This window comes from Eucalyptus grandis, chromosome 3 (genome assembly GCF_016545825.1).
Source record: "Eucalyptus grandis isolate ANBG69807.140 chromosome 3, ASM1654582v1, whole genome shotgun sequence".
NCBI lineage: Eukaryota > Viridiplantae > Streptophyta > Magnoliopsida > Myrtales > Myrtaceae > Eucalyptus > Eucalyptus grandis.
The window spans coordinates 22,937,218-23,009,306 of NC_052614.1; the positions used below are offsets into that span (position 1 = coordinate 22,937,218).

The 72,089-nt window shown below is 38.3% G+C and overlaps 2 protein-coding genes across 2 annotated transcripts; both read right to left on the reverse strand.

Moving 5' to 3' along the window:
- Nucleotides 1-2,166: 2,166 nt before the first annotated feature.
- On the reverse strand, nucleotides 2,167-4,038 carry LOC120291742. Its single transcript, XM_039309454.1, has 3 exons — nucleotides 3,916-4,038; nucleotides 3,356-3,760; nucleotides 2,167-2,551 (listed from the first exon to the last, which is right to left on the reverse strand). Exons 1-3 carry the CDS (start codon nucleotides 4,036-4,038, stop codon nucleotides 2,516-2,518), a joined length of 564 nt encoding a protein of 187 aa, XP_039165388.1. The 3' UTR covers nucleotides 2,167-2,515.
- A 34,434-nt stretch (nucleotides 4,039-38,472) lies between these two features.
- On the reverse strand, nucleotides 38,473-59,710 carry LOC104435019 (wall-associated receptor kinase 2-like). Its single transcript, XM_010047853.3, has 4 exons — nucleotides 59,203-59,710; nucleotides 41,091-41,741; nucleotides 40,793-40,963; nucleotides 38,473-39,862 (listed from the first exon to the last, which is right to left on the reverse strand). Exons 1-4 carry the CDS (start codon nucleotides 59,708-59,710, stop codon nucleotides 38,655-38,657), a joined length of 2,538 nt encoding a protein of 845 aa, XP_010046155.2. The 3' UTR covers nucleotides 38,473-38,654.
- Nucleotides 59,711-72,089: the final 12,379 nt, after the last annotated feature.

A 72,089-nucleotide genomic window follows, 5' to 3' on the forward strand; every position in this document is an offset into this window, starting at 1 on the left:
AGTCTTGATCTTTAACGCTGAAGGAGAATCATTCGCATCCAAAAGCTAAGATTTGAATAGAAATATGCGATAAATTCAGCATAAGCCTCGGTTGAGTCGGAAGCAAGACTTTTCAAGTTGAAGATAACTGAACTTTTCCCTCAAGTTCATTTTCACAAAGCATCCAGAAAATCAAAGTCCACCCTACGCTTCAAAGAATTTCGAGTACGGATCCTTTTGTTCCTTTGATCTGAACAAATCTCCCATTTTTCCTTGAATTTCTGCCAAATACCCATTTTCGGTTGAAATAGATGAACAGATTGTCATCGTCATTCCCATCTACAGATTCGGCCCCCATCAATTTATATACAGTAAGACTTTCCATCTCGGTTGATGACCATATTTATGATGTAAGGCCATCATTCCACAACCCTTTCTCGTCTATAGCCTACTAACCATTGAATTCGACCAACAAAATTTAGATGTCTCTTATCTTCGAAAATAACCTTTTTGAGCTCCTAATAAAAAAGTGGCAATTATTGACACCTAAATTTGACCATTTTATTAAGGGATTTATCATATAGAAAATTAGAGATGATTTTTAACCCCTAAGTAAAAATTAATTTTTACTAAATTACATCACATACATATGTTAGGAGCATTAGCATCATTAGTATTAATTAAAAAAATATAAATTTTTTAAAATTAAATTGACAAATTAGGTAATTAAAAGAAAAGTGAAATAAATAATTTTCATCATGTAAGTTTTCATTAAAATGCATTACACGTAGACATTAGGAGCATTTCCATTACTATCACTAATTGTTAAAATTTTAAAAAATCAATAAAAATAAAAAATTAAAAGAAAAAGAAGCAAAGGGAGAGTCAAAGGCAGCCAGCCCTGCCATCTTTCTTTTCCCTTCTTCCTCTTTCTCATTTGGGCCTAGCCCATTCTCCCCTTTTGTCCATGGCCCAACCCGCAGACCTCTTCCCTCCTCCTTCTCCCTCACGCATCGCATACAGTCTGCAAAAATGGAGAGAGGAGGTATAGAGGCAGAATGGAAGCGACAACCAAGGCTGGCAGTCGGGGGAGTAGGCCGACAGGATAGTTGGCGGTGGCAGAGGCCATGCGCACCTGCCGATCGGGGTTAAAAGGGGGAGAGGAATTTTTGGGGTGTAGTTCTTTTCTTGGTTTGGTGCCAAGGAGAGCAACGTTCTGTAGAGGAAGAGAACCAGAGAGTGAGGGTGGTTGACCGTCGCCAGAGTCCATTCATCAGCCGCTATCAACTGCAGTGCTCTCCCCCGAGCTAGGTAGGTCTTGTGTGTAACCTTTTGATTTGTGTCGAGTTGCGTTGCTTTCCCGAGGATCTCACTTCGGGAACACTGCGGGACAGCCAGCCATTGCTTGATCCATTTTGAGTTCACCCTCCCATCACCGTTGTCGAAGCCAAGTAGGGATCTCCTCATTTTAAACACCCGTCCCCATGAACCCTCACTGCTCTGCCCTATTTTGGTAGGATAGGACACTAGGTTTTGTTCCTCCTGTTAGTCACACGCATACTGGGCTTCTGTGGGCCAATGTGGTTGATTCTGAATTCCTCTTGGATGATTTTTTTTAAGTTCAGCGTTGAGTCCGAGTGTAAAAAGTGCTGATATCTAGGGGTGATTGGGTCCAGGGTGGGTAGGGTCTAGACCTGAACCCTGTTCCCGACCCTGTTATAACCGATTCTCTTTTTTTGGACCCTGTTCCCTGCCCACCCTGTTTTTCTGGTCTAGGAACAGGGTTAACCCTGTTTATATTGGAACTGTTTTGCAAAAAATTTTGAAAGTGCACATTTCACATCTTGCTAGTAAACCATGTAGGTGTTTCTTCAGCATTCTAATTTGATTGCAAGAATCAAATGTAAGCTCAGAACAATCTATGATCTAGAGATAGACAATGAATACTTCAAAATGATATGGATCCTCGCTAGTGAAGGATAGATCTATCGAAATCACGACATATCAAGTAAAACAAATGGTGCCTAATGTATCCTGACCTCTGAGGGCAAACTTTGCGAACCAGTATACTTTGAGTCATAGAGCTTAATAACCCGTGTTCTCTGACTACCGGTCAATCTTTGCTAATCTATTTCTCCAAAGAACATCTGATTGAAAGAGTTCTTTTCAAGGTCCTATTTCAGTGGCAAGATTGAATCAGATGCTTAGAACAACTCCAATCCAAAGGACAATGAACACTCCGATATGCGAATAAAATGAAGTATCCAAACAAAGAACAATCTTTGAAGTCAAATTTTCTAGGATATAAAACACCAATGTTTGGCAACAAAACATTGATTTCTCTTCTGATAACCTCAATTTCAGCAAAACAATTAACGATAGATCAGGCTGACAAAGCCAACCCCAGCCCACTTGCCCTCCTTGACTTGATGTCAACAGCAACAGAAACAGCAGCAAGAACAAGAACAGGGTTAACCCTGTTTATATTGGAACCTGTTTTGCAAAATTTTTCTGAACGTGCACATTTCACATCTTGCTAATAAACCATGAATCTCTGTCTTAACATCTCATCCTGTAGCCAAACCGTGACAAGATTTCAAAGGTATAAATTTTGCATGGCCAGAAAAATAATGGTTAAAAATTCATCCAACGTACTTTCTATGCCAACCACAGAGGACTTTGAATTAAGAATGCTAAAGAACTAGATTTCTCAGAAATACACCATTTCAAATTCTACCAAAAGAAGAAACCATGATATTAAAAAAAGAAAGATTAAGACACGGCTAAACAGAAACAAGATCCTGACATATTGTGCGAATTCAACTCCTTAACATGTTCCGTTTCTCTAGCCTCTATATATATTCTAACTCGGTCGAATGTTGGGACAAATACAGGAGATTGCAATTTTTTTTCTAAATAAGAAAAGAATCTTTTTATATTGCCATTTCTGCTTGTGTTTGCCCTATTTATCTTCTGTTACAAGTACAGAGCTTTTCTTCTTTTTACTTGACTCCTGTGATGTGCTTATCATGCTCTTGTTGGTTTATTTAGAGTGACATAGTGGCAAAGATTAAAGAAGCGGCTTCTTTACTTAGACATACAAATGAAGACCTGTGTAAACAAGTGGAAGGTTTACAAATGAGTCGGTTAAATGAAGTCGAGGAATTAGCCTATTTGAGATGGGTAAATTCCTGTCTACCAAACGAGCTACGCAACACTGGGGAGAGATTAATTCTGATAGAGCATCAAGCCTGGACTCTGGTGAAACAGATAACGATTCTATTAACTCATTATCATGTCAAAGCAGCGAGTCTATAGAATACAGTAATGCTAGAATGGCAAGTCTAATAAAAAAGTTGAAGAAATGGCCTCTTACCAGTGAGGAGTCGACCCCAGTATCGAGCGCGATGGAGTCGCTAGTGGTCTTCACGGTGAAATCGTACTTCCCGGCGCTGTTTGTGGTGAGAGTGCTGATCGGGGCGTTGCTCGTCTTCAGGGACCCGATCAGGGTGTAGTCCACCACCGCGTGGTACAACAGGAGCGACATGAGCTCACGTTGGGCGCGAACACTGTCAAGCCCTTGTCCAACACCAACTAGTGCGTTTTGATGACGCCACTTGAGACGAGGAGCGCCGTCACGTTTGTGTCCGAGGCCGATGGCGCCAGGGTGGCGAGGATGGCCGGGACCAGGTGGGCGAGTGGAGGCAGCGTCGGCAATGCGGCGCTCGATGGATCGGCGGAGGTGAGAGGCTGAGAGCGACGAGCGGCGTGAGAGTGAAGACTAAAGATAGAAAGAAACGACTAGGGTTTTGTCTATTGGAATTTTTGGGCCCAAAAACCGGTTCCCGAACTGCTCCGATTGATCTGGTTCCCGAGTGGGTATTCCCTCAGAACCAGTTCCCGGACCGGTTCAAACAAGGTCTAAACTTTGGGAACCAGTTCCCGGACCGATTTCAACTGGAACCGGTTCCTGACCCTGTTTTCCAGGTGGGCCGAACCGGGAACCGGGTTGACCCAGTCTGGTTGCACACCCTTACTGATATCATTCCTCCGGTCCATGCCCACCACATGTTCGATGATATGTCTAAGCCAATCTAGGCGTGTGCTGATCCCCATATGTTCTTGAACGCATATAAGTAGGCTTTGCATGTTACGAAGCTTGCTACTTGTCATTTGCATCATCGGGCCAAGTGTGGGCATTATTACATCCGTTGCCTTTTATTTGTCTCCCGTTGGTTTCTCAGATGTTGTGGCTGTAAGTGGTGCACGGCTTGAGGTTGTAGGCAATGATGTCACGAGGTGATGGTGGCGGCAAGCAACGATCTCAGCCACTGCATTGTTTATGGTGCTTGGCATGAGAAAATAGGTTGGGCATTCGCGATGGAGTCATTGGGAGAAGGGGCTAGTTTCGGGCGTGGGAGGAAACCATCGAAGAAGGAGAAGAAGATGGGCAGAAGTGGACAAAATAGGGAAAAGACAAAAAATTAATTTAAATATTAATATTAATATAAAAACGAAAAAGGAAACAAAAAAAGTTTTAAGAAATATGTTGTCTATTTTAGGATTAATTCGGGTCGTTAGATCGGGTCAACGGGCGGGGTTGGGTTTATAGTTCGAACCCATCTTTCGAATATAATAACATTCAATATTAAAAATATATTAAAATTTTTCAAAATTCAATTTAAAAAAAAAAAAGCGAAAGAATAAAAATTCAAAAACTTTCCCAAAATTAAAAAAAAAGTTCGAATTTTTTAAAAAATCCAAAAAAATTTTAAAAAGAAAAATTAAATTTTTTTCAGAAAATTCCAAAATTCGAAAATGTTTAAAAATTTCAGTAGCAATTATAAAAATTATATATATATATATATATATATATGTATATTTAAAATTGCAGATTTTTTTTGGAAAATTCAAAAAATCTTAAAAAATTAATTAAAATATTAAAAATTAAAAATCCTCAAAAAGGTTAAAATTAATCTTTTGAGTTATTTTCTCCGATAAGTGATAGACTTTCGATTTAGAATCACGCTTAAGATGGACTAAGCTCTCAAGACTCTACCTTAAAGTTTTAATTGTCCTTAGAGACAAATATTCTTGATTGCATAATATTAATATGTTTATTTTAGTTGATTTTGGCTTTCCTTTAGTCTAGTTAGGATTAGCATTTATCTTTTCCTTAGTGTTAAGTCTTTGCAATCCCATGAAATGTATTTAATGCTTTCATTGTTTGCTGATTGTTATGTTAATGATTGTGCACCCGTATGATCACCTCACATGTCAGTAGATAGCTATAAAATCAATACAAACTGCCTGACAAAAATATTTTTCTTTTTTTAATAAATAAAATTAGGTACCGAAATTGCACTAATTTGTTAATTAATCAACTTCTTGGACCTAGGTTCTTTAGTTGCATAGAAAATGAGCTATACTATCGTGCCTAACTTGATTTCTAACTAACCTCAATAGGCTAGTGGCGACTCCTTTCTTAGAAAATTTTTATACCATCAATTTGAACATCCAATGTCGCACAAGATATGGGTTTGAGAGAGCCAATGCCTAATCATGAGTCGTAGGTTTGTCCTTTTCCTAAACCTATATTCCCTCCCTCAAGGGGTAGGTCACGACAAAAGACAAATGGTGTTAACATGGAGTCCAGGCAGCTTAGGTGAAATAAAAATGATGTTATTTTAATTGGAAAATCATCTAATGGAATCTTGACATATGGTAAATTTCTCAAACAAGTACAAGTTTGAGGTATGTTTATGTTACAAGAGAAGTTTAAGGTAAATATGTCACAATAGACATAATTTGGAGTTTTTTTATATCATAAATAAAACTAAAGTAAACGTATTACGATAGGCATAAACTAGGGTTCTTCGAGACTTTTTTGCTAAAATCATTCAAAACATCGTGCAGAATTTTACTTACATCTCTCACGAGACTTTGATTTAGATTTCTCATTTTCTACTAGAATTAAAGGCGCCAAATTCCATAAAATAGCTGACTTTACTTGCTGGAAATAGCTTCATACTCAATGAATTGGCCCGCTCCCAACTATTGGCTGAACTAGTAAGATGTTGGTGCGCATTGGTCTAAGACTATATTTATTACATTACTCTAAATATTGATGTTGACTTGAATTTTCACAAAATATTTCAACATAATATTATAATCAGGTTCTCCTTAATAAATGGGGACTATTTCTAAGCCTCTCCTTTAGTGGAAAGAAAAGGTATGCTCCTCGTTAATTTCCCGTCAACTCTTCTTTGTAGATTTTAGCAATTTTACTTATTGGGACAGGTAATTAGGCGCGATGCATGGCTTTCCAAGTTCGTTGATTTAGAACTTACTTTAGTTGCATATACGCCGCATTGCTATGTATGCAAAGAAATTACCCACGTCGCATGCAAGACTTCTATTTAAGCAATAACGCACATTCTTCATTCAAATTATCCGGGCGGAAAATTGAATGACAGTATTGTATTGCCGATTGGAGAGCTTCCCTTGTGCTCTAACAATCATAGCACACATAAATAAATATAATGTTCCTTTCTGATAAATAAATTCTAGAATAGATAGAATTAATAAATGTAATATATTTTAATACTTTATCATAAGAGTGGTGGGGCAGAATTTCAATTAGATATAACAAACGTGATTGTCCAATGACAATTAACTTGACCCGAACTAGTCGACTCTCCAGCAAGACATTAGGTTGGTTTGGATTTCTATTTGAAATCAATAAAGAACAAAATCTAACCAATTTATATATAGAAGAAGAACGAAACCCGTAGTGTCTAAATCTGCACAATAAAAAAAATGTAATCCTCAAACCAAATTACTTCTTTCAGCTCATAGTAAAACTACAGATATGGTCCAAGATCTAATCATTACTAATTCAAAAGGACTTTGGGAGTCCGAAATTGATTTTCAAAAATTTCTTGAGGGTCACCTGTAAAGTTTCAGGTAAATGTCAAGTCAATGGGGTCGGTTTCCTCGACAATTTCTCATGCACGACAATACGTCTATTCGAGATTTGTAATTGCCCGCCAACTTCGACTACATCGTTGATGGAAAGTATCAATGGTGCTGGCTGCTGTCGTTACATTGCCAAGACTTGAGAAGACAAGCAAAACATGTAAAAGCGTATGCAGAGCAGGAGAGATCACAACTCAAAACAGGAGAATGAGAAAGAAGAAAAACCAACAAGAGCATACTGGTTTGAGCTGGTGATTGTGTTCGTGAAATTGTGTTTCAAGGTGCATGGATTTAGACTCGAAAAATTATATTTTCTGTTGTTACACTATATAAATGCATTCCAGAAAAGAATAACGAGTAAATTCAGAATAATTAATCAATTAGCTTCAAAGAGGTAAAATATAAAAATTTTCAATTGTTGCAATTGCAAAATTAAGATTTCAAAATAAGATTGCATTATATACTTTTAAATTAAGAAAAGAAACTTTGCATGTGGATTTTTTTTAATTCTTTTTGGGCTAGAATTTCTAATTAATATGGACTGCAGTTGAAACATATTTGCGGAGAATTATCATCGCAAAGAATTTTGTTTTTCCTTTAATCCATAGTGCCTGTGTTGTAAATATTTGGTTACATCTTCATTTTATGAGGAACTTCGTATCGCACCTGTATCATACACCCCAATTAACTCTAATTTATCATGTGAATTTAAATCTGACCAATGAATATTTTCCCTTTGTTGGGCTATATACTTTCATAACGATGCATGGCAAGGAAGATTACGTCTTATGCAAATAATTAAGTACGAAGAAGCTGGCTAGTAGGACTTCACTCCACCAAGATTCAATTTCGATGAAAATGCCAAGAACACCAAGAAAGCCTATCCTTCATTTTAGGTTGGGGGGGGGGCGGCGGCGCATTTAACTTCTTTGGCAGAACTCACGCTAAGTTCTGTAACTTAAAAGAAAAATCTCACACTAATACTTCATTCATTTCACAAAAAATGAAAACGATCTCTTATATCTCTTACAAAAATGAAAGAACAAAAAATATGTTAATCATGATGAAACGATTAAATGGTCATAACTTATAACCACTAGCATGAGACGATTCAACGATAAGTCCTGGTGTGATGAAGTCTTGCACTGCAGAGGTATAGCAGTTCCGACTTGTCTGCACGGCTACTCGCATCTCACAATCCTCGGCAGAAATGTTGGGTATTTGTATGTTAGTACTTTTATTGACCATATAAGGTGTAGGGGCGTCACTAGTCATCGCAGTCGAAAATAAACGATGGGGCTATCAATGCGACATAGCTCGATCCAAAAGGGTATGGAATTGAGAGGTTTCCACATAAACCTTGGCATCTGGGCTTTGGCTTTAGATCATCAGCTTCCGCTCTGTGATTGTAGTATGGACCCAATAAAGCCGAAGCACCGCAATTTTCTTGAGCTTCACAATTTTCAAGAGAAGCCCATGGATGACCACGGTTCTTGTAAGATCTGGCATTTGTGGACCTAGGAGAGAGAGAGAGAGAGAGAGAGGAGATAAAAGGAAAAGAAGAAGCACTTCGGCCAAAAGAAATGAAGAAAGAGGAAAGAAAGAAAGGGAAAGAAGGAGGAGGAAGAAAAGAGAAGGAATTATTGCCATGGACACCTCGCCAAACCAATTCAACTCCGGTTTGTAATGGCCAGTAAATGTTTGTGCCTATCGTTCTTCTAGTCAAATTATTTCAAGGTTAGGACTAAAATTCGGAATTATTGGAGATCCGTGTGGCGAAGTCCAATTTTTAAGTCATTGAGTTGTGTATTTTTATAGAAATGATAGTTTAAGGTGTAGTGAAGCTGTGGGATTTTACAAATCTTGATTTAGGCTTACAATTTCCCCAAAACAAAATTTCACAGTTCGTCGAGCATGATGGTCGGGTTGCAAACAGTAACTTTCGGACCTGAATTTTAGCCGTTTTCCATGAGTTTTTGGGGTGGTTGAGTTAGGGTTGTTGTAATATATCGAAATGGCTTTCTATTGATTGTACATTTGTTGAAACAGACATATATGGAGGAAATTATGGTTTGAACAAGTTTAGAGCGCAATGGGACATGTCACGCCCCAAATCTCGAGCGCGCACACATCCCTCAGTGGTCAATAAAATTGCGATGTCTCAGGACGTGTCACCAACCCAATCGAATATGCACATGTGGAAACGTATAAACAAATCCCCAGACAACACAAATATGTGATAGACAAGCATGAACCATTTTTACAAAACACTTTTCATAAACAAGCTGAGTTTATATACAACACTAGACTATAAACAAAGGTCTACTCCAAAAAGAAGAGCCACCTGCTAACTAGGCACAAGACTCCTTAGCCGAGACCTCTGAGACCTCCGGGGGATCTGGGTCTTCCACGACACCATCAGGGATGTTAGTGTTGAGGGGGCCAACCATCTCCTCACCCTCAACAGCATGTGCGTCAAAACCATCTAGGGGACCTTCCCTAATCCCATTGATCCCATGGCGAAACCATGCCCTAAATCGATGAGGTACCAATTGTGGTTGGCCCTCATCGACCAAGATAGTGGTCACTATAAGCTCATGGAGCCAAGGAGTCCCAATGATAGGGAAAAAGGTACTCTGTTCACTGAACCCCCTCGGCTACCCAAAACGTACTGGAGGGACCGCCATCTACGGACCTAAAAAGAATTGAGCCCACGATGGGGTGAGACAGTGCCTCACCAAGTTCACCCCCTAAACTCCGATTAGAAAGGAAGTATGCCTAGAGGCATCCTAACCATACAGCCACACAACTACAGAGACTCACATCGTCTCAAATCCTCCTTGCATGTTGAGAGTGCTAGTATGAACAAAATAAAGGAGTTAGGGAAGAGAATAAGAACACAGAAATTTATAGTGGTTCGGCTTAATCCAAGCCTACGTCCACTCTCCCACGATAACAGCCTTCTTGGCTGGATTCCACTATGCAATCAACAAGAGATTACAACTCCGAGTGCAAACACTTAGTAGTAGATCACACTATCTCACTAAGTCACTCTCTTGGTATTTCTCTCATGATTACAAACGTTTAAGCTCTCAAGAGACAAGTATATGATCTAAAGTCGCTTAGACTTTGGAATTATAAATTCTACGCTCCGTCTCATACTTGCTCATCGGTCCATGATCTTCTTAAATACTCCTCCACTTCTAAACTACCGTTGGACAGCATCCCGGAGAATCGTCTTCCAATATACCCATTGGACAGCTCTGTATCTTAGAAGATTTGGTAGCCGTTGAGTGACAAAGGTAAAATCCCAAATTGATTCCGATCGCCCATACAAACGAAATCTTGGTTTCCATAAGTAAAGCTTCTTCGTATAGAAAGATCTTGTCTTCAATCAAATCAATCTTGATGTGGAATCCAAACCAGATCACTAGCCGTTGTATGATTGGGCTTGAGTTACGATTCATCGAATCTGGATGTAAAGTCCGAGTCTTGAGACTTTACGATATGAGTCTTGAGACTTTACAACCTGGGTCTTTAGACTTTACAATCTGAGTCGTAGACTTTACAATCTGAGTCGTACCCGGTTCAGCTTCGGCGCATAGAGTCTGTCTTCAGACTTTGAGTCTTGAGTCCGAGTCTTCAGACTTTGAGTCTCGAGTCGCGGTCTTGAGACTTTGATAATATCCTCTACATGTTCTATTATCTGCATGGTCTATTACTCAACCATCAAACATGTTAGTAGCCTTTGATTTATTTTGTCATCTTCAAAACATCATAAGGGATTTCCCTAACAATCTCCCCTTTTTGATGATGACAAAACAATCTCTGAATATGCAGATTTAAAAATTTAAATCAAAGGATATCAGAAGATAGAAAATAATTGCAGCTCAATATTATGCAATAAATAATATCAACCAATCAGCACATATGCATATTCATATCTTCTCCCCCTTTTTGTCATAATCAAAAAGCGATAATGGATTCACGTAGAGAATGATAACAATATCTTGCATGAATCACAATTTCGAAAAATCAGCTTTTATCGAATATTAAAGATATGCAATATAGCTCACTTCGATTATATCAGTAAATATCCAATAAAAATCACGGATGCATCATAAAATTCACGTACCATTTTGTCATAATAAAATGATAATATCAATATGAGATTTGTTAATGACAAAAGGTAATAAGAGATGCACTAACCGGATTTTGTAGAATAAATTCTGACACAATTACCTTTCCTTCCATCCATAATAAGATCACGATCAATCAAAAAGATTTTTCCATAATTGATCAAAGCTCCCCCTCAATTTGTTGCCTTTTTGAGGTGATCACGATTCTTTTCCTTTTCTTTTGGATTCGATTTCTCCCCTTGATTTCCTCATCGGATTTGAGTCTGGTTCGAATGAGACTCGATTCGAGTCTGTCGAGTTAGACTCAAATTCTGAATGTGCCATCAAGCATAGATTTCTTTGCTCATCATCTTCTTTCATGATTCTTTTCTGGCCATTCTGCTTGTATTGACTTCTTCCACTGAATTTCCTTTCTTTTCTACTCAGCTTTTTGAATTTCTCGACCATAAAGGCAAATTCTTCATCGTCCATGTCATTTTCTGAATCTGTTTCATCAAAAACAGCATTAGATATTAAAGCAATGGACTTCTTACCTTCAGGATCTTCGTCATTAAGTTGTTCCACTTCATAGGATTGAAGAGTGCCGATCAATTCATCAACGGAGAGTGGCATAATCCTTTGAGTCTCCCGGATTGAGGTCTTGACATGGTTCCAATCTTTTGAAAGACCTCGCAAGAGTTTGTTGACCTTCATTGGGGAAGAAATAGGATGACCTTGACATGCCAAACCGTTTACAATTTCTGTAAACGATTAAACATATCTCCAATTGACTCTCCTTGCTTCATCTTGAAGGATTCATAATTGCCGAGCAAGAAGTTTACTTTTGTCTCTTTTACACGATCGGTCCCTTCATATGTAACATGAAGTTTATCCCAAACTTCTTTTGCTGTTTCACATGAAGAGATTCTGTTATATTCAGCAAGAGACAAAGCGCAATATAAAGAATAAATAGCTTTTGCATCAAGCGCTTCTCTTTTGAACAACTCCGTCCGAGACATAGGAGCGGGGGCTTTGGTGTTTTTGTCTTTGCCATTCTTATTTGATGTAGACGCAGCAATGGGGTTGATTCCTCTTTCCACAACATCCCATTGTAAGAGATCTCTGGATCTTAGGAATGCTTTCATTTTGTTCTTCCATACGTCGTATTCCTTTCCATCAAAATATGGTGGCCTTGTGTTGCTTTGCCCTTCCATAAGTCCTAGTGCCAACATACTAGCCATAAAGAATCTTTAGCTCAAAAGTAAAAACACTTTTATAAACCGAGCACTTGGCTCTGATACCAATTGAGAGTGCTAGTATGAACAAAATAAAGGAGTTAGGGAAGAGAATAAGAACACAGAAATTTATAGTGGTTCGGCTTAATCCAAGCCTACGTCCACTCTCCCACGATAACAGCCTTCTTGGCTGGATTCCACTATGCAATCAACAAGAGATTACAACTCCGAGTGCAAACACTTAGTAGTAGATCACACTATCTCACTAAGTCACTCTCTTGGTATTTCTCTCATGATTACAAACGTTTAAGCTCTCAAGAGACAAGTATATGATCTAAAGTCGCTTAGACTTTGGAATTATAAATTCTACGCTCCGTCTCATACTTGCTCATCGGTCCATGATCTTCTTAAATACTCCTCCACTTCCAAACTACCGTTGGACAGCATCCCGGAGAATCGTCTTCCAATATACCCATTGGACAGCTCTGTATCTTAGAAGATTTGGTAGCCGTTGAGTGACAAAGGTAAAATCCCAAATTGATTCCGATCGCCCATACAAACGAAATCTTGGTTTCCATAAGTAAAGCTTCTTCGTATAGAAAGATCTTGTCTTCAATCAAATCAATCTTGATGTGGAATCCAAACCAGATCACTAGCCGTTGTATGATTGGGCTTGAGTTACGATTCATCGAATCTGGATGTAAAGTCTGAGTCTTGAGACTTTACGATATGAGTCTTGAGACTTTACAACCTGGGTCTTTAGACTTTACAATCTGAGTCTGTACCCAGTTCAGCTTCAGCATAGAGTCTGTCTTCAGACTTTGAGTCTTGAGTCTGACAGTCTTCAGACTTTGAGTCTCGAGTCCGGCGGTCTTGGACTTTGATAATATCCTCTACATGTTCTATTATCTGCATGGTCTATTACTCAACCATCAAACATGTTAGTAGCCTTTGATTTATTTTGTCATCTTCAAAACATCATAAGGGATTTCCCTAACACATGTCAACACAGTTCGCATACTTAACCATATGCAGTAATAACACTCAATCAATTGAAACGCCACATCTCATATTTCAAACAACCACAGGGTTCCCAATTATAAGGCCAAATCGTTATGACACGTCACATACCATGCCACACGATTTTGTCCTATAATCAGGCGCTTCAATTTCACTCATTCATGCGTTCCAATTTTATTACGGCCCAACGGGCACGGCCTACTCGATGTTCGGCGGTTTTCTCGCGTAACCAAGTATTGTCTCACCCCATTGAGCACGACAATCCTGAAGGAGCATTGGTCCAGAATCTACTATGATCGACATTTGTTGACAAGGACATCTTATATAGGGGTAACATCCATCCGACTCACATCGGGGACAGGTTCTCATAACCATTCATGCACCCATCCAATCCTGGCCAAGACATTGTGCTTTGCACTCAAATGTCCCAATTAAAATAACGTACTTGGCTCATTTTTTTTCGTATTAAAAACACATGGTAAAATAATCGTGTGTGGGTACACTGCCAATTTGAACTAGAAAAATTGATATCATTCATTATAAAATCCCACTATTTGATATAGTATTTAAAACCATTTTCGGCGTCAAAACTTGATACGTGGTAATTTCTAATTAATTACCAAAATTTCCTAATTTTGAAATAAATATTCAAAATCACAATCACCACTTAATTTGCACAAATTAACACTTAATTGCGTAAACTAAACACACCACTGCAATCAACATGAAATTCCGGTCCTTTGGCTATCCTAGTATAATTTCTGGAAAATATTAAATAATTAAATAAATTACAAAAATAATTAAATAATGCAAATTAAATCCAATAAATGCTAACCTAGGTCGGAAATACTAATCTAACCACCTAAACAGGCCTAGAAAGTTAATGCACCTATGTAGATAAATAGTACAATTTATCTAGCCCTTAATTAGTCTATTCTAACCACCTAACATGCATAATTAAGTAATTAAATCACTAATCTAAACTAACTAATCACCTAATCCATACTTAGTCTAAACTAATTATCTATTAAGCATCATTAACTCCATAAGTAGAGTTTAGCAAGTGAGGTTCGAACGAGCCTAGAAGTCCAAGAACCCTTGCTGGCCTTCGGCCTCTGTCCTTGGGTTGAAGGGGCTGGTTAAGGCAGCTGGCTAGGCTTGAACGGGCTAGGCAGGGCGACGGTGGTTGCAGTGAGTGACGGCGATGGTTCTGTCGACTAGACGGCGGCCAGGTGAGCTACGATGCCAAGCTTGACGACTCAAGATGGCGACTTGGGCTCGCAAATGAGCAAGCATGTGAGTGGCGACGGTGTGGCATGTGGCTGCGCGCGGCGGGTGGACGGGCGTCAGCGGATACTAGACAACGGCACAGGCAATCAACAGTGAAGAGGGAAGGCTGGCTGGTTTCTCTTTGGATTTCTAAGCTCCCAAAACCCATAACAATGGATAAAGGAGGGGCAAAGAGGAAGAAGCTGCTGAATATGAGGAGGGGCCATAAAATATCCAAAGCACTTGAGTTTTATGCCCCACCAACCTTGGCTGTCATCCTTAGCCAATTTGCAGCTCCAAGCTTCCTTGGCAAGCCATCCAAGTGGTCCAAATATTGCTCCCCACAAGACCTACGAATTTGAACACTTGCCATCCAATTTGATTCAATTTCTTCTCTAATTGAGCTCAATTTGGCTCCATAAAATCAGCCAAGGTGCCATTGTCCATCTCATGATTTTTCCTCATCAATTGAACCAACTTGAATCCCAAAAATGCGACCAAAAACTGCTCTCTAATTTTTCCGGTAAAAAATAACCCAACTTTAATTTTTCGTCAAAATCTTGGGTTTGTAGAAAAATCTTTGGAGGATGAGTTGAAATTCCTAAAATGAATCGTGACATGACAGAACTTTCAATTCTGAAATGATGTTTAATTCATGGTTAATTTCAACTGGACGCGATTTTAGTGTGACTTAACCTACTAGGTAGCTTTTAGGAATTTTTGGTACAATTGACCCATGATCGATTATTTTCGAGTCACCTTGTATATCTTGACTCATTAGTGATTCTCGATTATCGTGAAAATATCGAGATTTTAAATATGGACGCATAGTACAAAATTGATAGAAAAATCAGTTTAGTGCCGTTCAACAAGAATTTTGCAATTAGGTGGAATTACCCACACTTTAATCACATACCTCAATCGAACCGACCTATCTCTAATCTCTTATCGATTTTGACAGTACCGTATTGACCTTTGCAGATTAGCACGGTCGAACAGTTGATTTCTAGTTGAATTCTCAAGTTTATTGCGTTAAAATCCTTTAACGACTTTACCAAATAGACTAGTTATCTCATGAGCGATCAGCTTAGGGACAAGAACTATAGGCACATCAATGAAAAGCCCAACTCATTCAATTGAAAACGGAATTAGAAATTTGGGATGTCACAAGACAATAATAGATTTTCGCTTTGGGCAAGCATTTGTTGCCACATAGATGTCATTGGGATAAGTACACTATCAGTGCCATAAGTTGTGTATGACGCTTACTTTGGTGCCAAAAGTTTCTGTCGAATCACTTAAGTGCCAAAAAGTTTGAAAAACGCTCACTTTGGTGCCAACTCCGATCCGGTTGGCTGAAAATCCAACGTGGCATTTTTTTATTAATTTTTGAAACTGATGTGGCTTACCGAGAGTACAGTCGGTATCCTAACACCAAAATGACGCCGTTTGGTGTCTCCCCCAATTCAAAACCCTAACACCAAAACGACACCGTTTGCCGTCTTTGATGGCTCCCGCGCTCGGCTGCCACGGCTCCGACCCTAACCTCGACCCCAATGATGGCCACTCGGTGGCCACAACTCCGACCCTAACCTCAATCTCGACCCCGACCGCGACGATGGCCACTCAGCGACCGCGGCTCCGACCCCAACCCAGACCTTGACGATGGCCACTTGGTGACCGCAGCTCTGACCCCGACCTCGACCCTGACCCTAATGATGGCCACTAGGTGCCGCAGCTCTGACCCCGACCCCAACCCCGATGACGGCCACTCGGCGACCAAATCGAAGGCCGTGATCTAGCCGGTGCTTGAGGAGGCTGCCAACGAGTGTGCCACCATTGATGTCTCCCTATCTATCTCCGATCTCCTCAACGAGTGCCTAGCCTGCATCTTCTAGTACCTAGGCTCCAACGACTAAGGCTGGTGGTCTCTCGTGTGCCATCAAGGGCGTTTGAACAGTGCCGAGCAATGGCGGCTGAGCAAGCGACGAAACCCTAATTTCAATCCCTAAATAAAAGAAAAATCCCCAAATAAGTTAAACGGCGTCGTTTTTGTGAGGCCATTCATGTAAGACGGCAAAACGATGTTGTTTTCTTAAGGAGGACCAAAAATGATGTCGTTTAAGCCTTGTCAGTTTTTTTTTTTTTTAAAGTCACGTAATCATTTTGGCCAGAATCTTTCGCCGGTGGCACCAAAGTGATCGTTTTTCCTCCGATTTGGCACTTAAGTGATCCAACAGAAACGTTTGGCATCAAAGTGAATGCTGTACACAACTTATGGCATTGATAGTGTACTTCTTCCAATGTCATTTTATCGATGAATAGGCATAATGTAATTGAGTCATTCATTAGAATATCATTTTACTCGGTCTTTTGATATTGTTTTTCAGTTATTTGTTAGGAATTCTAATAGATAGACTCGAGTGACTCTAGTAGGTTGGTTTTGGCTTTCCTAGATGAATGATACTATTTCTTTTATGAGTTTGTAAACTCATGTTTTAAAAGTTATAGAGATTTGTGTATCACGAGTTATTAAGAGTATATTTTATTGCATAAAATCTATATTGAGATTTTACTACGATTTGGTATTTGTGAATGGTTTGTCAAATATTTTTGGAAAGTTGTTGCGAAAGATTATATGTATATATATGTTGATTTGCGAACTTGGTTTATGAAGTGTGTCGTGAAAAGTTATATGAAATTTATTCTGGTTTAAGAAATGAGTTTTGAAATGACATGAGTTTTGTGGTAAATGAGTCAGGTTGTAAAAAGATTATGTATTTTCTTTTATGAAATCGATTTTTGATATATATTTTGTTTTGACTTTGTGAATTGTGGAGGTTGTTATGGATCGGTGTTCATGCTCAATATCACTGTGAGCCCAACGAGAGGATTATGGGTATGCGCATATTAGTCTAAGAAATCCTTGTAGATCGAGCCATCAGCTAATGATAAGTGGAGACTTAACTAAGAGGGGAATCTTGATCACCTTATCACGAGTGTTATGCATGTCCATGGTTTGATATCGAGTAAAAGATTGGTCGATTGATGGACTATCAACATGTGGATTTATATGAAATGGAGCAATGGGATAGACCATTGATGCGTGGTATGAGATTAACTAGTGGAATGGACCATTGACGTGTGTTTTTATGAGATTGGTCAATAGAATGGACTATTGATGTGTATTTTTATGAGATGACCAATGGGTTGGACTATTGATGTTTGCTTTGTTATTATCTTAAATATTCCTGCTTTGAATATATTATGTTAAGGTAAGAAATATTGCATTTTGGTCATTAAAGTTTACTAAATTTCTGGATTTAGCAAAAATGAATTATCTTTGTGTATTAAATGTGTATAGTGATTGCTCGATCTACTTAGAAGAAATATATCACTCACTAAGCCGTGATAATTCATTCCCTTCTTCTCATCATGTTTTTCAGGTCCTTTAATAAGTTGCCATTAGAGAGAGAGCGTCATGATGGGGGCTTTTGAGAGTTGGACTTTACTCGATTTGAGACTACGTCTTTTAGATGGAAGAATGGCCGTGTCACCCCATTCCTTTAGGATTCAGGGTGTGACACTTCTTCCTTCAATTCTCTTCATTTTTATTTTTTTGATGGATTAATTCGTTGGGTTTGGGGGTACATAAGGAGAAGTAAGATAAATATATATTTATAATATATATTTTGATGTTTTTGGTCAAGGAAATGTAGTTATTGCCACTTGCGGGGAGACGATTTGACGACAATTTTTCATGCGATGAAGTCTTGTCGGTAAAGTGCACGTTACATTTTCCAAATGGATGATCTCTCGACATATTTTTCTTGAATATTCTATGGCCACCCATCGAGAAGAACAAGCAATTTTTAGCCAGCGACTAGAGTACTCATTGTCACGAAATGAGCGTCTCTTACTTTTCAAATGATCATCGAAAGATTAATCTAGGATGCTAGAGTTTAAGAAGATGTCTCTCCCTCCCGTGAGAAAGAAAAGGTATTGTCTTCTCCTTTCCCAAATCAATTTTTGATACTACGTATATTCGGGGATGTGAAATATGTCCATGGCAATTTTTTTCTTTTGGGGCGTCTTTTGGGTCAAATTTTTGGGGCGTTGATTAATGCAAGAAGTTGATGGGGAAAGCAGAAGACCTGTCCCTTTTTTTCCCTTTTTTTAAGAAAGAGACTTCTTGATAAATTGTACATCCAAGCAATTCCAAAAGTGAACCATTCATTTCTTTTTTAACTAGATGTCTTTCTCTTCCGGTTTACAACAAATAAAGAAAGGTGAATCAAAATAAAGAAAGTGTTATGAAATACATGAATGAATATTCATTATATTTATCTTATCTAATGTATTTATTATGATACATTTATATCGACGTGCAGACCCCTCAAGTGCCTTAACTTTGCCCAAAGGGACACTTAAGTGCCATAACTTACAAAAGGTACACTTAAGTGCCAAAATCGGAGCAAAATGGATCACTTGAGTGCCAATTCGGCCAAAATCCGGCCAAATTGCATATGTGGCATTTTCCGGCGATTTTCGGTGACTTCTTTTACGATGTGGCAAATGTTTTTTTTTTTTTTAAAAGCCGACGTGGACGACAAAAACGACGTCGTCCATCCACATTGTGCAATGACCTAAACGTCGTTCCTCCCCACCCGCATTGACAGTCAATCTCAGGCCCTTCTCTCCGTCGCCGTTCATGCCCAAAGTTGGTCATCGGTCGCCATCGTCAGTTGCCACTGTTGGTCGCTGTTGCCGCTCACCGCTCACCATCGTCGCTCGTCCAGGTTCGACCCCTTCTCCCCCTCCCCTGTGATGAAATTAGGGCTCGATTATTTAATTAGGGTTGGCTGACCTAAACGCCGTTCCTCGCCATCCGCGTTCATAGTAGATCACAGGCCTTTCTCTCCGTTGCCGTTCACGCCTAGAGCTGGTCATCGATCGCTGTCGCTGCTCACCGCTCACCATCCTTGGTCATCGTCACCACTCACAATTGTCGGTCATCCAGGTTTGGCCCCTTCCCCCCATCCGTTGTGATGAAATTAAGGCTCGATTATTTAATTAGGGCTCCACTCGATTATTTAATTAGGGCTCAATTATTTTATTACAGCTCCGATGGAATTTGTGTTGATATACTTCAACTGAAACTTGTTGACATTACACAAAGAGACCAGATTTCTCATTATTTTGGTGAATTTGTCTTTCAAGCCAATGTCAGAGTATGTGATTGTTAGATCACTGTCTATGCATCTTCTTAAGAGCATCCTAGTAAAACACGTGACTAATGCCATTCTAAGAAAAAAACTAAGTTCTTGAACCACCCTGCTTGTGAGAGTATATAGAGTATGTCCTTGAACCACCCTGTTTGTGAGGCTATATAGGGTATGTCCTTGAACCACATTGCTGTGGTTGCTGTATAGGGTATGTTTATCAATCCAAAAACCTGCTGTGATTGCTATATAGGGTATGTTTATCAATCCAAAATTCTGAATAAGAACATAATCCTACTGTGATTTGATTAAGTTGATGTCAGAGTATGCTATGCTTTGATTTGCTCAAGTTACTGTACATTCTCTCACATTGCATGTTTAGTGCAGTAGACATGCTTGGGTTGTGATTGCTATGTGGGGACCTTTGTTTTTTGTTAATATTTTAAGGGAATGGAAGGCAAATAATTAAAGTGTCGACCTCTTTTTTGGCTTTTTTGGCTGTCATGTAGGGGCATATTGTCAGTGTGGGGACCTCTATTTACTAAAGTCCATGAGAGTGGGGGGACTCCCATGTGCAATTGTCTAGTGGTCCCAAAACCTAATGATTATTTTTCTTGTTCTTGGTGCAGTAATGGCGCATGACAAGGATTATGTCGTTGTTATAGTTTGCTACAATGGGGAATTTGTGATTGGGGAGGATGAGTGGGAGTATGAGGGTGGAAATGAGGGCACCATCTTTGTGGATATAGAGAAGGCATCTTATATAGGATTTCTTAGGGATATAAATACTTATTTGCCTTGTAAAGTTCAAAAGCTGCTGTATTGTATTCCTGGGAAAGACTTAAGAGAGGGTTTGAGATGCTTAGAAGATGATAATGGTCTTAGGGATGTTCTATACCATTATCTTCATGGTGAAGAGGTAAAAATATTTGTTGAGTACAATAGTGAAAGTGAGGATGAAGATGATGATGGAGAGATCGCTGGAGTAGGACAAGAAGGAGATGGTATTCAAGGTAGTACTGACGTTAGGGTCGAAGGAGGGCAGGATAGATATGATGGACATGAGAAAAGCGCAGATGCAGTTCACCAAAGTGATGATGACATAGGTGATGTCACAATCTCTCGGATTAGGTTGGGAAGTAGCTGAATCAGCGATGATGATGATGGAGGGTTGCCTGCTGAAAATTTTATAAGTGATGACGACGACGAGGAGCTTGTACAATCAAGAATACAGCGAAGGGATTTTTTAACAGCTAAGTTTGCAGCTTTGCAAGTAATCGAGGAAGTTCCAAACAGACCCAAAGGCCGCACAGATGCTAGTGCTGCTGGCGAGGAAACTGACTATGAAGAAAGCGTCGAGAATGCTACTTCCCAGGATGAGCTTGAAGAAGATGAAGGACCTGCGCATAGAAGGAAAAGGAAAAGTAAGTTTCATTCTTATGATCCATCCATTGCCTCTCCCACTTTGTCGGTAGGCATGAAATTTCATGATGCTAAACAATTTAGGGAAGCTATACTGAAGATCTCCATTGCTGCACAAAAGAACGTTGACTTCATTAGAAACACTAAGACCTTTGTAAGAGCTAGGTGTTCACAGCAAAATTGTCAATGGAAGATCAATGGCGCATTTGTTATGAAAACTGGATCTTTCCAGATTAGAGCCTACCAAGAGGAACATACTTGTTCCATTAATTTTGAGAATAAAAGGGTAACAAGTGCATGGCTATCGAAGCAATTCTTTGAATTGATTAAGCTAATGCCTCAGATGAATACTACTCAGTTCAAGATGCTGGTGAAGGAGCAGTAGGCATCAATATATCTAGGAATCAATGTAAAAGATCGAAGCAAAAGGTGATGAAGATACTCATTGGTCAGTACAGCGGTGAATATGGACAGTTGTGGGACTATGCTTGGGAGTGTAGGTTGCAAAATCCTGGAAGTAGAGTGTATCTCGAGGTCATGGAGAGACCACTTCTTGATATTGGGATGAAGTTCAATAAATTTTATGTTTGTTTCGATGCATGCAAACGAGGTTTTTATCTGGTTGTAGACGGATTATGGGATTGGACGGGTGTTTTTTGAAGGGCTTGTGCAAGGGAGAATTGTTGGCCACAATTGGAAGAGATGCAAACAACCAAATGTTTCCCCTGGCTTGGGCTGTTGTGAAGGTAGAGAACAAGGACAATTGGTCCTGGTTCCTAAAAAATTTGATGACTAATTTGGAGATAACAAATGGGGCAGGGTGGGCGTTCGTGAGCGATCAACAAAAGGTAATGTTTGCTTTTTAAAATATTAACATACTTGTTTGCTTTTTGATATCAACATGTCATTTGCTTATATTTTTTTATATTTTCAATTATTGCAGGGACTTGTTCCAGCAATAGCTGAGCTGTTGCCTTATGCTGAACATCGAATGTGTGCGCAACACATATACGCAAATTGAGCAAAGACCTATAAAGGGGACAAGTTGCAGTCGCAATTTTGGCAGCTGGCAAAGAGCACGAATATGGCTGACTTTAAGATGGCCAAAGAAAAGATGCTTCAATTGACAAATGATGGTTATGATGCACTGTTCCAAACATACCCGAAGCATTGGTGTAGGGCGTTCTTCAGCGAGGAATTCAAGTGCGATAACATTGATAACAACATCTGCGAAGCATTCAATGGGAGGATAATAGATGCTAGATGTAAACCAATTATCTCGATGCTTGAAAACATACGGGTTTTGGTCATGACTCGGCTGCACAGACAAAGAGATGACACTGCAAAGTGGACTAAGCAATATGGTCCTAGGATTGCTAAGAAATTGGATGACAACTTGGTTACAAGTAAGTATTGTCATCCCATTTGGAATGGGGATGAAGGATATGAGATAATGAAGGGTTTCGATAAGTATGTTGTCCATTTAGGTACGACGAAGTGTTCATGTAGAGCATGGCAACTCAGTGGAATTCCTTGTGCACATGCCATATGTGTAATTCAATTGAAGGGCACAACACAGAAGACTACCTTGATGATTGGTACAAGAAATCGAAATATCTTGCTTCGTATCAATTCATGTTGCAGCCAATTAGAAGTAGCAAGTTCTGGGAGCCAACAAATCGCGAAGCATCTCAACCTTTGCCACTAAAGAAGAGAATGGGAAGACCAAAGAAAAAAAAAGAAAAATGACGGAGGGAGAGGACTCATGTCACCGTAGGATGAATAGGATGGGTGTACCGATAAAGTGCTCTTTTTGCCACATAACAAGGCACAATATTAAAGGTTGTCAATTAAAGAAGCAGCATGAACAATTGAGGCCAGCCGAAGGGCCTAGTGAAGGGACAGTTGGAGAAGGAGAAACAGAAAGGCGAAGTGAGTCGACTGTTCTTGATCGACGACAATAAACTCGTAAGTCATGACAATTGTGTTTATGTTGCTTTATGGTTTGTTATGAATATGTACATAGATATAAGTGACATGTATGTAATGTTTTTGTCTTTGTCGGTCACGGTGACACGTGAAGAATTGGTGAAGCCCCCTGCTATACCTGAAATGAAGGGCCTGTTCAAAGAACCGAAGGTGGAAGACAGCCCGGCTACAATATTGGCTAAAACAACCTGGAGGACCGGTTAAGTCGACTGTTCTTCAGCGGAACGAGAAAAAAATACCCGGTCAGTTAAATGATTTGAGTTTACTTTTCATTTACGTTCTAATATGGCCTGATGTTATATTTATGATGTCATTTGCCTTTTTCTTAGGTTCGAAGAAGACAAGCTAGAGCTCAGCTGCTAATAGAGGGCCCAACTAAAGGGCTACCACAAGATCCATCACCAAGGTCGTCACAAAGGCCACTAGAAGAGTCATCACAAGGGCCACCACCAAAGCCTACCGAAGGTGTCACTGAAGCTGAAGGCGTAACTAGAAAAAAAACCAGAAGAAAGCCAAAGCCAAATCAAGAGCCACCTATAAGAAGGCCATCTACAAGACGCCTAGCTGAAGAATTGGCCGAAGAAGCCCCTTTTGTAGCTGAACAGCCACAAGAGCCGAAGAAATCACATGCGAGAAGAAGAGGCAACCAATCACAAGTACCTGAAAGTGACGCTCCCCTTAAAACAAGAGGAGCTCTTGGGAAGAGGCTTAAACAATATGGTTATGGCCTTTATACGGATGACCGTTCGGGAAGTTATTCTTAATGTAAGTTTTATAGGCTGCATTTAATTTAATTTATAGTGCAAACTTTTGTTGATAATTGAGTTTTCTTTTTTAAGCATGGGAGAAGTTCAGAGGTTTTTATCTCTCAAGGCCGAACTCAAGAATCAATAGCTGTGCCAACAAAGAAGAAGACATTGCCTACGCCAACAAGAAAGAAGAGTAAGAAGAACCCAATTGCAGGTCCATCCGAATCAATTCAGCCTACAACAGTTGCAGCTCCTTCTAAATCAGTTCAGCCTAGGATAATTGCAGCTCCATTAGACTGAACGCATCCCAAGACAGCTAAAGAAGAAGTCTCACGTCCAGTTAGAAAAAGTGCAAGGATTATGAATCAAGTGCGAAGTCCATCAAAACGAGCACAAACAGGAGGCATTGTGCATATTGAGTGATGAAATGGGATGTGATATGGTTTGTGGGGCTGATGAGTTAGTTGTAAACATCTGTGGATGTTTGTTTGTTTTTTTTTTTTTTTATAATAGTTTGTCATTGAGTTAGTTGAGTTTGTGAGACTTGGTCATTGAGTTTGTGAGACAGATGTTCAAAATCAATGGAACAACCATTGTTGCTTATCATTTTTGCATGCCTTTTTTTTTTTCTTTTTAATTTTCTTTTTCTTTTACTTATTGCTACTTCTGGTGGTGGATATGTGGTGGTGAGTGGGGTGCTCGTGTGGCTGGTGGTGGCGGCTGGTGAAGCCTGGTGGTGGATATGTGGTGGTGACTGGAGTGCTCGTGTGACTGGTGGTGGCTGCTGGTAAAAAGCCTGGTGGTGGTGGGTTGGGTTGGAGGTTTTTGCTGCACCTGGTGCAAGATGTATGTGCAATATGCACAGCTTGCACCAGATAGTGCTGGTGCAAGTTGGTGTAAGACACCTTACACTTGCAACTTATGCAGCAACATACCACCAGCATAGTGGTGGCTGGTGGTGGCTCAAATGGATGTTTGGGATGCCTGGTGGTGATGATGGCTAGAGATGGTGGCCAGTGGTGAGCGGTGGTGGTGGCTGGTAGTAGCCGATGTGTAGAAAAAAAAATGCCATTTAACTGATCACATTCTAAAAAACCTAGCACTTAAGTGTTCACTTTTAACAACAAGGGACACTTAAGTGATCCTTTTAATAATAACTTGACACTTAAAAGACTCTTTGTCTATCACAACTGGCACTTAAGTGATCACTAGATACAACTTATAGTACTCGAGTAATCACTCGTGTCTGTTCTATGTATATAGTGGTTTGCAGCAAAACAGAGAAGCTGCTGGTTTACACATTTGCTGCTGATTTACATTCAATTCATGTAAAAAAATTCACCACAACACATCAACCTAATATACATTCCATCATCACTGATTTATATTTGAGAATAAGCAAAAACTGTCGAAATCATTCATTCATTCATTCAAAACAAGTACATTTCCCGACAGATTTACAACTATGGCAGTTGGAGAAACTTCTTCTCATCTTCCAGTCCTTTACATTTCATCATAAAGTAGGATAAATAAAGAAACAACAACACAATAAACGCTTAGTAACACTTCTGTTCAATTTTCATTTTTGAAACTTCGTTCTTCAAATGGTTAACAGAAGATGCTTGAGCTTGAGCTTGCATTGAGTCAACATCGTCCAAGTCGTCCACAAGCGTAGATGGAGGTTGATGACATCCATCAAGTAGGTCCAATATCACCTCTGTGGCTCGGTGAGAGAATTTTGTATCGACCCATTTGAAGTATTTGCACTTCGAGCCTTCTTTGTATCGGGCACATCCATAGAATCTTCTCCTGGGATTCGTTCGAGTCCACGATGTTCTTCTTGGACTTGGTAACCCACAGAAACATAAATGCTCGCCTTCTCCTTCGCTTCGACGAGAGAAATTTGAGCCGCTACTGAAAGTCTTGCTCTCCATTTCCAATATTCGGTGGTAGAATTTGGGGCAAATCGAATTAGGGTGCAAGATTAGGGCTCCAGCGCTTCAATAGCATTTTGTCCGATTTAGGGTTTTAGATTTAAGGCAAATGGGGAAGACGACGGCGTTTTCGCTGATTTAAGGGGTCTATTTTGGGCGAACACCCGGAACGACGTCGTTTGGGGTTAATTCGAGCTGACTCGGCTCTCCGGTGAGACACATCGGCGAGAGATATTAATATTTTAATGCCACGTATGATTTCCGGCTAGCTTCGCCGGAGATGGCACTTAGGTGTCCCACTTTTCTTAAAATGTGGCACTTAAGTATACCTTTCGTAAGTTATGGCACTTAAGTATCCATTTGGGCAAAGTTATGGCACTTGAAGCATTCTTTTGCCCATTTATATCATACATTATAAGTACATCTCCCTATACAATGAACGTTCATCTCCCTATCTAGTACATGTATCATTTGATACATTGATATTAATGATAAGTACATTCTTGTTCTCCTATAAATATGAGTTTAGTTTTGATGTACAATAGAATCAACCATAGAAACACAATAGTGAGATACTAGAAATAATACTCTCTCCTCTTGCTTTCTCTAGTATTTATGGTGTTCACTTGCTTTCTTTTCTCAATCTCTTCTCTATTATATATTTATAACGCAATATTTTACAACACGTTATCAACATAAAGATCTACCGACTGAGCAAGTAAGTTTTGCAAGGCGGGTATTCTTTTTATTAATCAACTTATACTTCATCTTCTTCTATCAATTCCTTATTTTTATTTTTCTCGGCCTGAAGCCAAATTTCAAATCTAAAAGTATCCTTATGCTCCTGAAGTAGTAGTGGATATTTGAAAATCCTTTTAATTAATTTAAGGGTTTATTTTTGTAAGAATTATGGAAAATATTGAAAAGCCCAAATTCCACATCCTAGAAGTGAGTGGAAAGAATTATCTATTCTGGTGCCTTAACATGGAAATGCACCTCCAAGGACAAGGTCTCGCTAATACAATTATAGATGATGGAACCTCAAATGAAAAGGATAAAGCAAATGCGCTAATTTTTATTTGCCGTCATTTGCATGAGAGCCTGCAGACTCAATATTTATCCATTCAAGACTCTCATATCTTGTGGAGGAGGTTGAAAGATAGGTATGATCATACCAAAAACTCAATATTTATCCATTCGAGACCCTCAAGCACAATATGACTAGCAAAATCTCAGATTGCAAGATTTTAAATCAGTGTCTGACTATAGTTACGCTTTATTTGATATTGTTTCTCGGCTTAAGTTATGTGGTATCAAACTCGCTGATGCGGAATTGTTAGAAAAAAATTTCTTCACCTTCCATGCTTCAAATATTGTATTGCAACAACAATACCGGTAGAATCAGTTTGCCACATACTCTGAATTAATTTATGTACTTCTTACTGCTGCAAACTAATGAATTACTGCTAAAATATCATGATCTTAGACTTGCTGGCTTAAAAGCATTGCCTGAAGCACATGTTAACTTTGAAAAAAATACTAGTCATTTTAAGGGCTATAAGCACAGGCAAGAACATAATCCTAGAAGGGATGGCAAGAAATTTAACCGCCCTAAGAAATCAAACTATGGCCTAAATCATGGCAAAGAAAAGAAGCCAAAGAAGGTGATTGATGAAAGTATTTGTCATCGCTATGGCATGACTGAGCACTAGTCACGTACCTGTTGTACGCCAAAACATTTTGTTTATCTATACCAGACATCTTTAAAAAATGCGGGCAAGTGTGGTGAATCTCATGCCATTGAAATCAATCCTACTATCATAACCATTGTTGAGGCCAACGATATCTCTGTTGGTGGGACTCATCTTGCTCCTGAACTAGCAAATGCATCCTTGGATATCTCTGATTTCTTTGAAGACCTCTGATTACTTTGATGAGGCATCAGAGTAGTGGATGATAATTTGAACTTCAAATTTTATGCTGTTTTGCTTTTTATTGTTCTTTAATATGGTTATGAAATGCTTATGAGCCTTATATAATATTTATTTTTGAAATTTTATTCGACTATATAACTAATATGCAACTTTTATGATACTTGACACCTGAAGTTGTCAATATAAATGCAAATGGAAAATACCGAGAAAAAGGAAGATGTTTGTTTGCTTGATAGTGCAACAACACATACTATATTTCATAGTACACTTTTTCTCGAGTATGACATTGCGTAAGGCACATATCCATACAATATCAGGTCTTATTCCGATTATTGATGGTTTTGGAAATGCCACAATTATTTTGCCAAATGGCACCATCTTGCATATTGAGAATGCATTTCTAAGCATTAGATCCAAAAGGAATTTGCTTAGTTTCAAAGATGTACGCCGTAATGGGTACCATATTGAGACTGTTTATGAACAAGATAAGGAATATATTGGCATTTCCTCTTATGAGATGGGCCTGAAGACCATCCATGAGAAGCTAGAAGCTTCTTCTATGGGTTTGTATTGTGTCATGATTAAGGCTGTTAAAACCTACGCCACCACATCCTGGAGATTGGTAAACCCTGATCAGTTTGGACTGTGGCATGATCGCATTGGTCATTCTGGCGCTTCAATGATGCGTAGGATAATTTAAAATACGAAAGGGCACCCTTTAAAGGATATAAATGTATTGTTGTCCAAAGATTATAATTATGAGAATTGCTCACAAGAAAAGCTCATTATCAAACCTTCTATAACAAAGGTTAATCTTGAATCTCCTTTATTCTTGTAAAGAATTCAGGGTGATATTTGTCAATACAACCACCAAGTGGACCATTTCGATATTTTAGGTACTACTGGACGCATCATGTAGATGGTCCTATGTTTGCCTATTATTTACATGCAATGTCGCATTTGCACGTTTACTTGTGCAGATTATAAAGCTCCAAGCACAATTCCCTAATTATCCAATTAAGAGCATAAGGATGGATAATGCTGGTGAATTTACATCAAAGAGTTTTGATACATATTGTGCTTCACTCGGAATCGAGGTTGAGCACCCAGTTGCATATGTTCATATTCAAAATGGATTAGCAGAATCCTTAATCAAACGTATCCAAATTATTGTCCGCACTCTATTATTGAGAACGAATTTCAACGATACAGCATGGGGTCATGCAGTTTTGCATGCGGCAGCTCTAATAAGATTACGCCCTACTGCTAATCTTTTACATTCTCCCCTTCAAATGGTTCTTGATTATGAACAAGATATTTCACATCTACGCACCTGTGGTTGTGCAATACAAGTGCCTGTAGCACCACCAAAAAGGACGAAAATGGGTCCTCAACGCCGTTTGGGCATTTATGTTGGGTTTAATTCACCGTCTATCATTAGGTTCTTGGAACCAACTACTGGTGATCTTTTTATTGCCAAATTTGCAGATTGTCATTTCGATGAGACTAGGTTTCCATTAATTGGGATACCTACAACTTCCATGATTGCAAAACAAAAACAAGTTAAGGTTTTCTCCTGGAATGAGAAAAAATTATCTCAATTAGACCCAAGGACTCTTGAATATGAAAACGAGGTGCATTGCATAATCCATTTATAGGCTATGGCCAATAGACTTCTTGATGCATTTAATGATGCTATTAAGGTAACGAAGTCTCATATTCTAGCTGCAAATGCTCCAGCTAAGATAGCTGTTTCGGAAGAACAGGCTAAAATGGATCAAAATCCCCCACACTTGAAGCGTGGTAGACTGATAGGATCAAAATATACTGCTCCTAAAAAACGAAGGAGAAATAATCAGGAATTCGCTTCAGAAGAGCCTGGTGTTGTGCTTGCTCCCAGAGAGCTTATTGCTCTTGAAGAGGCGCAAACCCATGAAAGCAACACTAGCCTCAGGAATACCGAGAATTCCATTACATATTGTAATGAAATTTGGGATCGAAATGAAATCATCATTAATGATGCTTTTGCATTTTCAGTTGCTCATAAAATTATGGATGATGATTGTGAGTCGCAATCTATTATTAATTGTCGTCAAATGTAAGATTGGCTTAAGTGGAAGGAAGCAATTAAAGCTGAATTAGCTTCTCTAACTAAATGAGAGGTTTTTGGACCTGTAACTCGTATCGCCGATAATGTAAAGCCCGTTGGATATAAATGGGTATTTATCCGAAAGCGAAATGACAAAACGAGGTTGTCAGGTATAAAGCCCAACTTGTTGCCTAAGGATTCTCCCAAAGACATGGGATTGATTATAATGAGACATATTCACCAGTGATGAATATGATTACATTTCGTTTTCTCATTAGCCTAGCAATATTTGAAAAATTGGAAATGCGTCTTATGGACGTTGTGACGGCATATTTATATGGCTCATTAGACTTTGATATTTATATGAAAATTCCCGAGGGATTCAAAATGCCTGAAGCATGCATTCCCTACAATTTATTCTTAATAAAATTGCAAAAATCTTTGTATGGGTTAAAGCAATCCGATTGCATATGGTATCAATGCCTAAGTGACTACCTAATTAAGGAAATGTACAATAATGATCATATCTTCCCATGCGTGTTTATTAAGAATTAGAAACCAGATTTGCTATTATAGCAGTTTATGTCGATGATATAAATTTAATTGGAACTCCAGAAGAGTTAGTTAAAACTGCTAAGTATTTGAAAATGGTGTTTGAAGTTAAAGATTTGGGTAAAACCAAACTTTGTCTTGGTCTACAGCTTGAGCATAAAGCAAATGGAATAATTGTCCATCAATCAGCGTACGTTGAAAGATTGCTTAAACACTTCAACATGGACAAAGCTCACCCATTGAGCACCCCTATGGTTGTAAGGTTTCTAGATCCCCAAAAGGACCCATTTCGTCCTAGAGAATCAAATGAAGAGATACGTAGTCCTAAAGTACCATATCTTAATGCAATTGGGGCTTTGATGTATTTGGCACAATGTACGAGACCATATATCGCTTTTGCGGTAAATTTATTGGCACATTTTAGTTCTGAGCCAACTCGAATACACTGGAATGGAGTTAAACATATTTTTCGTTATCTCCGAGGAACCATAGATTTGTGATTATATTATTCCAATGATTCCACTAACTCTGGTTTAGTTGGATATGCTAATGCTGGATATAGATCTGATCCACATAATGCTTGCTCTCAAACCGGGTATTTATTTTGTTATAACGGCAACGCTATTTCTTAGCGTTCTATGAAGCAATCGCTAGTAGTTACATCTTCTAACCACTCTGAGATTATTGCTTTATATGAAGCTGGAAAAGAGTGTGTTTGGTTAAGATCTGTTATAACGCATACTCATAATTCTTGTTCTTTAATACCAGTTACAAATTCTCCCACTATAATTTATGAAGATAATGTTGCTTGTGTTGTACAAGTTAGGGGAGGATATATCAAAGGTGATAGGACCAAGCATATCTCGCCGAAATTTTTTATACTCATGAACTCCAAGAAAGTCGACAAATTGATGTTAAACAGATTCAATCCATAAATAATTTTGCAGATCTTTTTACCAAATCATTGCCAACATTAATTTTTGAGAAATTAGTATATAGCATTGGTATGCGGCGAGTTCACAACATGCAAGATTGATTAGCCCTAGCAGTGGCTACATGGCTCAATTGGGGGGGAGATATTATGAACTATACATTGCAGCATTGATATGCAGCGAGTTTACAAGATGCAAGATTAATTAGCCCTAACAGTGGCTATATATGCATTGCACTCTTTTTTCTTTTTGTCCAGTTTTTTCCCACAGGGTTTTCCTGGCTTAAAGTTTTAATAAGGTAATTAATGCATCCATAAAAGGGAGAGATCATAAAGTTTGTGCTCTGCACTCTTTTTCCCTTTTGTCCGGTTTTTCTCCCACTAGGTTTTTCCAGCCTAAGGTTTTTAATGAGATAGTATCATTCGATGCACATTCATAATGAATAAAATAAATATTTAAGAGAGAGTGTTATGAAATACATGAATGAATATGCATTATATTTATCTTATCTAATGTACTTATTATGGTACATTTGTATTATACATTATAAGTATATCTCCCTATACAATAAACGTTCATCTCCCTATTCAGTACATGTATCATTTGATATATTGATATTAATAATAAGTACATTTTTGTTCTCCTATAAATAGGAGTTTAGTTTTGATGTATAATAGAATCAATCACAGAAATACAACAGTGAGATACTAAAACTAATACTCTCTCCTCTTGCTTTCTCTTCTCAATCTATTTTCTATTATATATTCACAACGCAATATTTTACAACAGAAAGAGAGTTTTCACATTTTTCTAAAAGTGCGATTATCATATTCTTTGCAAAAAAGCTAATTCATAATTTTGCCTAAAATAACTTGACCATCAATAATAATTGAGATGAAATTCATCTATGATCAATAAGGCAGAGTTCTTGGATGATAACACAATGAATCACACGTTCACAAGTTCAAAAAAAAAAATGTAGCTAATGTTCATTGATCATCAAATTGGTGTCTGGCTCTATTGCGATACTGCTGTATCACATTTTCTTCCAATCTAAATGTGAAACCACAATTCAATAGTCTGACATAATATGTTGTTAAATATATTACACAACACAATGTCTGAGAAATTGATTCTCATATTTGAACAAGTAGAACAATTTACACATACATATATTGAAATACATACAGACATATTCTATGATGCAAACAATATATTCACCATACCTAATATATGTTCGTGTTTGAACTCATGTTTCATTCATTCAATAGATGAAAGAAGCCAACCCACATCTTTGTTAAAGGGCTGTACCATGGATTGTCAGCTCATGCTTCTAATGAGCACTTCAGAAACTATAAAAAAAAAAAAAATCATTCAAATTAGAGAGACTTATATGGTTCTTATCCTTATTGTCCAATGTAGATAAATCCTATTGTAAGTACGGATTAAATTTCAGTATTGATAGTTCAGTTTAATTTCGCTTAGTATTAATTAGATTAGAATTCCAAGGTTTGTCTAATCCTATATTGTTGCTAAAATATCATAATATATAAAAGCCAACATAATCACGTACCTAACTATCATAACACCCTTCATGTGTAGGGGTGCCAAGGTAGCTTGAGATGATGTATGCCTCCCAAAAAGGAGGGAGGGCTTGGTATCAGGAGACTTCGAGATTGCAACAAGGCTGTCATGCTAAAACATATTTGGCTCCTGTTTTTCGGACAAGGAGGCGTTGTACTGCAAGTGGATTCATTCCACGTTTTTTTTTTTTAAATAAGAACTTTTGGGTCGTTAAAAGGCCAACCTTTTGTTCTTGGGCTTGGAAGAAACTCTTAAATCTCAGGAACGAGTTTCGGAATGCCTTCTATTGGAGGATTGGCAATGGCCGCTCAGTCTCACTTTGGTTTGATAATTGGCACCCTAGGGGTCCTCTGAACTTAATCTTTTCAAATTCGCTTATCTACAGCTTAGGGCTCTCTAGGTAGGCTTCAGTGGTAGACTTTTTCTTTGATGTTGGGTGGGCTCTCAAGACAGTGCTTGAGTCATGGGATCACCCCCTCCGAAACCTTTCTTAGGAATCGGACTATTGTTGTTGGAGGGAGAATCTGTCGGGCCAGTTCACAGTAGCAATGGCTTGGGAGACCATCAGACGGAAGAGGACTCGTGTCCATTGGCATGCGTTCGTCTGGAACAATTCAATCATGCCACGGTATTAACTTAACCTTTGGGTTATTGCCAAGCGCAGACTTCCAACCCAAGCTCTTTTATTGTCCCATGGTAGAATTGAGAGTGGATTCTACGCTTTTTGCAATGATATGCATGATTCTATTAACCATCTATTTTTTAATTCTTTGTGTCATGGTTGGAGTAGCTTTCTTTTGGGCGGCTAGATGCAATTTGCCTTGGCGTAACAGGTCTTGGGGGGAGAATCTCCATTGGGCCACCACCTTCTTAATGGGCAAGGATTTCTATAAATGCATTGCCTGCTTTTCCTTTGGTGCTCTATGTCATATTATTTGGAGAAATAGGAATAGCATACTATTTAGAGAATAGCCACTAACCATCCCAGCTATGAAGAACCATCATCTTAAGGTGGTCAAAGATAAGACCATCACCTTTAGGAACGTCAACTTCGGGAACAAAAGGTTGCAGCAAAGCCGAGGCATTGACCTGATTATCTTCTTTGGGGACCTTTAATCACCCCAAATTCAGCTGACGTGTATTCATATTTTCCTTTTAGGATGCCGCTGCTTGCTTTGGAAGCCGTGGGTTTCTCTCCTCCTTCGCAGAGGTTTTTGTATTCTGGTTGCCGATTGTTCACGCTGTGCTTGTCTCTTGTTGTTTGTGCATCTTTGTAGTTTGGTTACCACGTTTTATGGCTTTTACATCTTGGTATCCTTCCATTCATAATGATCTTCTCATCTTGAGTGTAAGTGTGACATCCTGAAATTCCAGTTCTGTTTTCAATTGAATGAGTTGGTCTTTTCATCGACACGCCTATAGTTCTATTCTCCGAGCTGATCACTCACGAGGTAACTAGATTATCTGATGAAGCCAATAAAAGATTTTAATGCAATAGACTTGAGAATTCGACCAGAAACCGACTGCTCGACCGTGCTAGTCTGCAAGGGTCATTATGGCACAGTTAAAAATCGATTAGAGATTGGAGATAAGTCGATTCGACTGAGATATATGATTAAGTAATCACACAAAATTGCAAAATTCTCATTGATCAGTACTAGACTAATTTTTTTGTCATTTTGGTACCCTGTGTTCACATTTGAAACATTAAGATTTTTATGACAACTAAGAGTCACTGATATGTCAAAAATGTATGATGTAGCTTGAAAATAATCGATCACGGGTCAATTGCACTAAAAATTTCTAAAAGTTACCGGTAAGTTAGGTTACGCTAAAATCATGTCAAATTGAAATTAACCGCAAATTTGAATCCGATTTCAAAATTTGAAAATTCTGTTATGTCACGATTTATTTTAGAACCGTTGACTCATCCTCCGAAATTTTTTTCTACAAATCGAGATTTTTGGCGAAAATTCAATATAGGGCTATTTTTTACTGGAAAATTTAAGGGACCATTTTTTATCGCGTTTTTGGGATGCAAGTTAGTTCTATTGATGAGGAAAATTATCAATTTGATTGAGAACACCTTAGTTGGATTTATGGGGGCCGAATTGGGTCCAATTAGAGATGATTTGGTCCAATTTGGGGGGAAAATGTTGTAGGTAAATTTGTATGTCCCTTGGTCCTCAACCTTTTTACCACTTCCTTGGCTTCCTAAGGAAGTTTGTTGGTCTGCAAATGGCTAAGAAAGATAGCCAACCAAAGTAGGACCTCTTCAAGGGGACAAAGGGATAGGAGGGTGGCTTGGAGGGACCCTCCACAAGGGCAACTGGCTTTCTTCTTCCTCAGCCGGCCACTTTTCCCATTTCCAGCCACCTTGAAGCTTCTAAGAACCAAAGAAAACCGAGCCCAAGCCCCCTTGGTTGTTGACCGTTCGCCCAAGCTCACTGGATCATTATCGCTTGCTGCTCGCGTCGCGTCGCGTCCCGCAAAAAATGTGCTCGTCCGCTCGTCGTTCCGCTGTCCCCCATGATTCCCCGAGCTGTCGGGCCACCCTAGACTGACGTCCAACTTGCCTCCGCCACCGTGGAGCCCCACCGTTGGTCGCCTAGCCCCGCTGCACCGTCGCCATCCATCCTTGCTGCTCTTGGTCACTCGAGCAGTCTCTCGACCCACTCAATAGAACCGAAGCCAACAAGCCAGCTATGGGCTTTGAGGCCCACTTTGGACCGCTTCCGAGCCTCGTAAGGTGCTGTCGCTTCGGAGTTTATTGCCCATCTCTACCTTGCCGCTGTTGTGGACTCATCGGATTTCAAAACCGATGAGTTTACTCACTAGTCTCCACTTAGGGAGTTAATTATGCTTAAGAGTTGATTAGTTTATGCTAAGTATCGTTTAGGTGGTTAGTTAGAACATATTAGCGATTTAATTACTCATTATTACATGTTAGGTGGTTAGATCGACTTAATTGCCAAGTAGATAGGTTGTATTATTTATCTAGATAAGTTCGGAAATTTTTCGGGCCCGTTTCAGTATTTTATTAGGCTTTTTCGGCATAAGTTTGCATTTATAGCATTTAAATGTATTTATTTAATTAATTTTAGTATTTATTTAATTATTTATTTTATCCGGAAATTATACCGGGATAGCTGGTGACCGGAATTTCGTGCTGATTATAATGGCATGCTTGGTTTATTTAATTGAATGCTAATTTGTGTTATTTGAGTAAAAATTGTAATTTTGGGAATTTATCCCAAAGTTGAGTAATTTAAGTATTTAATCGGGAAACACCAGGCGTCAGTTTATAACGCCAAAAATATATTTGTAGATTATATTAAATTGTGGATTTTTAGAGGAAAATATTGTACTTTGGCTTAGGCGATCTTGTACCCACACACAATTATTTTATCGGGTATTATAAAAACGGAGTATCGCACAACTTTGGTGAGCATTATAAATATCGCACAGCTTTGGTGAGCATTATAAGTATCGCACAGCTTTGATGAGCAATATAAATATATAACAGCTTTGGTGAGTATTATTATATATCTATCAACTTTGGTGAGCTATGCCATTTCTTATCAGCTTAAGGTGAGCAATGCTTGAATCGATCGAATTTGACGGAAGGTATTGATGATATGGAATCGAGTGGATCGATTGATTAATGATTTGATTGAATTGAAGTGATTGGTTGAGTATTGAATCGTATTGACTTGTAGGAATGAATTGAGGCAAAGGTAAGTCATATATCTTGTGTGTGGCTAAATGACCTTTAGGCGTATTTCCTTTCTAGTCGAAGTTTAGGGGGTGGAATTGCTGAGACGTTGTCTCACCTCGTTGTGGGCTAACATTTTCAGGTCCTTAGATAGATGTTCCTCCTAAGCGTTTTGGCCAACCGAAGAAGGTCACCGAACAAATCTCTTAGATTCCCCTCCCTAGGAGACAAGGAGCCTGGGTCTATGAACTCGTGAGATCCATTGTCTGGATTGATGCGAGTCTATCCAGGAAGGTACCCCATCAATTCAGATCATGGTATTGTTACGAGCGAGATGAACCCAGAGAAGGCCCCTTTCCAGAGTATGAGATTCCTAGGTCGGTGCTGGAGATCACTTTTTGCAAGGGTACGACCGACCCTCTTGGTAGTTCAGTGGTAGACCCAAGTTCCCTGGAGCCAAAGACCCTGGAGTATTCAGTTGAGAGTTCGAATGCTTCGAGGACCGGTAGCTCCTCTACCTTTGTAGACTTTGTGAATAGACTACTACTGTATATGACTTAGTTTGATGTGTATATAAAGTGTGTTGTGGTTTTTCCAAAATTGTGGCCCTGTTTTTTTATCCCATCCTTCTATTGTCTGGAAATTTATTTATTCGCTTCCACATGCGCATTAAAATGAATGAGTCGATGATGCATCCTGGGACATCGCATTTTTAGTCGACCATCGAGGGATGGGCACGTGCTCGAGGATCGGGGCGGGACAATAAGTTTTGGTACTATGATCTTTTGTACATTTGGTATTTTCTCAATATAATTATTACCTTTTATCAAAAAAAAAAAAAAACACCCTTCATGCGTAAATATCCTCATGCTTTATTTGAGAGCCACATGGTACTGTTGCGCTGAATTATTGACGTGCTTTTGTGGCCACATACCTTACATCACGCCAGTTGGACTCATAATGGCAACTAGAAAATAATACTTCCAAAATTAATTGTCAAATATGGCCCAACACTAGACCCTTTAACATAACACTGCACCGTAACTCTCGTTATATGACAGTGATTAATGAAAATGCTAACTAGTTAATTACTTCCACCGGTTGAAAGACAACAACATATATTAACTTTTGAAATTTATCTCTACAGTATCCTAATATTTCTTTCGATAGGTCATTTGAAATTGAGAATATTACTAAAAAAATCTTAAATCTATTAATGTATAGCATTTCAGTTCTAAATTTTTCAATTTAAACCAGTGATTGCTTACGTAGGCGCTGGCTATCCTACGTGACACGGTCAATGCTAACATAAATAATTTTGCATTTAAAAAAATATATAATTTTTTATAATTTTTCTTTTCTTTCGTTTTTTTGCTGGCCCAGCGATGGCAAAACAGTAATTCAAGCACAGTTTATCGCAGTTTTGCTTTTGGACTAGAATGCAAGAATTCCTCGCATTACTGTGAATCCTCGTGGTACTCAAAACGTGTCCCCAATATTTTTCCGCCAAGAAAAATCTTTGTCAAAGTGGGACAAACTCTCTCCTCGAGCAAACTCAAATCTGCACTCGCTTACCATTCGGACTAGTTTATGACAACATTCGGAGAAAAAAAGAAGAAACCGTTTCTACATTCGGTCACGACTAGATCCGATGCTCTCGGGTCGCCGCTAAATGATCCTGCCCTGATAATGTAAAGAACCATAAGATTTCCACTTATGAATCACAACACTGACTCCATTACAATGTATAGGAACTCTAGATCCAAATTAAAGATAAAGACTCAACCACGGCAGCTAGAATGGAACTCCCCTAGTATGCCATCAACAGTAATATGCCTATAGTACGAGGGCTCACTACGGTAAATTGGTAATCAAGAGTTCTCTTAAACCCCTAAGAATCCCTTGACGAAGAAGAAACAACCCATCGTTGTTCTCATCTGCCACTATTGACTGGTGGCATGACATGGTTTTTCATGCTATCCGAGGGCCCCGTGTTCATGGTCTCAGCAGTATCCATGTACACGGTGAGGTCGGTCGTCCCTCCCAGCAAATGAATCACCTCTTCTCCATTCAAATTGACAGTACTCATCCATGGATGGTTAGATTTCGCTTTGAGTCCCTCCAATTCAATTGCCACTTCCTTCATGGTCGGCCTCTCCTCACCTTTTAATCTCAAGCATCTCTTTGCAATATTGGCAACTTCCCTCACTTGCTCGTTGTTCCCTTCATCTGCAATAACTCGATCAACAATTTGGAACAATTGATTGTTTTTTGATGACAAAAGAAAATGCATTGCTAGGCTCCTCTCTTTTTCAGGTCGATCAAAAGAAAGTGCCTTCTTCCCAGTTATCAACTCGACTAGCACAACTCCGAAGCTGTAAACATCGCTTTTTTCTGTTAATTGGTTTGTTTGCAAGTATTCAGGGTCCAAGTATCCCAATGTCCCCTGAACTAAAGTGGACAATTGAGTTTGATCAAGTGGGACTAATCTTGAAGCTCCAAAGTCAGAAACTTTGGCAATGTAATTGTCATCAAGAAGGATGTTTGTTGACTTGACGTCACGATGGATTATGGGAGTGGAAGCTGCTGAGTGCAAGTATGAAAGGACGCCAGCAATATCTGAAGCAATTCTCAATCGGGTATCCCAAGGCATCTTGGAGGACTTGATGCAATTGTGAATGTGGTCAAACAGAGTTCCATTGTTCATGAACTCATACACTAACAAAGGCACTTCTGTCTCCAAACAACATCCCAAAAGCTTAACCACATTACGATGATTAATTTGAGAAAGCACTATGACTTCATTGATGAACTGTTCGATTTGGGTCTTGTCCACAAGTTTAGACTTCTTGATCGCAACAACCGTGTTATTTGGCAACAATCCTTTGTAAACTGTACCATATCCACCTCGGCCGACTATTCTGCTCTCGTCATAATTGTTGGTAGCCTTCTCTAGCTCTTCGGCTTTGAAGATTTTTGTGGTGTTGGTGGTTCTGTCACGTTCGTGTAGCTGTTGCTGCAAAAGCAAGCCACCATTTTGTTTGAAGTAATGTTCTTTGAGCCTTATGAGTTTCCTTTTCTTGATTCCCAGATACAGAAAGCCTGCGCTGAATAGCAGCACTATTGTCCCCGCACCAGAACCTGCATGACATAACCAGTTCCTTTATAAAAACCATTGTTAAGTCTAAAATGCACCACGAAGAGGAAGCTTAAATTTTAAAACTTTTCTTTAGACCACATTATACAGCTTCCTCGTTCAAAAGGGATCTAAGCTATTTTTAAGACAAAATCAATTTTAAAAAATCTCAAGGCAGTGAACAAGTTTTCTGTTATCAATGAAGTTCGAGTAACCGTATATACAAAAGCTTATTCTTTTTCGGGATATACAAGTATATATTTTATTATATATATAATCAATCTCTTAGAATCAAATATTTCATTTTGACACTGTATTTGCAATCTCCATCTAGGGGTCGTTGCAAGACGAGAACTATTCTACATGGCATTTGGTGATGAAATTTGGATAGGATGGATCCTTGTAAAATATTGGACAACTACACTTGACCAAGGAAACGGGGCATACCTGGATTGCACAAATAAATTAACATATAGTAATGAATTGTTCCTTTTCGATCTGAGCTGTGCTACCATAAATGCTGCTAGCGTCCGCTTGTGACCACCGGGAGATGGTAACGGCTCTCAAGAGACCACCCCAGTTGCTTCTCTCAGGGAACATCGTCGAGGGACTCTCTCTCTCTCTCTCTCTAGATTGGAGGTCGTGCGACCACCGCGGTGTCGCACTCCCAAGGCGGCAACAGGAACCACCGTGGTATATGGTCGTCTACGTCACCATTTTCTCTTCATTTTCTTTTTCTCTATCTCTAGCCAGCTCTCTTTCTATGGGTTTAGTTTCTTTCTTCAAGTACTTTCTTTTTTTATTATTTATTTGAAATCCTTCTGTTGAGTTTTGAGTTCTCTTTATTGTGACAGAGAGATCAGTTCATCATCAAAATCAGCTGATTTAAATAGTGCTGTTTGAGACAGACATCCAAGTAAAATGGAAAAACATACCAACAAGAATCTGCACCCAATGTGATGGATTAGCATTAGCAGTGCATCCTTGCCCACCCTTCCTGCCATCGCCATGATAACCCTTTGGGCATGAACAATTATAACTCCCATCGAAGTTATAGCAAATTCCGTTGCACTGGTTCTTATTTGGATCGGCACATTCATCAATATCTACAAAAACACACATATCCAAAATGATGAACTTAAGAAGAAATGAAAGGGATAATAATCAGTAACGTTTAGTCTTCCCAGATATATAATAGTAAGAACAAAGTAAAGAATATCAATATGAAAATACCTTGACAGCCATTCGTGAGATACGGATTGCCATGGAAACCTTCTAAACAAGTGCACTTGTACCCCACCCCATTTTTAGCATCGGTACAATGGGTATTCTCGGTGCACATGTAGTTCTTTGCACTGCTCTTGGCGACCTCGCAATTTTTGTCCCCTATTGCCCAGTCGAGAACCAAGGGAGCCTTCTCAAGTTCAAGTCCCGAAAGATCATCAGAGCTGAAATTGTAGAAACCATTCTCCACGGCAAAAGCATAGCTGCAAGGGTTGAAATCCAAGACTTCTTCATGGCTTCTATAGCTATCAATGGAGATATTGTAGTCGAACGAGTTCCTAGGTATGCTCGTCTCGCAGCAACCAATACCTGAGCACGAGCCATTAGTCACTTCAGAAATGTCATTGCATATCGACATACATCCAAAGGCGAAATTGCCCTGGCGGTCTTTGAAGGTCGCATATGTATCGCAACCGACAGCTATGAACTTGTTCTTGGTGTTGGATATGGGGAATTCTTTGAGGGTGAGTGTGGGAAAGATGCTTGAAGTGGCGACATACCCTGCAGAGTTATAGCAGTCTCGGCCGATCAACGTAGCTACCCGCATCTCGTGATCCTCGAGAGAGATGGAGAGTATTTCCAAGGCACTTCCTTTATTATCTGATGGATTTATGAGATGGGCTTAAGGCCCGTCCGCCCATGCTGGGCCCAGAAAGCCCGGCCCACGGGAATAGGGCCCGTGGAAAGAAGGGGGTATAAAAAGGAGAGAGAGAGAGAAAGGTACCGTTTAATCAAAGAAACGACGTACGCTTCTCTCCCTCCCGCTCTCTGTTGTTTTTCCTCCAAAGGCAAACAGTGACTACCGAAGGTGTTTTTGCTTCACCGGATCAACAGGACTAAGATTTCTCTTCTTCCATTGGCGTCGGTGTTTAATCTGTGGCTAAAAGGTACGCTCGAATCCGTGGTGTGCTTTAGGATCGGTGATGCGTGTTGTTTTCCCGGGCTTCATCTTCCGCATTGATTTAGGGGTTCGATTCGGTGTCGAATCCGGTATTTCGGGGATCAGTCATTCCCTACATTGGTATCAGAGCCCTAGTTCACGTTTTCCCGATCAATTTGATGTTTTTTGTTTGAGTTTTCGCGAAGAAACTCCCGGCCGTACGGATCGGGACAAAAATCCCGACACCCGAGCGTTCTTCGGCCTTTTTACTGAGTTTTCGTATGTCGAAACTGTTTTGTGATTGCGTAGGAAGAAGCGCGACGTCGAGACAAGTCCGGCGATGTGTCGACCGCCGCAGGGAGCCGCCGCACGCGCCCACACGTGCGGCCGGAAGGCGCTGCGCGTGGGCGCGACGCGCCCGAAGCGCTGGCATTGGCCAGTGCGTGCGGTGCACGCGCCGGTCGGCGAACCGGCGCATGCACACCGCCGGCGGGCGAACTGGCACGCGCCGGTCTGCGGACCGACGCGTGCTGACGTCACGTGATGACGTCATCCAACGGTCGGTAACCGTTCGGATGACGTCACCGATGACGTCATCACTGACGTCTTTTCGCCAGATGGTCATCGGCCGGCGACCCGACCCACCGGAGACCAAGGCACGTGGCAGGCACGTGCGGATGACGTCTGCGTGACGTCATCCCCCACACGCGCAAGGCACGTGCGTCAGTCCGCGCAAGCGGTCCGACCAGCCCGACCGGTCCGTCCGGTCCGACCGGTCCGACGACCGACGACCGTTGACCCTCTGACCGTTGACCGTTGACCGTTGACCGTTGACCGAAAAAAAAAAAATGTGTTTCTTTTTTCAATTAAGTCTATATGGATTATAATGTGATCCCTTATTTGTTCTGCATTTGTTGCAGGAACAATGCCTCCCCCGAGGTTGCGCACACCTATTCGCGCGATTCTGGATGAACAAAAGGATAGCTGTCTAAGTTGATAGCCGAGCGGCCCGATCATCGATGGGAGAGAGGTGACTTAATTGATCATGTCCTTGAAGTCAACGGGAAAATTCAACAGGTCATATGGAATGGTCGTCCTATGTCACTGATCGAGAGATGGTGCGATTTTTTCATAAACACTCTTCCACCCGAATGGCAAGATGTGTTGAATCGCATATGGGATGTCAACGGAGCTGCTTCCTATAAGAAAATTGTGATGGATTTTGTAAATGAATATTATTGTATTGTTTCAAGGGAAAAGATCAAGAAATTGAACAAAAGGGGATCTTTCCCAGTACATGTGCTGACTTGGTGTTAGTTGTATTGGCTGATATATGTTGAGTGTGATTTGTTTACATATTATGTAATGATTACTACCTAATTGTGTTAATTGAAAGCATTATTGTTTTTATTGGATGTTCTATTATATATTGCTGTTATTGCTGGTTCTTTGTGGGTAATTAGTGTGGATAGTTTTAGAAGTTTTTGTAGCTTCATAGAATTGATTTTGCATAAGACAATTATATTGATGATAGTTTAAAGTTAGGATTTTGGAAGATGATTGGAAACATAGTGACCTTTTGATTCTGAAACCTTACTTGAAATTATTCATTAATATGATGGATTTATGTAAATAGGGATGCATAAATGATAGACATTAATAATTCGTGCATATTTGTCTGATTTGTTTAGATCAATGGCTTCAGCCACAAAGAGCATAGTTGCCGAGCTGAACAAAGGTGAAAAGCTCAATGGAGACAACTATGAAATTTGGCAAATGAAAATCCAGTATGTCTTTGGAAGAGCAATAAGCACTTGAGGCTCTTGTCATGACCATGGTAGAACTGAAGAAGGAACCACCGCACAGCACAAAAGAGACAAAGAAGCTTTTTCTGCGTGGAAAAGAATGAACTCTCTAGCTCGCATCACGTTCTTTGAGCAGCATGGAAAATGACGTCATGCAAGAGTTTCGGCGTTTTGACAATGCCAAGGAAATGTGGGAGGCATTGGCAGCTAGATTTGGTCATACTTCGGTGACTAGGCGAGGCGGCTCACTATCGGGTTTGACTCTTATAAGAAACCTCATGGTCAAACCATGAAGCAACATCTTAGAAAGATGTCAAACATGATAAGCGAGTTTGAGAGATGCTGGCCATGTCCTCACAGATGAGCAGCAGGTGCAAGCAGTGATTCGTTCCTTGCCTCAGAGTTGGGAGCACATGAAGGTGCACCTGACTCATAATGAAAACATCAAAACATTTGAGGATGCAATGCGTCATCTTGAGCTGGAAGAGGACCGCCTGTTGGCGGCTAAGCCGGAAGCTGAACTTTATCATGCTAGTTCTAGCTCAAATGGAGCTTCGAGCTCCAAGCGCAAGTGCCCTAACTGGTTTGATAAGGGAAAAGGCAAGGAAGAAGCAGGTCCTTCGGGGAAGAAACCCAAGTTTAACCAACATAAAAAGGGAAGCGTCCCCGCATGAAAAAGCTTGCAAGGGTGAAATGCTACAACTGTGACAAGAAGGGTCACTATGCTTGCGACTATCGTGAGCCAAAGAATGTATACACACCTTGTACATTTCAGAATTTTACTTATGTGTCGAGTTCTATATTTTTAAATGAATCTAATCCTTTGTGGACTTTGGATTCATGAGCGACAGACTATGTAGCGAAGGATAGAGGATCCTTCGTGGAATTCGACAGTACCAAGCTGGAACTAAGTGGATCTATGTGGGAAACAACTCCGAGCTGAAGTGAAAGGAATTGGCACATGCCAACTGAATATGCGTGGTGGACGCACTTTGTTCCTTCATGATGTGCTATATGCTCCGGAGATTCGTCGAATTTAGTGTCTGTATTAGTGTTGGTTAAATTAGGTTTTAATATGAACTTACGTAATAGAGGTGTGAATTTGTTTTTGGATACAAATTACTATGGTTGTGGTTATTTTCTGGATGGTTTTATTGTATTAGATATTGATTATGTTAATACTAATGTTTGTTATTCCCTTCTCACGTCTCCTAATAAATATGATAATGATGTGAATGTGTGGCATGCTAAACTTGGTCAATATTGGTCAACAACATATGAATAGACTAGCCAAAGAGGGCTTGTTGGGCAATATTGAATAAGTCGATTTGTCCATATGTAAGCATTGCCTAGAAGGGAAAACGACAAGGAAACCATTTGGAAAAGGTAAAAGAGTTAACGTTCCTCTGCATTTAATCCATTATGACGTTTGTGGTTCAATGAATGTGAGAGAAAGGCATGGGACTGTTTACTTCATCACTTTTAATAGATGATTATACTCGATTCGGATGTGTCTATTTGATTTCTCATAAATCTGAAGCATAAGTTGTTTCAGAAGGTTTATGAACCTAACAGAAAATCAATTAGACAAGAAAATAAAAGTATTTAGATCCGATCGAGGTCGATAATATTTATCTGATGAGTTCAGAAAATTATGTGATGAAAATGAATAGAAATACAGTTGTCTATTCCATATACTCCTCAACAAAATGGTGTTGCAGAGAAAAGAAACAGAACCCTACTGGAAATGGTTAGATCCATGATGGCGTATGCTAACTTACATATCACTTTTTGGAGTGATGCGTTGTTAACTTGCTGCCTAAATACTTAACCGGGTGCCTTCCAAATCAGTTAGTTCCACTCCATATGAGTTATGGATAGGTAGAAACCGGACTTAAGTTTACTTAAGCCATGGGGTTATGCTACCTATACTCATATGTCCTCTCACAAGTTTGGGAAATTGAGTCCCGGATAAAAGTAGAGTATTTTAATGAGATACTCCGAACACTCGAAAGGGTATGTGTTCATAGGTGAGCAGGAAAGTGGGAGAATAACTGAATTTTGAATCACGGGATGTCACATTCTTAGTGGATGTATTTCCTAAGAAGGGCGAAATAAGGGAAGATTACTTCCTATTTGAAACCTTAGATCAAGATAATGATATTAATGGAGTTCATCCAAGTGGGAGCAATATGAGATGTGATGAATTGAATTCAACTCATTCTCAATTGCAACCACCTAATGTGACGACATCATCATTACCTAATCCAAGTGGGAGCATAATGGGGAATGATGTGCTAAGTGTACAATGTCCCATACGGTGAACAAGTCGCCAAAGTATTCCCCGTCGATGTTTTGACATTGAAAGGGAAACTTTTATGGTTGCTCCACAAGATGAGGATGAGCCAAGAAATATTAATGAGGCTCGAATTGCCCTAATAAGGAAAAATGGATTAATGCAATAAAAGAGGAGATGGAGTCAATGAAGTTAAACCAAGTCTGGGAACTGGTTGATCTTCCAAAAGGGACGCAGAGCTATTGGGAACAAGTGGGTTCTCAAAATAAAATAAAAGGCTGATGGCTCGATAGAAAGCATAAGGCTCGCCTTGTGGCGAAGAGGTATAATCAACAGGAATGAATTGATTATGAATAAACATTCTCTCCTGTAGTGAGATTTACCTTGATTTGCATAATTCTGGCAATAGTGTTTGGTATGGATCTTGAGTTACATCAAATGGATGTAAACATTGCTTTCCTCAATGGAGAATTAGAGGAAGAAATATATATGGAACAACCTGCTGGTTTCATAGTGAAAGGCCAAGAAGAAAGGTATGTCGACTTTGGGGGTCGATATATGGCCCGGCGATCGTCAAGACAATGGTATATACGATTTCATAATGCCATAATGGCATATGACTTTACAATGATAGATGAGGATCATTGTGTATATATCAAAAGATCCAATGATCAATTTGTGATCATATCATTATATGTTGATGATATACTAATTGCCGGAAGTAATATGGAGTTTGTCAATACAATCAAAAGTTGGTTGTCTTCCAATTTTGAATTGAGGGATATGGGATTGTAAACCCATAGACACTCCTATTGCAAAAGGTGAAGGATTGAGCCATAAACTGTGTCCAAGGACTCCACAAGAGAAGGAACAAATGAACATGTTCCTTATGCTAAGTGCTGTTGGGAGCTTGATGTACGCTATGATGTGTACAAGACCCGACATATGTTTTGCAGTTGGAATGGTGAGTAGATACCAATCCAATCCAGGTCCAGCACATTGGAAAGCTGTCAAAGAATACCGAGGTATCGAAGGGCTGCTGATTACAAGTTGAATTACCAAGGAAAGGATCTGCGACTTGAAGGCTATTCGGATGCTGATTGGGGAGGAGATTTAGATGAAAGGAAATCTACCTCGGGATTTGCTTTCTTACGAGCAATGGCGCAATATCATGGAGTAGTAAGAAGCAAACCTGCATAGCCTTATCCACGATGGAAGCTGAGTTCGTGGCATTATCAGCGACGAGTACAAGAAGCGGAGTTTGGCTTAAGAGATTCTTAGATCATTTAGGTGTTATTGAGAAAGCTGCAAATCCATTGTTGGTTAACTGTGATAGCCAAGCAACTATAGCGTACACCAAAGATCCAAAGTATCATGGCAAGACCAAACATATAGATACCAAGTATAACTTTGTAAAAGATATGGTTGCACGAAAGGATGTGAACTTACAGTACATATCTATGCATAGAATGGTAGCAGATCCTATGACAAAGCCAATACCTAGAGATGTGTTTTGTGGTCATGTAAAATCTCTAGGATTGCGTAGAGTCGATGTACCTGAATTGTAATTTCCCGAGTTGTTCACATTTATGAAATTTTGTTTTTCATTGATTAATGCCTATGAATCTTTGTATGATCTTTATGCATCTTAATACTTAGTGTATTATTTTAAGTTAGGAAAGTATGTCGGACAGATATGAGATTAGCCCACTCACACGGGTAATCGCCTCTATTTCTTGTGTGATAAATAGAGATGAGACTGTTTTTAAGCTTATTATCTAGGTGATAATCGAGAGCTCAAGCTTAAAACACGTATGTTGCCTTAACTGGTGTTAAGATGAGGACATAATACTTACTATGTCCGAGAGTAAAATACCCTACATATTTTACTTTATCCGTCTATGATGCCGATGTGAGTTCGATGAATTTAGTGAATGAGTAGATATGTGAACTCAAGTTAGACATTGGGTATGTCTGAACTATCATCTGTACGGTATTGAAAGGTGTAGACATACGCTCCATGGGAAAGGAGTTGATACCGTAATACGTATTTCATACTACGTATGCATGAGACGACCAATAAGAGTGGCAAAGTTTGATCTCAACTTTTTATGTCGTGTGAGACTCTTGAGGAAAAGAGTTCCTCAATTTTTAGTCCCCTCATGACTCTTACATATTCTCAAGATTTCTATTTAGTGTTTGCTATCTTAGGATGTTGCCAATGGTCATGAGTTTGATTCGATCTAATGGGGCATTTCTAGAAAAGCAAGCTGAACTGAAATTGAGAGTTTGAAGGGAAAAGGAAGATTGATTTTGGAGAATCACATTATAGTTTTGTATTCACCGGTTAACCAATTATGACTGTCTTTGGAATAATCATAATTGTGAATACAATATATAGATATATATATATATATATATATATATATCATTGTTTAAAAGAGATCAAGAGAGATATAAATGTGATTGATCGATCTAGGGAACTGCATACTAAATCTACTCAGGATGTGATGCCCATTATGAGCTGCTATATATTCCTAACGGATGTATAGCAACGCTCTCAAAGTATGCTGGTCGCACGGATTATTCACCGGTATGAATGTTGAAGAGAGGAAAAGAGAATTCTATTCGGCCCATCATGTTAAGTGAGAGTCTATGATGGATTTTTCTCGATGGGGCTGAGTAGGGCCTGTCCGCCCATGTTGGTTTTAGACCACCATGTGCGAGTGGGAGATGATGGATTTATGAGATGGGCTTAAGGCCCGTCCGCCCATGCTGGGCCCAAAAGGCTCGGCCCACGGGAATAAGGCCCGTGGATGGGGGAAGGTATAAAAGGGAGGAGAGAGAGGGAGAAGACAACTGTTGAAAAACAAACGTACGTACGTCCCTTTTTCCCACGCTCTCTCTCTCTCTCTCAAACAAAAGAAGAAACAGTAAGACAAGGCATTGTTCTTCTTCCCTTCAAGGCGCCATCGGATCGAACAGGACCAAAATTTCTTCCTCGATCTTCAGCATTGGTGTTTAATCTGTGGCTAATAAGGTACGCTCGAATCCGTGGTGTGCTTTACGATCGGTGATACGTGTAATTCTCGGGCTTCGTCTTCCGCATTTGATTTAGGGGTTCGATTGAGTGTCGAATCCGTTTTCGGGGATCAGTCATTCCCAACATTATCCATATAAGGCGTTGGATGGTTAGCCGAGTCATCACAATCAACTCTAAAAGAGGAAGGTTCAATGCCACAGTGGGATTCACTGTCACTCAATCTGAAGGGATATGGAATAGAGAGGTTTCCACAAGTGCTTCGGCATCCGGGCTTTGTTATTGAATCATCAGCTTCTGCTATGTGGATGTGGTATGCACCCAATACGATTGTCCCAAGCACGACAACTCTCGAGAGAAGCTCATGGATGAACATGGTTCTTCAAACTCTTACAAATGTCTTTCGATAAATTAACTTGATAGGATCGAGGGCATACACATAAATAGAAGTAAGATGGCCTTTTTATATAAAACAACATATGTGGTCCGAGATCTGATCATTGCTAAGTCAAAAGGACTTCGGGAGTCCGAAATTGATTTTTAAAAATTTCTTGAGGGTCACCTGTAAAGTTTCCGGTAAATGCCAAGTCAATGGAGTCAGTTTCCTCAACAACTTCTCATGCACAACAATAAGTCAAATCGGGATTTGTTATTGCACGCCAACTTTGACAGCATCGTTGATAGAATGTATCAATGATGCTGGCTGCTGTCATTATATTGCCAAGACTTGAGAAGTCAAGCAAAGCTTATGCAGAGCAGGAGAGATCACACCCTAAAACAGGAGAATGAGAAAGAAGAAAAATCAACAATAGCAGACTGGTTTGAGCTGACGATTGTGTTCATGAAAATGTGTTTCAAGGTGCTTGGATTTAAACTAAAAAAATTGTATGTTGCTGTTATTACACTATATAAATGCACTCTAGAGAAGAATAACGGGTAGTTTCAAAATAATTAATCAACTAGCTTCAAAGAGGTAAAATATTAACTTTTTCAATTGTTATGTTGCAAAATTAAGATTTCAAAATAAGAGTTCATTATATACTTTTAAATTAAGAAAAGATATGTCGCATGTGGAATTTTTTTTTCTTTTTTGGGCTAGGATTTGTAATTAATATGGATTGCGGTTGATATGTATTTGCGGAGAATTATAATCGCAAAGAATTTTTTTTTTTCTTTTAATCTAGTACCCGTGTTGTAAATATTTTGTTACATCTTCATAATTTTGAGGAACGTCCTATCACGCCTGGATCATAATTAAATCTGACCAATGTATATTTTCCCGTTTGTAGGGCTGTATACTCTCATAATGATGCATGACAAGTAAGAACATGTTCTATGCATATAATTAAGTACGAAGAAGCTGATCTAGGTTGGACTTCACTTCACCAAGATTCAATTTCGCCGAAAATGCTGAGAACACCAAAAAGCCTATCGTTCATTTTAGGCAGTGGGTCATAATTTAGTAATATTTTCATTTTTCGCATGGAAACGATGGGGGTTTGGGTAAACGACGTGCATGTGTCTCGCATCGAACCAGCTTTAGATGTCCCGTAAGTCCAATTCTCTAACTTTCCTTCAATGATGATCGGGGTTCCCTGCGATTCAACTGGAGTCTCATTCGTGGGCTCAAAAAATTCGTGCCATAATCATAACAATACAAATATAAAGAAGTTTAGTATTTGATCACATGATCTTATAATTCGTAATAATAACGTAATAATAACCTAATGTACGAGTATATGTTAACTTCTTTGGCAGAACTCACAGTGAGTTCTATAATTGAAAAGAAAAGCCTCACACCAAGATTTTCTTTGTTTCACGAAAAATGAACAATTTGGAAAATTTTCTCTTAAAAATGATATTTTATCTCTTATATAAACAAGAGAACAAAAAATATTTTCATTGGGCACAATGAGACAATTAAATGACCATAACTCATAGCCACTTACATGAGAGAATTAGTGATAAATTCTTGTGTGACGAAGTCTTGCGCTGAAGAGGTATAGCAATTTCGACCTGTTCACACGGCTACTCACATCTCACGATCCTCGACAGAGATGTTAAGTATTTGTATGTTAGTCCTTTTATTGACCATATAAGGTGTGGGAGGGTCACTAGAGTCATATCGACAATAAACGACGGGGCTGTCAATGCGGCAGTCAGAATTGCTGTAGCTCAATCCAAAAGAATGTGGAATCGAGAGATTTCCACGGGAACTTTGGCATACGGGCTTCGTCTTTGAATCACTAACTTCTGCTATGTGATTATGGTATGACCATGGTTCTTCCTTCAACTGTCTGCATATGGTATTTTTCTTTTCTTTTGATGGATTAATCTGATGGGTTGGGGCGTATACAAGGAGAAGTCATGTGTGGGTTTTGTCTTCATAGTTTTTCTTTTGGGTCAAGTAGCTGTAGTTGTCGGCTCAGTTCAAGCTGCGGAGTTAACATCAGCTGGTCCTAGACACTTGCATGAGACATTTCAATGATAATTCCGAGTTGTGACGAAGTCTTGTGCAGTGCATTGCACGTTTACATTTTCCAAATGCATGATTTTTCCGACATATTCTTCTTGGAATCTTTTGTCGCTACTCATTGGGAGGAGCAAGCCTGTGTGAGCCAGATACTGGAGTGCTCTTGTCCAAGAAAAGCTGTTCTTACTTTCCAAATATTCTCTGAAAGGATTCTTAGGATTCCAGAGTTTAATGAAATCTCTCTCTCTCTCTCTCTCTCTCTCTCTCTCTCTCTCTCTCCATGGGAAAAAGTCTGGTCTTCCCCTTTCCCAATCGATCTTTTATAGTTGGAATATTGGGGCAAAACTTAAAAGTTAATGGAAAAGGAGAAGACCTGCACCCCTCATCTTTTACGAAGGAAGAGAACCCTTGATAAACTTTATAATACGACAATTCCAAAACAAAATATTGCTCTGTATCTCTCCATCGTTAAACACAATTCCTTCATTTTTTTTTAACGAATTTCATCGGTTGAACAACAAGAATTAATGAGAACCTTAGAAATTTCTATCTACAATATCCTTGAATTTCTTTATAGACCCTTTGAAAATCCCAAACTTCCTATGGGCAATGGTGTGTGTACCAACTCATTAATTTATCAATTAGGGCTTCCGTCCTCACCATCACAAGCATCTACAAGTTTTTCCACTAGGGCCCTTGGGTTTTGATTTCTTAAAATAGAACAAAACTTCACTTATTTCCTTTCTAAATAATCTTAAAGTAATTGTCCAATTTTGAAAATATTATGAAAAATTACATACATCTTGTATTAAATTGATATGATCCAAAAAGATTTTTAAGAATTTTGCATGATAAAAATTTGACAAAGATTTTTAAAAAATGAAAAGAAAATAGTTAAAATCATGGGAAAATGTCATCAAAAACTTTAAATTATATCCACTATGACATATTTACTATAAAAAAAAAAATTGTGTTACTAAAAATGTGAAACTTGTATATGTGTAACACGTTTTCCATCAAGGATTTGTCAACGAAAGGCAAACATTGTTGACAGAGCACCAAATGGCTTAAGTAAAATGAAAATGAGGTCGTTTTGATTGAAAAATGATCCGAAGAAATCTTGATGGTGAGATAATGCATCCCCCTGTCGACGGGTGGGAAACAACCGATTCTATTTGGGCTTAATTGAAGATGTCTTCTAGGGATCGACCTAAATGGTGATATCTGCGCCTCTATATCGTTTGCCTCTAATATTATACACTATTTCTCTAAATAAATTTCTTCATTGCAAGTCGTGCGTCAATAAAGTTTTGATTTTATTTTGCCTTGTTTTGTCTTTGTTCAATGGTTATTTGCAATAACCTAACTAGGCAAGTCAGAACTGAACGACGTGATGAATCGTGTCATGGTCATTTTTCACTAATATTATACATTTCTCAACTAATCAATTTCTTAATTGCCAGTTGTTTGTTGAACAATAACATGGTAAACTAATCAATTTCTCAATTGCTAGTTGTTTGTTGAACAATAACATGGTAATTGCATGAGAGAGAGAGAGAGAGAGAGAGAGAGAGAGAGAGAGAGAGAGAGATATTGGACAATGCAAATTGTTTGTCAATAAAGTTTTCGTTTTATTTTGCCTTGTTTTGTCTTTGTCCAATGGCCATTTGCAATTATTTAACTAGGCAAGTCGGACAGAACCACGTTATGAATTACGTTGTGGTCATTTCCCACTAATATTATACATTTGTCAACTAATCAATTCCTTAAAAAAAAAAAACTAATCAATTCCTTAATTGCCAATCGTTTGTTGATGGAACGATCACATGGATATGTGGAGCAGCACATGGCTTGTAAAATCGTGAACAGCTGCTAGTCCAATAAGTTGGGCTCAGTTTTTGATCTAGGAACAGCTTCAACTACCTAATCTGAGCTTGTCCTCTAGCTACTTGGAGCCATCCGCCGCTCTTCACGGAATTTCTGTTTATTTATTTTTTTGGCACGTGGGTAGATGGATTTGATAGATTTTGATCAAGATTTTAATTTGTCTTTTGATTTTCTCTTTTAATATTCTATCAAATGTCAACTTTACAAATCCTACCTGGATAAATATCATTAAATTTGTCCCTGATTTTGTACATGTGATCAGAAAATTGATTTCTCACTAAAGAATTAGGAGATATTTCTACGGCCATGCTCATCCATTTATTTCATGATAGACAAGATTAAAGAAGATAGGTACTAGTTATCAAGATAACTTGAGATTATAGATGATTTGTTATGATTCATGATATTACCTAGAGTTCAACGATGCTTGCTATAATCTCTTGTTCACAAGAAAGATAAGTGATTATTGTTTTTAGTTAAGTAAGTTTTTAATTATAATTGGATATGTATTGATCTATATTAGAATATCGAGGATGATGCGTCGATTTACAAAAGGATGACAGAATATATTGTATAGAATAATCAAGCCGAAAGTCTGGCTATAATTTCCATTTTTTTTTTTTATCATTAGTTATCACATTTGATTGTGAGATAGCTGTAGTCTTGACCAGTTGGCCCCTTTCTAGTTAGATAACATAGTAATAAACACAAGCATTAAGTTAGGATAACATGGACATCATTCACATAATCCACCAATTAAAGGCATGACCTGAGAAAGTGACTCGAGAGGATTTGACATTGCTACGTGTGTTTTTATTTTTGTCGGTCTTTACATTTGACTATAGTGATTTGCAGTACTGTACTTTCTCCATCGATCAAAAAGTGCTCATGGATATGGACATTTGGCAACAATGGTTGGCAGGGCTTGGTGATGTTGATCCCCGAAAAATGATTCAAGAGGATTTGACATTGTCGTGATTTAGTGTGCTTTTATTTTTGTCGGTCATTACATTTTTGCTGCAGTGATTTGCATTATTGTGCTTTTTATGTTGACCAAAAATTTCTGAAGCCTGAGACTCTCATTGTATATGTTAATGATGTTTGGAGACTATAGGCACATTTGTCTCGGATTGTTATTAGTCCTTATCATGTCCCCTTTATGGTATCAATGCCAACTTTATCAATATCCTCCTAAGATTATAATTTTACATCTGATCGTACATCAGTGCTACAGGAAAGGAAACAACCGCCTCTTGGCCGAAGTGAAAAAGAGGAACGATCGAAGGAAAAATAGATTATGAATCGGAAACCTACAGCATAGAGCATCGATTTGATGGTTTCAAAAGATACAGAGGAGATGCACTTCATATTTGAATCCACAAGGTTAGGGTTAGGGTGGCCGGTCAGAGGCGAGAGAATGGTGAGCGATTGGTCGTTGGGGTTGTAATTACTAATTAGGGTCAAATCGATGGCCTCTCCGCCCTTCCTATAGATAAGCATCAAAGATATTTTATTAGTTCTCTTTTGTAATTGGACAACGTGGCCCGCAAATCAAAGTGGAGGAAATTCAGAAATGATGTGGACGGAACTCTTCGCTGTGGTTCCGTCCAACTTGTCTGGATCAATAATTGCACATGACCAAGACTTTCCCCTCTTGTATGAAATATTAACGGCCCAAACACAAACAAATAATTTAAAAACAACTTTACCATAATAATAATAATAATAATAATAATAATAATAATAATAATAATAATAAAACAAAAAAATTAAAATATTTATTCTGATTCATCCTTAAATTAGATCCATATCCGATAAAAGACTAACATGTCACTTTTCTATTACAATCCTCAATTATAAAAAAAAAAAAAAAAATTATACCTAATAATTATTGATGAGTCCAAATTCAAAATATCAATAAAATATAAAATTGCCCTTATGTGGCTCCCGAACCATACCCCTCATGCTTTCTTGTCAATGGGAAGTATAAATTATGCTCCAACATGAAAGAGACTAATATTTTTTTCTTGTAAGCCATAATTCACATATAATAAAATAAAATCATTCATTAATTACTTTATGGTCCAGGATTTCTACATATGTTGTAATAAATAACAAACCTATTTTTTGGGACCCTATGGAGTCATGGGAAGCTTCTGTTAGTTAATCTGGCCTGTTTCACAAGTTTTAAATCATTTGTGCGCTTAATTTGATTACTTTCCTTAAATCCCAATGAATAAATAAATAAAGCTTGAAAGTCCGCAATACAAATCAATCTTCCGCCCACTGTGTGATCACTTCCCTTAAATCCCCAAAAAAAAAAAAAAACCATTCTTTATGGCTTTGGTTGCAATGTGCATCAGTGGGTGTGGTTCGTACAAACTACCAAGTCGCTGAACAATTTTTTCATTCTTCCCGTCTTGCCAGCTTTTAATGAGTAAAAATGAGGATTTTTCAATTCAAAATGGATTTGAGCGATTTAAGCTGTGTAGGTCACACAAATCGCCAGCTAAAATGGTCCCGTCTATAATGAACTGAGTTCAGACTAGACTGTGCTGAATTGTGCGAGTAAAGTATGACGGCCATGACTATAGGCAAATGCTTTTAAGCCTAGATGTTCAATGGTCTCCTGACCGCTTGCCATAGAACTTTAAAAAATTTCTTACGGTACAACATTAGTAGCACCCGTTAAAAAATTACTGACTTGTCGGAAAATTACCATTACATAGTATTACCCTGTGCTCTTTAACATGAGATTCTACAAGAATACCCCACCCTGGAGACAAAAACACAGTCATGAATGATTGCCCAACTTGCCGAGATAAACAATTTGCATATCGTACAACGACAAACCAAACAAGGCGACAAAAATCGAGAAATTTGATTGAAAGACATACGGTCCCAAATTGGTCTTTTGCTCAATGCATGTTCTCACGAAATTGTTCCTAAATTTATTGCATTGCTATTATTTCAATTATAAAATCTTTAATTGAACTAGTTTAATTTTATATATTTTCACATCAATACCATTTGAGACTATATAATTAATTTAAGTCGGAAATTACTGATATTGACGCCGGTCGTCCCATATAGTATGACCCTTCAAAAAGGATGAAACAAGTTTAGAGGAAAAAATCCAAAACCCCATTACATGCTTACACTACACCTTGAATAAAGTTAACAAATTTTTTATAAATTGAGAGCGAGCTCATGCATAAGTACATGAATCAAAGTTGAAGGCCCTTATATAGATGTTCGCATGCCCTCCTTTCAAGAAAAGAACAGGTGAATTAAAAATTGACTAAATTGACCACTCCAGTCTCTGGTCGAAGGTAATGTTTTGAGAACCAATTAAGTCGGTATGTGACTTCACCAGATCCAACCATTTGTGCCGATATGGTTTGAATAAAAAGAATGTATTAACAAAAAGAAGCAATAGGATGATGATTTTTAAAAAGTCACGTTTGAAGAATTCGTAAGCCTTGAAGGATGTGAGGTGCTGTGTAATGGGTAAAATTGAAATGTGTGTCCTTTTCTATTTGTGGAGGAGCAATGGAAAGATGAAATTATCATAATAGAATCGTCTTTGAGAAGAAAATCCAATTGTGTTCAAGTTTCGAAAAGCAGTCCAATAGGATAGAACTCATCACGCGGTCCTGTCCACCTTGTCCCAGATGAAATAAATTGCAAGTGACCCTCGGGCAAAGACAAAACAGAACGAAGGTGGCAGGCAGGTAATGGTTTGTTGCGCTTGAGAATGAGTTACCGTGGAGCGGATCAAAGCTGTGTCCGAATTCCGAAGGTCAGTACGTGTTGGGGAAAAAGAAAAGAATATTAGTGGAGAATATCTATAATTAGATTGTCGTTCACGAGTTGATCTCCTCAATTGAGGTTCTGATGGGACCTGTTCAACAATCGGTTCAAATTTAGTTGAAATAGTCTTACCTTCAATCCTAGATTCAGTTTACTTGTTGATAGGAGGAGCGACTGGGCCAAGATCAAATGAGTATTTGTCTGTTGATGGAGATTTCTCATGCTTCTTGAAGTCTTCGATTGTCTAATCTTCAAGAAATACCACGTCTCTGCTTCTTACTATTTTCCGGTTAACAGGATCCCAGAGTCTGTAGCCGAATTCTTGATGTGCGTACCCAAAACAAATACATTACTTTGATTTCCCATCAAGCTTTGATCTCTCATCCCTTGGAATGTGAACAAATGCTCTAATAGCCAAACACCTTCAAGTGGCCATAAGAAGCATCTTTACAAATCCAAACACTTTGTGATACATCACCGTTAAGTGGAGCTGAAGGTGATAGGTTGATTAAATCAACTGCCGTCCTCGTTGCCTCACCCCAAAAGTGGTTTGGCAGCTTTGCGTTGGAGAGCAAACATTTGATTTTTTCACATATGGTTCTATTTATCCACTCTGTGACACCGTTGTGTTGAGGTGTTTTTGGTATGGATCTTTCTAGTTTGATCCCAAGGTTTTTGCAATAATCTTCAAAAGGTCCTCGATATTCGCCACTTTGTTGTCAGAGCATACACACTTCAATCGCTTGCCTGTTTCTCTTTCAACCTTCATATGAAATTGCTTGAAGATTTCCCGCACTCGATCTTTAGTTTTCAAGGCAAATGCCCACACCTTTCTAGGGTGGTCATCAATAAATGTTACAAAATAAAGCGCACCTCCAAGTGTCCTAATTTGCATTGTGCATACATCAGTATGTATCAAAATTTCAGCTTTCTAGATGGTGGGGAATTGCGAAATTCTACTCTAGGTTGTTTTCCCATAATGCAGTCGACACAAGTATTCAACGATATACCTTTCATTCCGGGTAGGAGTTGCTTTCTAGTGAAAATCTTAAGTCCTTTCTCACTCATGTGTTCGAGTCTCTTATGCCATAACTCGGTGGTGACTCCTTTTCCAGTTACAATCACCTCTCCTCTACACGGCTTGAATTGTGTGATATAGAGAGAGTTAGTCTTTTCTCCTTTGGCTACCACCAAATTACCTTTAGTGAGCTTCTATTTTCCATCATTAAAGAAATTGATGTAGCCTTCGTCATCAAGCTTGCCGACAGATATAAGATTGAAGCGTATGTCCGAAACATGTGTCACATCTTTGAGTAGTAACCTACATCCAACATTAGTCTCCAAATAAATATTACCCATACCAATAATTTTGGACGTACCTTCGTTTCCCATCTTTACGAGTCCAAAATCGCTAGTGGTGTAAGATGTGAAAAGATCTTGACGAGCTGTGACATGGTAGGATGCACCAGTATCAACTACCTATGTTGAATCTTGGGATGTAAGATTAATGGAATCATCGCTTTGAATAATGATCACCTCATCTGCAATATTTGCAGTGTCATTCGTCTGGTTCTCATTAGCTTTGTTGATGTTATGACTTTTTGATTTTTCCGCCTTTAGCTTTCTGCATTCTCGGATGAAGTGTCCCAATTTGCCACAATGATGGCACTTCTTGTCTCGTCTGAAGTTGGATTGGGACCTTCCTCATTGGTAATTCCGAAAGTTTCGGCTTTTGCTCTCCCTCTCCATTCTTGATTTTCTTGTCGATTAATGACAAGAGCCTCAGACTCAAGGTTGACTCCACTCTCTTTTTGCTAGGACTCTTCATTCAACATTCTATCTTTTACCACGTCCATGGTAAGCTTACCGTAAGGAGCCAAGTTGATGACTAACACAACAAGTGTGTCACAGCTATTTGGCAAAGAGCTAAGCAGCAGTAATGCCTGCAATTCATCATCTAATGTCATCTTCATAGAATTGAGTTGGTCTACCATACTTTGGAACTCGTTCATGTGTTCTGAGACACTGCTTCCGTCTTTGTATTTTAGATTCACGAGCCGCCACATGTGATTTGCTTTATTTTGCGCCGTTGTTCTTGCGTACATTTTCTCTAATTTTTGCCAAAGAACACCAGCATCATGTTCATTAGCAAAATTTTGAAAAATGCTTTTATCAATCCATTGTTGGATTTGAGCAGCACACTTCCGATTGAGCACCATCCATTCGTTTTCGGACATTGTCGTTGGTTTGCCACCAGAAGACGATGCCAATTTGGTTTCCGCTACAGGATCGGACTCCTCGAACGTTGGTACTGGTACCTCCGTCAATATCACAATTGGCCTCCAAAGATCTTTAATGTATAACGGATCCTCCATCTTTGGTTTCCAGATTGCATAATTGAATGCAGTCAATTTTATCACGTTGCCAAAATTTTCCTCCATTTAATTCTGCATAGAAAAATACTAAATAGAGCAACCTTGCTCTGATACCACTTGGAGAAAAAGAAAAGAATATTTGTAGAGAAGGTCCAGATAATCTTTCCTGCTACTATTTCTATGAAAATTAAATAGGATAAAATATTAAATGAAAGCAGTAAAGATAAATAATAAATAACACTAGAATTTTAACATGGAAAACCCTCCAAGGTGAAGGGAAAAACTACGGGACCATAGTCCACTTCAAACTTCCACTATGATAAATAATGTGATACAACTTCACCCAAAGGTGGATTTCTCGCTATATTCAATTTGTGAATCTGAACCTCTCAGTAACTAGATAGCTCACTCAAAGATAACTCTCTTTCTTGGAAAAAGAAAATTGTTCCTTCCGCTACACTGCTCTAATATTCTCGCTTCTTTATATATTCTTCTCCGTTGAGGAGGAATGCAATCTCAATTGGAATTGTACGATATGAAAATCATATAGATTTATTTCTTAATCTCTCGTGATTTTGTAGATCTAAGAAGATCACTTTGATTTCTTTCCCAATCTCCCTTGATTTTCTTTGTTCTTTTTCTTTTTTCTCTCTTTTTCTTTTATTTTTCTTTTACACACTCACTACTATACATATTTTCCTACATATATACATAATTACATTGGCCTCTCCAATTAGGAGTGACCCACTCAATAGTACATTTGGATGAACCACATGTGCTTGTCATAAACGAAATGTTAAATAAGGTAAATTTACTTCTTTAACCCTCCCCTTTTCCAATCCCTTCCTGTTTATTGGCAAGAGTACCCCTAGGCACGTTGTGGACACTAAGGATACATTGTCTTAGTTCAGTTTGTAAATGGGCCATGTGGCCACACAAATCGAGGAAGTGAAAAGGATATTTCAAAATGGCGAGGACAGAACTCATCACGTACTTCTGTTCACCTTCTCCAGATAAATAATTGCAACGTGCTACCACAAAAACAAACAAAACACGGCAACAATTATGGTGCAGGCGTGGGTCCCAAAAAGGGTGATGCTTTCCTCAACGGATGAGCTCCCCAGCTACGTTTGGTAGTCAGGATAAAATTCATGATATGATATAATTTTTCATATCCTACGTTTGGTGCTTATTTATGATAGAATAAAGTCAGATATAATTGGGATATAAGCCAGATAAAATTATCCCATGGGGGAGGTGGGATAAAGGTAGATAGGATTTCTAATGTCTATAATAGGAAAGTTATTTTTCTCAAATAACAAATTTCTTAAATTAACAACATTAAAATTATATTTCAATATAAATAATATTTGAATTCTAATTTAAGAAATTTAAAAATAAAAATAAAATTTTATTTTTAATTTAGTCTTATTTTAATTTATATATTCAACATTAGTTCTATCTTATAATAAATAGTCAATCTATAAATTATGTATTTATATTTATTATATATATTTTAGGTATTTTTGTATTTTAGGTATGTTAATACAATTTACTATTTGATAAAATTTTATTAAAGAATGATGAAAGGAGAAAAAGAAATGATAAAGAAAATAATTTAAAAGAGGAAAAGAAAATAAAAAAATAAAACAAATTAAGGAATAGTGTCATGGAGATTTTCACCATCTCCATTTATAAACTTTTAGGTTCATTTAGAATGATATGCCGTTTATATTTTTTTTTTTAAATGTATATGATATAATATGAATATATTCGACTTTAATACTTGCAATTCACCAATCAATAAAATAGGATATAGAAAAATCTCAGGATTTCATGTCATATCCTATCCAATCATATTTTAATTATAAATTCGGACGACCAAATCTAGCCCATAAGATTCCCTTTTCTAACAAATGCGTGGATAGAGACTAACCTTTTTCTTTTCTTGAGCCACGATTCAAGGAAAATTATTATCTAAAGGACTCAAGTAATAATTTCTTCATCACCACGTGCATCTTCTCATACTATTGCGCACACCAGAATATATATATATATATATATATATATATATATATTTCTTAATTACTTTATGTTTGAAAATATCTAAACTAATGAACCTCCATCGCTACTCTAAGTAATAACAAGCAAATTCTATTTGGCCATAGGGACTCATGGTAAAGCTTTCGTTAGTTAATTTGGGCCTTTTCACGCGAAATGAATTTCACTTAAATAATTTGATTCTTAAAGACTGGGTCATGCGCACTAACCAAAATTGGATGGCATGTGACATCCTGAACAATCGCTGGGGCGGGGAGGGGGGGGTGTTATCAACCTTCACGCCTCATGATGTTCGCGGGAGGGGGTGGGGGTGGTATCAACCTTCACGCCTCATGATGTTTCTAATTTCAGCTAGTGCTATCATATTAATTGGCTAATTTAAAATCTCACTAGATGTCGTGTAAAAAAAAAATGGACATAGACCTTTTTAATTCATAAAATTTAATGGAAGTTAAAGGATCTAGACAGCATGTAGCTAGCTTCTCCTTGAAGCTCCTCGTCCAAGACATGAAGTGCATAGAAACACAAGCCATCTTAATAGACTTGTAAATATTTCCCAAATAAGCATGATTGCAAGGGCAATTGCGGTACATTTTGCTTAATTGCCATTTTCATGTTCGAAGTGCTGTGGAAGTCCTAAAACTTGTCACGAAAATGTATTTGAGTCCCAAAACTTACAAAAAGTGCAAATAAATCCTAAAACTCGTCAAAATATTTCATTTGAGTCCTAAAATCGACGCCGTTAGCTTTCTCTGTTAAAAATGTAGATGTGGCATTTAAAATTAACTTTTATTTTCCACGTGACTTTTTAAAATTTTTATATATATTTAAATTAGATTTAAAAATTTAAAAAGTGAAAATTTATTTGAAAAAAAGAAAACAATTCAAAGAAAAATGGCAGCCTCACTTTGGAGGGGTCGACGACCGTAGCCGGAGGGGTTGGCGACCGGGCACGTGGCCGGCGACCGTTGCCGAAGGGGCTAGCGGTGGGCACAGGTGGTCGGCCTCGCCGGCCCCAAGCGAGGGCCGCGACCTCGCCAAGCTCGGGTGAGGGTGCCCGGATCTTGGCACGCCAGCTCTTGCGAGGGGCCGATGGCCGTCGCCCGGCTTGGGCAAGGCGTCATCGGCCTTCGCGGGCGCCAACGACCGCCGCCAGCTCGGGCGCCTCGTCGGCCCTCGCTCGGGGCTGGTAGCCGTTGCCTAACCCGGGTGAGGCGTCGCCGGCCCCCGGGGGTCGAGGATGCCTCGCCCAGGCCAAGCGATGGCCGCCGAGCCCCCCGCGAGGGTCGCCGACCCTCGCTTGGGGCGGGCAAGGCTACCATTTTTTTTTTTTGAACTGTTTTCTTTTTAAATAAATTTTCACTTTTCTTTTTGTTTTTGGTTGAAAATAAGATAAAATGAATAAATCTTTTAGTTTTTTAATCTACTTTTTTTCAAAAAATGAATAAAAAAATCATTAAAAAGCCATGTGGAAAATAAAAATTAATTTTAAATGCCACATCAGCATTTTTAACGGATAAGACTAACGGCATCGATTTTAGGACTCAAATAAAACATTTTGACAAGTTTTAGGACTTATTTGCACTTTTGCAAGTTTTAGGACTCAAATGCATTTTCACAACAAGTTTTAGGACTTCAATAGCACTTATCCCTAAAAAAATGGACATAAACATTTTTAATTCATAAAATTTAATGGAATTTAAAGGATCTAGACAGCATGCAGCTAGCTTCTCCTTGAAGCTCCTCGTCCAAGACATGAAGTGCATAGAAACACAAGCCATCTTAATAGACTTGTAAATATTTTCCAAATAAGCATGATTGCAAGGGTAATTGCGGTACATTTTACTTAATTGCCATTTTCGTGTTCGAGCCCCTACGCAAACGTAAGATCGCACAATGCATTTACTTTGTTTTCCTAAAATTCCATGGACATAACAATACGTAGACTCCAAGACATCTAAAGCCAATCCATCCCGGAAAGAGCATCGTCCTTTTACAAAAAGAAGCACACCTCAAGTTTCAAAATTTAGCATGAGTAAATACATAGGTGCCAAAACTTCTAAGATCTACATTTAAGTATCACTTTTTTTAAAAATTGAACACTAAGTGTCAACTTCTAATTTTATTAATAAAAATCGGTCTACATGATTGCAGGGAATCTAATGTGGCTCATCAAAAATCCAATGTGGCTCATTGTTGGCACTTTGACACTTAAGTGTATTTTTTTTTTTTTGAGTTTTTGCACTTATATGCCCACCGGTGTTAAATGTTGACACTTGAGATGTCCGCACCTCTTCTACTACACTTGAACCCCAAAGGAAAGAAAAGAGAAGAGCATCTTAAGTTGATCCATAACCAGATGCTGAACAGTTGAACTGATATGCTAAAGAAATGCTTTCCATTCGTGTGGGATCCAACCTATCTAATATAACTCTTGTGCTCCCAAGTTCCTCAAGCATCCGATTTCTTCTCCATAAGTACACAACTGCAATTGGATCACTCTTCAAGAATCCATTAATTAAAATTTAAAAAACTTTAAGCAAGCTCAAAATTAGGGGGAATGTTGGATGCAAATTGTGCAATCCCACGATCTCCATAACTAGAACAATTACACAAACAATTGAGTAGAAAAATTAACGCACCTATGTTGGGATCTATCGTTCTTGAAGTAGAAGCAGAAAACTAATGTTCCACGCGCAAGTCTTTCTCCTCTATTACCCTCCGTATCACTAACTCAATGAAACGGCCCCCTCACCCTTTAGCGCTAGGTAAACGCTCATTATGTGAGGATACATGTGTGAATTAGGGTTAGAGGAGGGACTTGAACACTATTTATAGGGTTTTCAACAAAGCCCCATCATTTCGGGCTAGGCTCAACTCGGCCCACACTAACCAGCCCCATATTAGACTAATTAAGAACATTTTATCTCACCTTAGACTAACCCCGTTTTACAATAACCGTAAAATTGTAAATTACAATATCAATAAATGTAGTCCACATTAGGAAAACTCATATATTCTCTCACTTGAGCTATACTGATTGAAATTGTACTGTATGTGCGCACTTTGGTCTAGAGATAATTCTTAATAGTCAATCATATCACATAAAGTCTCAAACGCCGAATCATGGTAGTAACTGCATGTATACACACAAAGCCTTCCATTGTCACGAATATTTTCAACTTTATTGATATGGATTCAATATGATAGTGTAGCAAATTGATAACATCTCTCATAGAGAGATTCCATTTATCAGTCACCATTCTCTTATCTTAAGTATCACAAAAAACTTGTGCCACTAGAGAATATCTTTATAGTTCTAATGAACCCACATATGTCTTGTTCGTACGGTTAACATTTCTTTATGTATAACAAGACATATGCACAAGGCTAATAACCGGATGTCCCTAACTTTCACTCAAGGTTTATACAGTACATTGAGACTTTATCAATATGTATTCAATATAATAACAATACATTCAAAAATATTTTATTGAATGCAAAATTTGATATATATCAAACCGTTACTAAATGTAACGAACACAAATGTGAACTTTATCAGAGTAAAGCCAAAATAGCTCCCATTAAACAACAGTATCCCAAGATACTTTTCGGTTCATGCTAAAGACATGTTGCTTAAATACACATAGATGTAGGACTTTAGTTAGTGGATCTGCAACAATTTCATCTGTAAAAATATGTTATATTATAATGTCACATTTCTGTACCGTTTCTTTATGGCGCCATATATTTAGACCCTATGAGACCTCTGTTATTAATAATACTACAAATTTATTATCTCAATACAACCGTAGAGGTCTATATATAAAGTTAAAAACGGTCAATTCCTTAATGAGGTATCGGAGCCTATTAGCCCAAGTAATAGCTTAAATGAATGTTACAGACTCTACTTCCATAATAAAAGATGACAGAAAACTTTATTTACTGTACTTCCTGCTAACATAAATATGTATTCCGTTATTTATCACATGTCATTTTAACAGCTATCAAAGTTTATATCTGAATACCCTACTAGTTGTAAAAATTAAACATATCTGTAAATTAGCATATAATATCTTGTCATCTTTAAGTATCTTAAATCCTTCTTGACAGCAACCTAGTGATTGCATTATGGATTTGATTGATTTCTACCTAGAAGTTCCGTTGCAAAAACGATATTTAGTCTAGTGCAAATTTGAGCATACATTATACTTTTAAGTACACTGACACAAAGTATACCATTTAACTAGATTTTCTTAATATCTAAATAAGAATAATGTGATAGATTCAGTCCATCACCCTTAATGACGAGCAATTCCTGACTTGAATATTTCCAGTAATGTCCTTTGAGATAAATCATATATATAGCGAGAACAATCCTTATGAACCTCAATGCAAAGGACAAAAGATGTCTTAAGATCAATACTTGTAAGCAAAATACCATATACATAGAGTATGAGAAAAATAAATTTCCTCCCACTGACCTCGCAGTATATATATATACATTGAATTACTTTGTTCCCAATTGAATAAAATAATAACACTATGAAACTTTAATAATATTGTCTGAAAACTTTCTTAGGACTATGAATAAGACTTTTCAATCTACACACAAGGTTACTTGAATTTGCTGTTACTTGAATCTGCTGCAAAATCCTCTAGTTGCATTATATATATTTTGTATCTATTTGACGTAACTCTATATCAAAAAGAGCTATTAATGCCACGTTCATTCTGAAATAATATTTAAAAAATACTAGAAAGAAATAATTATTTATTCAATATTAACTATCCACCTCTCTTTCAGAGTGAAAACTTTAGTTACCAATTTGGCTTTAGATTCCACAATCTTCCTTTGAAATCTTTTTAGTTTTGTACGTCTATTTGCAACTAATGAACTTGTGATCTTTAGGTAAGTCAGTAAGTTTTCAAACACTATGATATTTCATAGATTGCATTTCATTTTTTATAACATCTAATCATATACTTAATTAAGGATAAGAAATAACATTCATATATGTCGCTAAATCAACAATGTAGTGGATATTGCAATCGTGCTCTCACAAATGGACTATATAGTCTCATGGAATAACTAATCGCATTTTCCTAACAAATCTCCTGAGTAAAGCTATAACCACTTCATTCTACACCTGAAAGGTTAGACAGATTTGATCATAAACTATATCAAGAATAATACCTTGAACCTCAACAAGTTTATTCTATAGTATAAGAGATTCCACAATTGTCAGTATAGATAAAGACAAAAACACAATAACCTCAATCGTACTATTATCTTTAATAGTTTGAGAGCAGTTATCATCTACAACTACGTTGATCTTTAGAAACTTTATTATATGTGATTCCATAATTTTTATACCTTCTTGAGGGTTATAAAATTAATACCCCTTTAAACAATCTACGTAAGATACAAAATAATTCCGAGTGGATCTAAATTTCAATGTACTTAATATTGAATTATATAATCATCTCTAAATTTAATATGATTCAAATAATTTATGTTCAGTCCATAACTCAAAAGAAGTTTATGAAACAACTTTGATAAGAAACATGTTTTGTCTGTGAAAAAGTTGTTTTCACAAATAAATTAATCTTACTAATCATACTCATCACCATATTCATTATGGTGCATTATGCCTTTCGACCAAATCTTTTGTCAAGATTTTTGGGTATAATAAATTAAGTTACTACCCTTGAATTCAAATTACCTTTTAAGTTATTTCTTATTGTCATACTTGCCAAAATACTCACTACCATTATTAAGTCTGACAACCTATAAGACTAATTCTAATCTCATTTATTTTTTACTTCGGTTATTTTACTTAATTATTTCTTAAACAAAAAATTTGTGGAAACAACCTTTTCAACTTTATACGAGACTCATTAGGAATTAAGCACAATTTTTGCAGATGTGTCTTAATTTCGATATTAGATAACACATAATTTCAAGCCACTAAGGTTTCCATCATCTGCCTAGCAGTGCAGCCCGCAGGTAAACCACTTTTCAAGTGTTCCTGAATGGAACGTTTCATGCACAGTAATCAAATTTTATTACTATTTTCTCAAGCAGCAAATCATATGTCCACTACTTAAAATTTGAAGTAGTAAAAATCTCAATAATAATGGAGTTACTAATTACAGAAAATGTGACTGAAAAAATAAGCCATGTATATAATTAGCATCATGTAAGTATTGTGTAACTTGACGTATAAGTACACATTCAGAGAGTTATACCCATAATCATATAATCACATTTGAGCAGAATACATGACATGCAGTTGTACACTCCCCACATGATAGCGGTTATGAGAATATATTTCAATTTTCGTGAATTCATCACTTTTGGGCATATGAACCACTAGGTTCAATCACTCATCCACCACACCATCATGTATCCCTCCATGAACTAATACACAATCATCTTCATTGAGAGTATGACCACACATTAGACCATGAGACATCTCAATCATTATGCGAGACCGATATTTCTCAAACCCAATCAAGCGTGCCACTTTGGCGGTCACTACTTAATTGAATCCTTGAAACTCTCTTATACCAAGGATATAAACTTTACTTCTCACATACACCATATACATGTGATTTTAACTTTAGTGATAGGGGTAGTAAATCACTAAAATCACATATCATGCTAATTACATTGCTTTATTCATTAATAAAAATCAATCATCTATATATATATAAAGAACATGAAAAATAGACTCCATTAGGATCACGGATTATAGCAATACAAGAAACTTCTCATAATAGAGAAGAAAGCATCTCTTATGCATTTCGATTATAGATTACCAGAACAACATAAAATAATGCCAATCTAGAGAATCTATCACAAGTTAACATCAATAACAGTACAGGGTACCACAGATCGACAAGCTCGACAGCTGATCCACTATAGCTCATGAGTTTCATAAGGCAAAACATGACTCCAAGGCCAACAGTTGATTTTTTAGCCAATTTTAAGTAATAAACATCATTACATTAATCAGTGGCCTATAAATTGAGTCAAATCACAGAACCAAATATGTAAACTATAATAGTAGATATTATTGCTTTGTGTAAATGTTGTCATACTCCTTAACTATAAAAAATGTTCAACTTGATGGACATTAACAAGTGACCAAATGAGTTTAGGTACAATATGCAATAATTTAATTGATATGCATTACTCACATTCAGTAGATGTGTTAATCAATAAAATCAGTTTGGTCACGAGTTCTTAAGACGTCCATCATTCAAAAGTTACCAGCATGTAAAGGAGTATGCTTGAGTAACAAAACTTTTATAGCATTTACTATTTCTCATCACCTTAATACGTAGCTCAAATACTATCCCATACTGGTTGTATTTTATTAAGCTAGCTTCAATTTATAATAAAGTTTGATTTTATTAAAAAATCACACATTTATAATGTTTATGTGATAATATACCAATAACCCAACACTTGTATTTCCTAAATCATATAAAAATACAAGAAAAATGCAAGAAAGTATACTAAAAATACATGTATTTAGGGTTCTGTATATATTTTCACATCCATTAAATCATCAAACATGTTAAATAAATACATCACAAGATAGAGGATGGGCATACGAATCCAATGCCGCCAGCCATGCGCCAATCGGACACTCCACGCGCCTGCACCCACGGGTGTACTTACCAATCTAACTGGTTCTCGGCTCGACCGTCCGGTCCAGCTGTCCAGTCCTACCGGTTGATCAGGTCAGATCCTCAATCGGGTTGGGTCGGGTTGGTCAACGGGTTAATGGATCGATTCGGGCCTGGTTGCTAACGTCATCATGACGTCAGCACGGCGCGTGCATCGCACACGCGAGCTGCGCCTCGCATGTGGGGGTGCATGACCGTGCGTGGATCGCGTCTCTGACGCCCCAGCAACACGTGGCCGCGCGTGGGGGCACCTGCGGCATCCCCCGGCAACGCGCTGTCCACGGATCTGCTCATCTTGTCAAGCACAGTCCGAATTTGTGATTTAATTTTATTTTTATTGAATAAAAAATCGCGCAAATCACAAATTAGGGAAAAAAAATTTATGCGTTCAAGTTCTAGGATTATGGTTGCTATGATATCACATGTTGGATGCAAATTGTGCAAACCCAAGATCTCCATAACTAGAACAAAAACACAAACAATTGAGTAGAAAGATTAACGCATATGTGTTAGGATCTATCATTCTTGAAGCGGAAGCGGAATACTAATGTTTCACATGCAAGTCTTTCTCCTCTATTGCCTTCCGTATCACTAGCTCAATGAAGCGACCTCTTCACCCTTTAGCATTAGGTAAACGCTCCTTATGTGAGGATATATGTGTGAATTAGGGTTAAATGAGAGACTTGAACACTATTTATAGAGTTTCCAACTAGGCCCCCTCATTACGGGCCAAGCTCAACTCAGCTTATATTAACCAGCCCCATATTAGACTAATTAAGAAAATTTCTATCTCACCTTAGACCAACCATGTTTTATAATAACCGTAAAACGGTAAATTACAATATCAATTAATATAGTCTACATCAGGAAAACTCTTACGGAGAATGCAACCAAGCAGAAATCTCTTTGAATCAGTCATTCATTGGAATTATGAACTACTTAACCATATTAGTTTAGGTTTCTCATGTCGTCGCTTGAAACTTGATTAGAAGTATACAAGCTAGTTTTGACATGAGTTGAAATGCTATGGCAGAAATTTTGGCAGATGACAGTTACTGCATGTGAAGCATACAGGTCAAAAAGAACATAGCATAACATACGCGTGCAAAGACTCTCCTACAAGTGTTTTCTGTGGCACAAATGAGCCTTCCCGTCATAAAGTAATTCAGCAACATTCCGGCATTGAAGGGACAAACAACAAAGATTAACCATTAATGCATATACCATATGTTTTCATGTCTTAATTAAATTAGCATAAGAAGACGTAAAATCAAGTTTTAATACAAGTTGCTGAAAGTTTACTCCAAAAGTATAAGAAGAATAGTCCGAGGAGAGTGGTTATGCAAATTTAGAAAGTCATCGATTGAAGAAGAATGTTACTAGTTGCCAGCTAATAAATCACGAAACCATAGAAAAATGCTGTAAAGTTATATTCGGTGCAGGTGCCGATGATTTTCCCTTTATTTTCGATTGTCCTCTGCAATTGTGTCTCCTTTAACATCCACAGATATCGACTAGTAAGAATTCACATGATTTTGACAAGAATACACGTCGACATCCTTGAATAATCAGCAACCTGCACTAGGGTTCCTCGAGTTGGTGCTATCGAGCATGCAGCAAGTAGTGTCCTTTGTGGTGCAGTTAGCATTCTTGTAGTGAGAATTGGGGCCTTTGTTGCTTGAGAGGAAGGATTCACATTTTGATCTACTCTCTACCGGATATCAAGAGAGTAGAGGTGGCAAAATGGATCACTTGCTTTTTTAAGAAACTAGTTAAATGGGTTTAATAATTAAAGATTGGATCTTAAGTGGGTCTTAAAAAGTTGGATTTAGAACCCATTTGAACTTTATAAATTATAAAATTGAAATTATAATTATTTTTTATTTTTCTTTTCTTTTCTTTTTTTCTTTCCTTTCCTTTTCTTTCTTCTTCATTCTTCCAAAGTGGCTGTGACCGGCCAAGCGAGCTCGAGTTCGCCGGATCTAGCAAGGCGAAGGACTCGCCAACGTTTGGCAAGGCTCGAGCCTCACCAACATTCGGCGAGGCCCGAACCTCAAGCATGCCGGCATTGGGCGAGCTCAAGCTCGTCGGATCCGGCAAGGTGGAAGCCTTGCGATGTCCGGCAAGGCTCGAGCCTCACCAGAGATTCGGCGAGGGGCGAACTCAAGCTTGCCGGCGCCGAGCTAGCTCGAGCTCGCCGATCTAGTAAGTCTTGAGCTCACCGCGTCGGCAAGCCGGCGAGCTCGAGGCTCGCCTTGTGGTCGGTCGCTGGGCTGTCATTGTGGCCGACGACCAGCCAAAGAATAAGAAAAAGAAAAGAGAAAAAGAAAATTAAATATTATATTCTTAAAAATAAAAATAATTAAAAATTACTTTTAAAAAATAATTAAAATTCGATTTTTTAAATAATTTTTTAAAAAATTATAAAAATTGTCCATTAAATTTGTGTTGTATAAAACCATTTTAGCAATACCATTTTATATATATAAGCTTTTTTAGATTTCGTTAAATGGGTCGGATATGGGTCGAGTACGGGTTAGGTTGGGTATGAGTAAAAAAATTTGCACTGCAATAAATGGGTCATAAACGGGTTAAATGGGTTGATTTGGGTCGGACT

Bases quoted from the DNA above. Each gene is read 5' to 3' on its own strand.
- LOC120291742 (XM_039309454.1), bottom strand. From the start codon at position 4,038: ATGGACCGGAGGAATGATATCAGTAAGGGTGTGCAACCAGACTGGGTC. The intron at 3,761-3,915 runs GTTCCCAAAGTT...TTCTATCTTTAG, and splicing joins TGAAATCGGTCCGGGAACTG to TCTTCACTCTCACGCCGCTC. The intron at 2,552-3,355 runs GTAAGAGGCCAT...GTTTGGCTACAG, and splicing joins CTGGGGTCGACTCCTCACTG to GATGAGATGTTAAGACAGAG.
- LOC104435019 (XM_010047853.3), bottom strand. From the start codon at position 59,710: ATGGAGGATCCGTTATACATTAAAGATCTTTGGAGGCCAATTGTGATA. The intron at 41,742-59,202 runs GTAAGCTTACCA...TAAATCCATCAG, and splicing joins CATCAACTTGGCTCCTTACG to ATAATAAAGGAAGTGCCTTG. The intron at 39,863-40,792 runs GTATGTTTTTCC...TATGTCATGCAG, and splicing joins TTGGGTGCAGATTCTTGTTG to GTTCTGGTGCGGGGACAATA.